Raw genomic sequence first — 71,896 nt, forward strand, 5'->3', positions numbered from 1 at the left:
CCTTCCTAAGGCTGGGCGTATACCAAACTTGTGTCTCTGTGTGGTAAAGGAATATGAACCAAAAGTGCTGAGAGATGCAGTGGTTAAATTGAAACATGCTGTGGCAGGATGAAAGTAATCTTGTCCCTTACAAGGCCTTAATGCTTTTGGCCTTTAGTTATTTTTTTTTTTTTCAAGTGGCTGCCATCCATGCTGTCTCTATCTGTACTTTCAATAGAGATATTTTTATTTGCAGAGATGTGTCAAGATACCATCAGGTTAAATCATCCCATGTTGTATTCTCACTCACTAGGTCGATGTAAAAAAGCAATATCTATAGTTGTGTTTTATTTAAAATTTTAAGTCTGAAGTGTCATTGAAGGTGCTGAAACATAAGAGGATAACTCCATGTAAGGGTCTCTGTCCCTTCCAGAGAACCCTGCAGTACAAAGAAGGGTCAAATACAATTTTTTTTTGCTGTTTCTTTGAGTCTGGTATGTAAAATATTATGCAAATGAGATATTTACCCGGATTCCCAAAACTAAGGCTCATCCATAATCTCTTTGCTTGGTGTTCAAAAATAATGCCACTGTACATGCATAGGAATGGCATATGAGATCTACCCTAAGGCTAGGGCAACAAAATGCTGTGTCCCACTGTTTTTGAGAAGAGACCTTGGTTCTTGACTAGATTACAACTTTGCAGCAGGTAGCTGTACTGCAGAGCTGTGTGGTAGATGGAAATTAAAGGTGGGTCTTATGGCAGAACCAAAACATTTCTTTGGAATTTCTCAGCCAAGGTCTGTGGGAGATTGAACATGTTTCCTTGCTCAGATTCTTCTGAGTTTCAAACAGGAGAAGGAGAGCATTAGAAGGAAGATTAGCTCTGAAGGAGCTAATCAAGGACCAAGGATTCTTCTTTGAAGGTAGCTCTTGATTTACCTCAGTAGTCTCAACTCAGAAACTTTGTCCAATTACTTTGCTGTATTTGGTTCATGCGTGGTCATACCTGTCAAGTGACCCTTCCCACTACTCAGGTAAAGCACAAGTGCTGTTGTAGGACTTGTAAGAGCTCTGTACCACTCAGGTACAGCTGCAGTGTACAGTGGCCCTGTAGTACCACTCAGTTAAGGAAAGGTGAGTGTGGTCCAGCCCCAGAAAATGACAAGCAGTGTGGTGATCCCAGTGTTTAACTGATGCTTTATCCTATTGTCACATCAAAGGGGCAAGCCTGCCCTTTTGCCGAGGCTTAGTGGTGTGCTCACTGTATTGCTCTGCAGCCCAGTACATCTTCTCATTCCTCTGGGACAGCATCCTCTCAGGGAATCTGATTGTGCAATTTCTGCAAATCTGTCAGTGTCACCCTGATGATGAGACAGGAGGAGGCATCACGTTGGGTGTGGAGCACTGAGTACCTTGAAAGCTGACTTCTGAAATGAGTATAACCAAATGTGGTGTGTTTCTCCCATGTGAAAACAATTTATAGGGTAAAAGCAGATGTTATTGTTTGGTATGTGTGAAAGATGCTTTGTGGCAGAAGTGGGTGTGCCTCTCTTTCCTTCAACTGGCAAGCAAATCTGCTGTTGCTTTCTTCTTTTCTTTTTTTTTCTCCACACAATGGTAATTGAATGGGGGGGGGTCTTTCCCTGAAGTTGTGGGTGAATTTCTGATGTGATTGCGCAGTGTAGCAGTGGCTGGAGCCCTGATGTTGCCTCATTCATCGGAGCTGCTTCACGAGAGTGCAAAACACTTTTGAGGTATGATTTCCCATAGCATGCTAATCCAGTGAAGTGCTGTAGATTTGCTTGCTGGCACTGTTTAAATCCATAATGCAGCACCACCTGCCAAACCACGGGGCATAATGGAAGTGTTAATGAATGTACATATATACCCTCCCACACGGCTGCAAGCTGAATGACTTCAGAGTCAAGGCAGAGAATTTAGGCTGAGTATGGAAGGAACCAGAATTAGGGTATCCTGATGCAGATCTCTGCTGAAACTGGGGGATGAGGGGTGGCCACAGCGTCTAAGTTGGGTCAGCTGACTTACAGGGTTCTTTCAAAGCTGTGTTGATTTTCAGCCACTGCTCTATGGATTCATCCACTCATAAGACCTGAGACGTAATTTGGGCGTTCAACACCAAAGTGCAGGTACTGAGCAGCACCAGCTGGGGCCCTGTTATCTCTCTTCCAAAGGGGTATTCTCATGGGATGCTTCTCTCCAGTGCTGGCAGGGTGAAGGCACTTGATAGGCAAGTGGACTTGAGTCATGCAAGGGTAAACTCTGTTCCTTAGGGGTGGTTTGGCCGCTTGTGCACTGGTGTGAGAGTCAAGGTGTGTGTTTGCCACCAGGCTGGCACAGAGCAGATGGAGCAGAGAAAGAGCTGACAGCCAAGGGGTGTGCCAAAGAGAGGGGCTAGGAATAGGCAGCAGGGCTGGCCTGGCACACAGCTGGGATGCTGGCAGCGTACATGCACCCTGTCCTCAGGAAGGTTCAGTGGAATGCTGTGGCTTTGCAGAATCCTGCATCACCATGTGTGGGGCAGAGGAGGGGCCTGTGCATCCTCCCCTCATCCCATTCCTCATCCCTGTACCCAGCCCCAAGTTCTGCCCACCCTCATCTTTGAGATGAGCAGTTGGATTTGCCAAGTATGGAGTCACCTCCCCAGCATGCTGTACGTAAATAAGAGGCTTATGCTCTTGGCAGACACAGTAATGAGCCTGGAAAAAATTACTGTTATGGGTCCTGGCCCAGTGAAGACATCTTGGAGTCTTCCAAGTGACAGAGTAGTGACATGGACCTGGGAAATGCCTGGAATAGCCTTCCACACAGTTCTGGGATTTAGCGTCATTAAATTCTAAGTAAAATAGGCCATGTGCCTATTTGGGTAAATTTAGGAGATAGCTGCTCCTTTATCTTCTGAAGTCCGTGCTGATGAAGCTCTACTAAATCTCCAGCATTACAGATCAGCATACTCTCTGTTCTTCTGTACCTGTGAGTATTAGATGTGTTGTAGGGAACCAGGAGGACTGAGCTTGATCCAAGACCCTGGGAAAATTTGTAGTGAGCCCTACAAGCCTGCCCTGTGCCTTGGGGTGTAGAACCATTGCAGAAACATTGGTACTGCCCCATAGCTCACAAATAATTACAGGGCATACTGATGCAAAGTGAGCAGGCAATCTGTCTTTTTTTCCATAGTATATGTGCAACAGTAGTCTTTTTGCCTAGGAAGGACATAGACATGAATCAAGTTCTGGAAAAGATTTTCAGGTAGAGGACAATATTTTGGAAATAGTCTGGAGGTCCCCACTCTATTCACCATCCCTCCTCTGTCCCTTGGATTTGATAGGATTCACCCATCCCCTAGTGAAAATGCTGTTACCAGGGAACTTCACAGCCTTCAGCTCTTTGCAGCTGTCTAATAGATGCAAAGTGTGTTTGCCAGGAGGGAAGGGAGTATTTAAAAAGCCATTTACACCCTGAAAGACATCCGGTAGCAATGCTGGAGATGTAAAAAGCATTAAATACTGAATTGAGCCTGACTGGAAGACAAACTTGGAGCCAAATGCATTGATTGATTTGCAGCAGGGTGACTGGAATGAGGTGGCCCTGTACCCTTTCTATCCATTAATCATCTCCAAAGCATCCATAGGTGCCATGAAGTCTGCACTTGGCTCAGCCATTTATGGACAGCATGGTGCCCATAAGGCTGCAGGGTAGTGACCCATCAAGGAGCTGGGCACAGGGGTGGATGCAACCCTTGTTTTGGGACTCGTGGGGAAAGCAGGGTGGAGCTGTGAGAAGGTCCATGCCAGGCAGTCCTTGGTGCTGCTTAGGATCTCCTCGCAGCTCCATGCTGCAGAACAGGAATTGGTTGCCTGGACCACTTCCACCTGCCCAAGGTGACGTTGGTTGAGGCCAGGAGGGCTGTGCCATGCACATCTGGCTGCATTGCCAGCATCAGGGCCACATGCAGGCAGCAGAACATCTGGGCTGCAAACAGGGCGTTGCTGAAGCACTGGGCTATTGCTTCAGAAACCTCACTGAGCAGTAAGTATTAAAAGCAGCAACACCACCCAGGGCAGTGGATTTGGGGTCTTTTCTATTGGTGTGTCAGCAGGCTGGGATGTTTAGGAGGGAAGCTGCCCATTTCCAGGGATTGTGCAAGCAGGAAGGGCAGCTATTGGAATTCGAAGCCGCTTCCTCCACTAAATTTGTTCTTGCTGTGTTATCTCTGCCTGGGCAGGGCAGGGGAACATCTTGGCAATCTGCTTTTTGCTACAGTATGTTTAGGTCAGCTTTGCTGGTTCCATGATAACATAGGAGAGGCCTTCCTGGCCTCACTGGCAAAGAGTTTGGAAGAGTAATACAGGAATCTCTCATCCCCTGATGTCTCCTGAGAGCTTTAGAAATAAGTAAAGAAAGGGATGGTGGATTTATACACACAAGAAGTAATGGAAGTAAGAGTAGCTGTGCCAGGCCCCAGTTACTGAGTAGGATGCTCTCATTTCATACCTTGGCAAAAGGCTTGGATCAGCCTCCAGTGGACTCCCCAAAACTTAGAGATTAAGGAATGGATCTTGTGCAGCTGCTTTCTGGTCACATAACTGAATTCTTGACAGAACTGGCACTGGCAGAGCTGTAACTACAAATGACCCAAATCTGACTGAAGTGTTGTTTTTAATAATAATGACCAAAAAAATCTGTCTTCTGCACCTAACTGTTGGTTTGTCAGAGTGACAGAACTCTTCTTACGTATTTTGAAAAGGGCACTACATCACAGAGGGAAACAGGCTGAAGATTAATGGAGCTGTGGGAGGCGGAGGAGGAGTTGGGAGAGGGAAGCAGGGTTGGTTTTGGATGTCATTTGTCAGTGTGATTGACTCATGCTGTGCTGCACTTACATACAGATAGGGACACTGACAAGCACGTGCTTCCCAGTAAAAACAAGTGAGTCCCTGAACCCAGCCTGGCCACAGGAAAGCTGCTGCTCAGTTCTACAGCAAGGGCTCCTCCTTACATCACTTAGGGATTCACAGAGGGGGAAGGTGGGGGGGCCACCTACTACCTAAGCCATTTCCAGTGACGTGGCTTTTTATTGCTATTATTTGTTCAGGCTATAATTCTGTGTTTCCTGAAATAACTACCAAGAATTTATCAGGCAGCTACTGCCTTTAGCTGCCTTTTGTGTGAATCTCAAGTGCTTCATTACTCCCTCGGTGTGTTTTCTTTCTCTTACAGTAAATCTGAGCAGCATTTGTGTGGTGGGGGAGGTGATGCAATTTTGGGTTGAAAGGGAGAAAAGGTCTGCCTGGTACAGGAAGCCAATAAGCAGTTCAAGGAACACAACGCTTGGGGTACAGCATCTTTTTGCACAGGAGGAGAATTGATGAGGCCACTTCCAGGACCCAGAGTTACATCCCTCCACATTCAAAGTCCAGCCAATCGCAGCTCCTTATTGCTTGGTAGAGGATTTTATTTTTAAACGACAGTTGGTTTAAGACTTTCTTTTTTTCTTTTTTTTTTTTCTCCCTTTTGGTAGCAATCTGACAGTGCTTTGATTACTGCTCCAAAAGGAAATGCCTGTAATTTCCTGTGCAGGTCTTACCAGGTGCTGGGCTCCATCAGATCCGGAAGCTGATGGGAGTTGGGAGCACCTGTTGGAATCTGCCTCCTTAGAAAACCTCAAACTTGAAATTTCACTTGTGTTTTGAAAAACTTAATGGCAGAACTGCAAGGGGCATCAGACTCTGGCTTCCCACATACAGATCTGTTCCATGCTGACTTCCCACTGAAGACTGGAACACGGTCCAACTTCTGTTCAATGTGTCCTTTTGGAAGCATTGACTGGGAAGGAAATCTGACAGACTGGAGAAAACTTGGCTAAGAGTTAATATTCTGTATTTAATAATAATTGGCAGTGGTTTTTCATACACCTACAAGTCCTTTAGGCTCTTGACAGCTTGGATATGGTCATGCCTACTTGAGGGAGAAATTCCTGAAGTTCATTCAGTTCAGCATGACTCAAGGGAAGCAGCAGCCTCCTAAAAGGGCATGTCCTGTCTTTCAAGGATTCTTAGTAGTTCCCAGCCCAAGGGATTGCCTACAACACATCAGGCTGTACTATTTTGGTACCTGGCTAGCATCTCTGGGTGTGTCATGGTGGTTGTGTGGCTGCAGCCAGAAGTCTGCAAGAGGAACAGAGAGGGAAGTGTTCAGATTTTGCAGAGTTTCAGCCCTGCAGGCACTGCATGGAGCTGCTAATGCTTACAAAGTGACCAGGTAAAAAGGTGTAATCGAGTGAGCTGTGGGTAAAGAAGAGTTCTTAATTGCAACCGTAGGAGTAGTTGGCAGCCTCAGTGACTGATAGTCTTCCTCAGGTGAGATTGGTGTCCTCAGGTATGCAGAGCTCTGGCAGGCCATGGATGAAGAGCCATGGACCAAAACAAGCTGATGAGGAGAATTGCCTTGGCCCTGATTGATGGAGTCAACAGCATCCATGCTTACACATCAGTATGTGCTACATCATAGTCTCTTGCTGAAGTGGACATAGGCTCCCTGAAGTTGTCTGCTTTGGAGAGCTGCAGCAGAGGAGGAGGGGGCTTGGTAGTTCCCACACAGGCCCTGCTATAGCTTTTTCTGGAGGTTTCATAACAGAATTAAGCAATTTGTGTTGCATGTTGCCATGGAGACTGTAAATCACTGTCATGCTGGTCTTCTCAGTCAGGGAGCTGGTGTCTTTAATTGCACTAACCACCACTACAAATCCAGGGCTTGGTTCTGAGCTTGCTGACCTTCTGTAAAGACCTCTCCCTGGGAGCTCAGCCTCCAGGACAGCAGAGCAGGAACCAGGGAAAGGCATGCCAACACATCGAATATCAACTGTCTGGGGTCCATTTTATTTTATATTATTGTCTTATGTGGCCACAACTCTGCTCTGAAGCTGTGCTCAGACCCGCTTGCCTTCAGGGCAAGTTTTGTAATGAGAGTGGGGATTAGATACACTACCTACATTTTGTGGGTCAGTCGTACAAACTAAGCTGAATTTGGTGGTTTTATGTTACTTGGCTACTCCGAGGGGATAGCTCAGCCCTTCTAGTCCATCTCCATGTCCAGATAGGTAAGTGGGGTTTTATGCAGTTTATTCTGCCTCATTAAAAAAAAAAAATACTTTTTGATGAGGAGGTTCAGCCTCAGTGATACCCTTGGATCAATGTTTGGGTTTTTTTTCCCATTCAGCTACCCCAGAAGTAGCCACACTTCTGCTGTCTCAGCATTACTGGCTTGTGCTGTCAGGTCACCAGTCTTGCCAGTGTGCATGAAGATGGTTGTATAAATCAGCCTCCTTCCAGTGACTAAACCAGAGCCCTGACATCATTTGTCAGTGTAGGGTATGGATCCTTCTCTTGGCTCCTTCAAAATAAACAACTATATAAATTGTAAGATGATTATCATCAGACATTATTAGTGTATTACCACATGCTGCTTTGTATTCAGACAATAGATAAAAACATTTGTGCTTCACTTTTCCCAGTCATATCTACAGCAAACACGCTTATTCTTACTCCTGTCTGAGGAAGACTGTGTCAGTACTCTTGCCAAAACCACATGAAAATCCGCCCAACTCTTGCACTTGCCTCTAGCTCTGTGCATCCTTGGGAGTGTTTAGTCTTTTCCAGGAAATTATGTATGTTTTAAAGGTTTGAATCATGAGCTGGTTAAGTTTATAATCTTGTCAAGGCATGAGTGTCTTCTTGCTTTGGTTATCAGGGCAGGTGGAGGGGTAGAGGGGCTGTAGTGCTTGACTTTCAGAAGGTTTTCATTATGTACATGCATGGCTGGAGCAAGGGACCTCCCATCACAGTAGAAGAGGAGTGTTTCCTTGAGCAGCAAAAACAATCCTGCAGAAACATCTAAACCTGCTTCCTTTTGACACTCTGATGTTTTCATCTAGTTTTTATGCTAGCATCCCCTAAAATACTGGGAGTTGTGCTCAACAAACCAGCTTACAGTTCTTGACTTTTTTTTCTTTTCTTTCTTTTTTCCTTTTTTTTTTTTCAGTTCAGTTCTTGCTGTTTTCCCCAGGCTACATAACACTCAGTCTGGTGGTTCAGACACACAGCATGACCAAACTTCTGGAAAGAACGGGAAGCGAATGCCCCGATTCAGCCGATGAGCATGCTGGGCAGAGACACAGTTTGTGCAATGGGGCTAAACATTATCCTAGTACTTTGGGGAGCATTTCATGCAAGATAAGCTTGAGGCTTCGTGGGAGCAGGTTAAAATGGCTGGCACAAAATGTCAGTGAAAATGTAATGCTTGTTGCCAAGCAGCAGCTTGTGGTTTTGTGAGGAGGTCAAAAATCGTGTACAAACTGAGTATGTTTTTTACATCCACGGACTGTCCCCTGCCATGTCAATAACAGTCTTTCATTCTGCCTGGCTGGAGCTGCTCTGCCATGTAAAGAAGGATGGGGTAAAATCTTGGCCATGGGCAAAGCAAAAAATTGCCATTAAATGTGTTGGAAGGAGAGGCAGAGCTTTAGCCAGCGTCTGTTTCAAAAAGGCTGTGAGGATCATCTGACCCAAGAAGGATTACACAGAAGTAAAACTTGGTTTTTCAAGCAAAAATAAGGCATTTAGTTGAAGTTCATAGGTTTTTCTGCAGCCCAGCTTGCTGCATATTGATCTATGGTCTCATAAATGTGGCTTACTCAAAAATAGGGCTAAGAAAATTTTCTTTGGGGTTGTTGTGAGGAAATGCAGTAAGACTATTTGAAATCTCAGCTGGTTTGGTCTTCTCCCCATCCAGCAGCTGTTGCTTGCAGTGGAAATTCTTGCTATTCTCAAGAATTTCCTCCAAAGGTGGTTTAGAAACAAGCAGACTTGATCATGCTTCTTCTTGCTCTGAAAATGTTGGCTTGTTTCAACTTAGACAAGAGTCCTTTGCTGTTCTTAGCAATCTCAGCAATCTCATCCTCTGTCTCTTCCTTGTGGATTTTTCTTTTTAGAGATGGTATGGGGTCTGAAGTAAATTGAAAGAACGTGAGACCTCCCAAGTTTGCCAGGTCAAAGTGCTTTTATGGTTCAAAATTTTGGATTAAACTGAAGAAATTATTTTGGAGAAAGGGACTAGGGAAATCAGAAACTAACCTCGATTAGGGGATTATGTTCTTGTGTTTTGACAAGAGCACATCAGCCTTGCTTGGTGGTTTCTGAGGGTGAAAAGGTTAAAGTTGTCTTTTTAATGAAAAATAATTTCCTAGGGTTATTGGGAGAGCCTCCAGAAGCTTGCATGGGTTGGTGGGTATACAGGTTGGGAGCCAATGTTATATGGAGGCTCCCTCACAGCAGTCCTGGTCCCACCTCAGTCCTGAGCCCAGCCAGCACCTGCAGCTCAAAGGACACCAGAAAAACCAGAATGTCTGGGAGTAGGTGCCTGTAGAAAGTGTCACCACAGCTGCTGCTGCTGCACTGAACAGTATTTTCAAGAAAACCAATACTAAGAAAATCAACTGCCTTGTCTTCAGCCTTAACATTAGGATGGATTTTTTATTATTATTTTCTCCTTAAGTTTGTAAGACCTCCCAGAAAAGGCAGTGGTCATTCAGATCTGGGAGATGACCATCTGTTTCCTCTGTGTTCTGAGTCAGCATCCCTGCTGCCCATGGGTGGGTGGAGGGCACTTACATGTACAGAACCTCCTGCCTGGCTTCTTAAATGAGCAGTCTCTGCTGCTGAGTGTTGAAATGGGGCAGTCAGCAGTGGCTGCCTCTCCTCCTCTCTCCACATACCTGTGCTGTTGCCCAATTTCGGCCAGGGAATTTTTTTTAATCTTTCTCTAAGGAGGCAGCTGTGAGGTGAGGGGAGCAGTGTGACCATGCTGTGGGGAAGCTGCTCTCCTGGTTGTGTCACAGCCACAGGCACCAGCCTTCCTGCCACAGCAGGGTTGAGGATTTAAATAAAAATTTAAAAGAAAGGCAAAACAAAAACCACCTGCTGTTCCTGGCCTGCTGCCTTCTTGTTTTTATTTCTCAAACTTGAAAGTGAGAGAGAAGAAAGCAGCTAAGTGCATTTTTGTCTGCTGGCAGAGCCAGGATTGGACCTTTAACTCCAGTTTCATCCATCACCACCAGTTCTGCCTGCAGATCTGGCCCCATTAAACACAATTTAATGTTTGCTATACCTTGGGTTAAGGAGTGAAGAATAGCATAACTGACTTATCAATGGGATTTGGTCACTGGCAACAGGAAACTGCCAGGAGCTTGATAGGTGCACTGAGCCAGGGCGATTTTTGTCATTGCTGTGTGGACCCAGCCCCTGTAGGAAAGGTATTCAATGGTATAGGTGTTGCATGTGCCTTTGGTGACAATTAGCAATGCTTCTAGATAAGGCAGGAGTAAACAAGACACAGTGGTGGAGTTGTCTGTACTTGTAAGTGCTGGGTCTGAGTTGGAGTAGAGCTGTTGGGAAGGGCTGGCGCTGCTGCTCTGTCCAAAAGGATTTTGGATGTCAGAGTTGCCCTCATTCTCACTTTTGAGGCAGCAGGTAAAAGCTGCCTTATGCCTATTGCCCTCTTGTCATTGCTGCTGAGTGACTGGAGGTGATCTCTTTCTCCAGCAGGTTCAGCACACTGGAAGCATGGCTACAAGTGCTGTTCCCAGCGAAAACCTCCCCACGTACAAGCTGGTGGTTGTTGGAGATGGTGGTGTGGGGAAGAGTGCTCTCACTATTCAGTTTTTCCAGAAGATTTTTGTGCCAGACTATGACCCAACTATTGAAGACTCCTACCTGAAGCACACAGAAATAGATGGGCAGTGGGCAATTCTTGATGGTAAGCAAGCTACTGTCATGATCCCCTTTCCCTTCTAGCTGAGCACAATTGCAAATAGACATCAGTGTCTCCCACAGCCTGTCGTGTCCCCATGTCCCTCCTACTCTACTGTGGGCTGGCAGGGTCTGGATTTGCAGTGCATGGTCTGCAGCTGGTCTCCAGCAAAGCTTCTGCTTCCAGTTGCATTGGTTCCAGTTCTGTACAGAAACATTTCTTGCAGGCCTGTGAAAACCTACACATCCTCATGGATATTTGGAGTAGGCTTCTGCAGCTGGTGAATGACAGCCCTGCCAGGTGGCTATTGCTAATGGTACTTCATTGAGGTTGAGCTCATCCCATGGGAAATAACAGTGAGTGGGTAACTGAGTGAGGGTTACAGCCAGAAAGAACATTTAATCAAAGCTGTTGTCCACTGGCAGGGAAGAATTGTTACAGCTCTTAAATCCAGTCATTCAGGTGTGATGATTTCATATTTATTTACCTGTTTCACTTAAATATGGGTAGGGTACCAGTGTGGAGATCAGAAATCTGTTGTAACCAAGAGTTTTCAGTTCTTTGAAGAAAAACTGCCTTTTTTTTAACAAAGCAACAGTGAAACACAAAGACAAAAAAAAAAGTAACAAAAAACCACCTTGATTAGCACTTGATTAGCATGTGAGGAGAAAGCCCTGTAATACCTAAAGCTGCATGAGGCGTACAAAGGAAATCGTGCTCTTAAATGTTGTAAGTTTTGTTTTGCTTTATACAATAATTAGGTAGTACATAAAAGCAAGCAAGTATTTTGTGCCTTAATTACCCAAGTTCGTATGTGGCCACTAACATAACTGAACTAAATTTAGTCCCACTTGAGCCAAGTTCTACCTCCTCCCCTTGTCGCCAAGGTGTTCAAGATCTTTGGTGTCACTGCATAAGTGTCATTGGTGTGTGGGGACAGAAAACTGGGGGATTATAATGAGTGGTGGAATGTGGATGCTGGTGGGGTTTGCTGTGAAGAATTTTATCTTGGTCTGGAAACTTGAGATCTTAGTTGTACTCTTAAGGATTTATCAGATATAATTTAGTGAGTACAAATGGCCACAAAGTCCTTCAAAGAGCAGCTTTTATTCAGTATTAAAAAACTTTTATTCAGTATTAAAACCAGCAAACAACAAAACAAGTTAATCTGGCCAACATTTGTTCATTTGAATATGTTAATAATTGATATGAGGCAGTATTTGTGAAATTGGTGCCAAAATGTCTCTCCTTGTCATCTGCATTAAAGATATATGCTCCTAATTAACCATCTCATAATGTATACATGCACCCTTATTATTAAAATCCTGTCTAAAAGAAAAATCCAATCCTGCTGTAAATTCATTATTTTGAGCCCCGAATCCAGCCCTCTAAAATGAGTAACTTTTATCTTCATCGGTATGCCCCATGTTCTGACATATATATACACACATACACATACCAGCTGCTGTACCTGTTGTTGCCTGAAAAAGCAATTATTGAAAAGTAGAAACAGCATATTTTACTGAATATTTGGAATTTTTGTTCAGACAAAAAAGAAAAACAACCAAAAAACAACCAAACCTGATCTGAGTGGGAGGGGTGAAAGAAATTGTTTTCCAACAAGCAGAAAGTTAACCCTTTGTTTTAATGCAAAAGCCTTTCTTTTGCTCAGATGGAGCTTAATGGCTGTACTTGGGCTGAACTGAATTCAGCTGTGGCCTTGAATGGCATATTGGGAATCCCTGACTTCCAGGGCTTGTGTGCCTACAGATGCTTCACAGCTAGAGAAGTGAAACTGCAGCTGCTTCTCTTTCCTACCACTTGAGATTTTGAACAATCACAATTTTGGAAGAAAGGCAATATTCTCGCCTGAAAAAGGATGTGACCCTTTTCCATCTGCCCAGCAGAAACAGGGCACCACGACTGACTAACACCGTGTCATTTGCCTCAGCTCTCTGTCACAGACTCTGGATCTAGGCCATTCTGAGGTCACCATATACTGGGACAGTTGCTCTTGTTGTGGCTACATGAATCACTTACAGTATAAAATTAGGGACAAGCATGATAGGTAGGGTAAAGATGCATCATGATAAATCCTAGACTTTCCAGTTGTTCTTAATGACCAAAGCCTTTATAAGCTGAGGTTTCATGCAGTGCTTGGGGGGCAGAAGCAGCTGCCCACCCCCAAAATAGGAACTAGTTTTAGAACATGAAGTAAGGATATAGCATAAGGGGCTCTAAAAGTTTTCAAATTTTCAGAAACAGTTATTATCTTAAAAAGACCAAATCCAACAACTTTAAAAACAGGAAACAGCCCACCCTTTCCCAGGCTGTTGCCTGAGCAGTTCTGCACGAAGCATCTCAAGCATTTTGTAACTGCACCAGCAATATGTTGTAAAAAAATCCTTCTGCTAGCCAGCTTGCATAAAGCATTTGGCATCCTTCCATGAAGACCTTCACCCACATTTATTCAACAGCACTAACTGGTTGCATGATGAAATGTTTGACTTGCATTTTTTTTTTCCTTTGCTGAAATCTCTCACTGAAAGTAGACTGAAATGGAATAGGGTTTTGTTTTAGATGTTGGAGCAAAAACTACATTCAAAATCTTCTTTTGCCTGTTTGTTCTTTGGCTTGGACACATCTCTCAGTTTTTCTCACCAGAGTTGTCTATGATAGTTCCCTGCCTCCCAGAAGATTGTGGGACCTGTGTTTGTTGTGTTCATGTTCCATACTACACAAAACCACTTTACTGTAGATGTTATGCCAGCTTTAGAAGACCATTGATGGTCTTGGAAGACTAGTATTGTAGAGTGGAAGAGGGCACTCAACCTGAATCAAAGATGCACAGGGAATTTGTGGCTAGCCCATTTTTTTTTGGTTGCTGCCACTCTAATTTAGAGTCTTTAGGATAGGCCTCCACTTTTCTCTGCATTTGTTATCTTGGTTTATTCCCTGGTGGTTGTGCTGAAATCAGCACGGTGCTGTGCTTGGTGAAACGCACTCACACGCAAGTGCTGTACAGACACGAGGTCAGAATTAAATGAGGGCCAGGGTTAATCTGCTTTGATTAGCTCTTGCTCCAATTGCATTGCTGTGATTAATTCTGTACTCTCCTTTCTATGTGCAGGCTAACTTAGCAAGTACAGAGGATTTCTCTGCCAGTCTGGAATTATTAATCTAGCCATGAAGCCAAAAATGGAATACCTTAATATGGCAAAAAATTCCCTATGGTTCAGAATTCCTTATGGCTCATACACCACACAGGGATAAAAAGGTGGCAAGCAAAAGGAGATGAAGAGATGACCACAAGCACATGGCTTGGTGTTGTTGGGGAATTGGGCTGAACTCTTGGCTGTCAGTAGGGCTGTGCCAATTGGTACTGGCCAAACAAGGAATTGTGTTGGATGAAAGGAAGCTGTGGTCTCCCTTCTCTTCCCTTTCCTTTCCCTGGTACGATTTTGATTGAACTCTCACAGCCTAGAAGTTGTCTTTCTGCTCCTGAGCTTCAGTTTCCCTTCTCGTTCTCTTCCCAAGACCTCCTCCCAGTCCTGGGGTTCCTTTGTGCTGGGCTGGACCTGCAGAGCCTGGTGTGCACCACTGGGCAGTCATACCAAGCTCCATTCCTTCCCCCACGTGCTCTCTGCCCTTCCCACCTGTCTATCCCTTACATCTCTTTTTGTTGAGGGTTTTTGCTGCTAGTCATCCCTGGGCATACGGTCTGCTTTTCTTCTAGGGGAACTTGAGATCAACTCAGCCATGAGGCCAGAGGGAGATCAAAGATTACTACAGATTTGCAGGCAGAAGGGTTGGTTTGTGGCTCTCTTCTCATTTTTGTTAATTTAGACTTTGAGTAGCATCACTGAGAGCATTAAAATTCAAGCTAAATTTGTACATCCATTCTTTTATTTTTGTGTACAGTATTTCCCCTCCCTTAATTGCTGGGATTTTGCAGCCATGAAAGAGGGGGTTTTGTCATGGGTTGTGGGGATTTTTTCCTGCCAGGAAAATTTTGATGTTGCAACATGGAAAATACAAGGCTTTGAATACTTGCCCTTTGTTAGAGAGAGCTCCTTTAAGGGCTTGCATCTTTATTCTGTTTATTGATGTAGAAGCTTTTCTCCTGAAGACTCCTCTCTTCTTTTTGCTTAAAGAAAGGGCAAGAATTCAAGTACTTGGGTTTTCCATATTCTAACATCTGTGTATTTAGCTAGGGCACAGAAGAAGGACTCATAAAAGCCCGTGTTTTCCTATCATGTATTTTTTGCTGAGGAAAGCTGTCATGCCAGGGGCAGCATAGCTCTGTCTGAGAAGGAGCAGAAGCATCAGTGACCGAGTGAAGCATCTACACTTGGCAAGGGCCCCTCAGACCTCTTCAAGGTGACTTGGGCTGTGGGGATACAGAACAGGAACTGTGACCCTAGTGCTCCATCTGTGCAGTGCCCAGAATAGCAATTCCTCAGCTGAAGCCAGTGGCTGATAGGAGTGCCCTCTCCCACCATGCTGCTGATGGGAGCAAACAGACTGTGGAAGTGGCTTTCCTCAGCCTGAGACTCGTTACATTGACTTGGAAATTCAAGTTAAATTTTCCATTGGGCTTAGGTACCAAGCTACATGGCAGTGAAATACAAAAGGTGAAGGACAGAATATGGGTTAATGTGCCTGTCAGTTCATCTTTATCCCTTCTAGATGCCATGGACAGTGGAGAAACTCTCTGAGGTGACCAATACACCCAGCTTCCTGGCAGTGTAAAGGTGTAGGAGGAAATTTTGCGTAAATATGAAAAGAGAACTCACCTGTGCAAGCAGATCTGAGCTCCTCAAAGGCTGGGAATGCTGTGTTTGAACTGAATCCAGCCTAGGCTCCAGAAAAAGCAATGCCATTGTTGACTTAGAGTTCACAGTATGCCTCTGCCCTTGGTTTAGATTCACCAAGTGCCTTTGTCTCTGGATGGGCACTTAGAGCACTGTTGGATGCAGAGACATTGCCACATGATACACCTTGAAGCTCCAAGAGCTTCTATTTTGGACCACAAATTCCCGTGTATTCCTGGGCTCCTGTGCCTGCTCAGAAGTGCTCTCTAGGCAGCTGCACTCTTGCATAACCCATCAGGATTCAAGGAAAATGGTGTGGAGAGCTCTAAAGGGGCAGGATTCAATTAGCAAGGAGTTCATCACAGCAGCTGGGGGTCACATCCACTGGAAAGTAGAAAAGGCCATTTCTTCACTCAGCAATCTCTTACCTGCAAAGCAGGAGACCTCCCTGCTGGGTTCTCTCAGCCTAATTGCTCTTAGTTTAGTCTCCAGCTGGTCTCATGATAGCTGTAAATGGCTTTGCCCTCTTTGGATGTCTGTTCATACATCAGACATCATCCTCAGCTTCTCTCTCCTTCAGCTTACCTAAATGCTTCCATAATTGCTCCTCCTTGCTTCTTTGGCCAAATTTATGAGAACTTGACCAAGTTTTCTGTTGGAAGTCCCTGACAATGCACTGTGCAGCCCATGAGTCAGATTTCAGTTCTTGGAAGAGTGATGTAGGAGAAATCCACTGTGCTTTGGTCCAGCCTTGTTTCCATACTGGCATTTATGTTCTGCCAGTGGTGGTTTAAAGTGTACCAGCTCACAGTTCTCTACTCATGGTTATTTCTGTCTTCTGGCATCCTGTCTGTAGAAACAGGAATTTTAGAAGAAAGTGAATGCTGGCTAACATTTGCTGACTTTGGGAAGCCAGTCACCTTCTGAGTTACCCCTTGCCAGGGTTTCTCCTTGCTACTTCCCCATTTCTATAGGTAGGAGTTTTCTTGAAGCTTTTATGCCGCAAGATAATACCACAAGCAAAGCCACTTACATCTGGCCCTTTTTTGGTGCTGATGCTTTTCAGGATGTGGTCCTGTCCTGCCTACAAAGGATCCAGATCACTGTCCTTGTTGCTTGCAACTCACAAAGCACAAAAGTGTTAGTCTTTGTTAGGGGGTTTGCCTTGATGAAGAGCACATTTAAAGTTAAGACAAGGACTTTCTCTGGCCATCTACACAATGCTTAACTTTGTATGAATAACCTATCTGCAATTAAACTTAACCTTCACTGCTGTGTTACTTATACTTACACTTTCAAATTGCCATTTTAAATGCTGCCTGGACTTACCATTTTATCAATGCTGCAAGTGAATTCCCTTTAAATAGCAGCTGCTGACACAGCAGCTCTGCCTGTTTTTAGTGTGATGGGCAAGATCCGGGCAAGGTAGGAGAGCACCATGCAGTGGGGTATCCCCACAGCCCCTACCAGGGCTTGCCCCCTCTCCTAAGGGATGCAGAGCTTTGGAGGGGCAGCAGCTAGGGATGGGTTGAAGGGTGCCAAGGCAGAGCTGGATGCTTCTTATGTGTTTCATGGGAAGTTTGCAAATGTGCCAGAGCAAGGGGAAGGCCCTAAACAAATTACCATGCAGGATACAGCACATCCATCTCCACCTTCCTGCCCACAGTTTGTGCTGGGGCACCTGCCCTCTCTCGGGGGAAGGAGGGCTCAGGTCTTGGCAGGGAGCTCTCCCACTTGACCACAAGTTGGGTTTGTGTGCTGGTTGTCAGCTCAGCCCTGCCCTGACACCGTGTCTAGCCGCTGCAGGAGTCAGACAAGGGCAGCCCAGCCTCTCTGTACGGGTTGGGCAGGTAGGAAAAATTTATTTCCTCTTCTATCCCAGCTCCAGAGTCCTGGACTTATTCCATGGTAGCAATTCTGCCCAGGGCATAGAAATTTATCAGCACTTGCAGTATCTTTGGATTGTTCTTCTATTTCCTTTTTTTTTCTTATTTTTTGTACAGTCCTTAAGAATAGCCTATATGCCTTTGAGCTGAGACCCTTGTTTCCTAGGTTTAGAGGGGAGGAGCAGGATAAAAGGCTATGAAGAGATTCAGATGGCTTTCCAACAGTCTTGGTAAATAAGCCTAAATCTTGGGGTCTTTGCAAGAGCCTAGAATCTCTTTTTACCTTAAGAGCTCATGAAAACAGACATTCAAGACCAGTTAAGGTAGGAGAACAAATGAGGCTGAAGGCTTTAAAGGGCCTGCCATTCCCAAGGAAGGTGTCCAAGTCCTCCAGTGTATCTTTTTCTCCTCCAGGTGTGCAGTGGAGGTGTGTGGCTGGCTCATGGGGTGTGCTGTGATCTGCAGTGTGTCCACCCATGCCCACCTGTGCTGATGCAGCAAAGTGGTCTTTATCATGGTCCTATCTGGACACTGGGGCAGCCTGAGCACTTACCCCTACAGGGAACACCTGGCTGGGTCTGTGGGCCTGTTCAGACTAGACAAACCTGTGTCAAGCCCTGCTGCTCTGTCAGCAGTATGCTTCTGCCACTGACTCCATCCATGGCTGCCCTGGGCTTTCCCCATCACTTGTGGCAGTAGATGTTTACACCACAGCTGTACAGCAGAGGCAAAAGAGTTTTCCCACCCAGCCCAGTTGACTGGGATGTGAAAATGTTCCCAGTCATCATAAAGGTCCCACTGGGACATCATGAGTTGCCTCTGGGGTGCAATGATGCATTAAGACTAGTACTTCTGAGCAGCTGATGCACTTCAAGTGCTCCCCATGTTTGTACTGGCATAGTCTGAACTGATGAACTCCTCTTGTACCTTCCTCCTTCCAGTCAAAATCCTTGCTGTACACAAAGCTGGGGCTCAGGAACTAGTGATGATGTGTCTCAGTATGTGGTGTTTACCCAGAAGGCTGGGGTACCTTGTTCCACAGGTGATGGGACCCCCTGTGAGACAGACCCATGGAGAACCAGTGAGTTATGATTCCATTAAATTTAATCTAGTGGGGAACAGCATCTGGGTGGCTGTTGCAACTGAGGTGTTTTAGGGGATTTGAGCATGGATTTATTCACAGAAATGTGATCACTGTATTGGATATGCAAGGCACTTAAAGCTTTTCCATCTGTTTTAGTTACCTCCTTAGTATCGGCACACCATTTGGGACTAAATATTTAAGGGGAGTTCCCCAAGGCTTACTCTGAAAGGACAAAACTGTCTAGAAATAATATCCAGGTGCTGAGAAAAGGAAAATGTAGCTATTACTTTGGGTTGTCTCCCAGCACTACTTCACCATGCATTTTGTAGGTTATCCCTGACATTTAAACTGACTTTTAGCTAATCTTCCGGTCTTGAGTTTTCTTTGCTGGAAGAGGGAAAAGTTGGGAGGGCTGTGAAATACTTTGAGCCATAAGTTGCCAGAGGAGCAACTTTCCAAATTCAGTGATCAGTATTTGGTACTGGAAAAGGAAACTGAAATCCATATAGTCATCCTCCCCTCCATGTGCTCTCAACTTAGGTCTGGGACAGAAACCCCCTTGTCCATCCAACTTGATTTCATGAGATTTTTTTTATTTTTTTTTTTACAGTCTTTGAGCAAGCCCAGCAGAGGCAGAAAGGCCACAGGACACATAGTGGTGCCAGCAGCTACAGTAATTAAAAACCTTTGTCTCTTCTGTCCTAGTTCTGGATACTGCAGGCCAAGAGGAGTTCAGTGCGATGCGGGAGCAGTACATGAGGACTGGAGATGGTTTCCTTATCGTCTACTCGGTGACAGACAAGGCCAGCTTCGAGCACGTGGACCGGTTCCACCAGCTGATCCTCCGAGTCAAGGACAGGTGGGTACCACTGGGCTGGGCACTGCCTGACCCACCAGGCTCCCACCTTGCTGCCAACCATCCTGGTCTCACCCCAGCCTCTGCTTTCTGGCTGTCCTGAGACAAATCCTTGTGTGGGATTGATTTGTGGGTCTCAGTATGGTGAATAAGAAGTGGTTTAAGTCTTCTAATAAGCATGAAGTGCTTCCAATGTGGAAAGGGTCAGTAGTGTTACAATGGAGTGAAAATGAGTCTGGAAGGGAGAAACTTCTGCCAGAATGGTCTGGAAGAGCAGTGTGAGAAAGAGAGATCAGACACCTTTGAAGGTAACCAGCTCAGCTCTGAGGAGGGGGAAGGATGCTCTGTGCACAGTGCAGTCACTTTGGGATTACCAGCAGAGAGTCAGCAAGCATTCGGCCCTAATTATTTTGTGTATGCTGGCACCATCTCCCTTTCCCGTGCTTGTGCCAAAACACACCTAACACACCTTGGAAGGCCCTGTGTAATTTGGGGGTGTGAACGAGTGTCTTGAAGGGGGAAAACTTGTGCTGGAAGGAACTGTATTCTTTACCAGGGATGTAATGTAGTTAATGCACTGTGCTCTGCAGCAAATAATTGCACAGAATAAAACATCTGTCTGTTCCTGGGGAAAAAGCAAGAGAGGTTGTCTCTCTCCTCCCTGCATGTGCAGGGGAGAATATAGCACTGGGAGTTTAATCATGGTAAATAAATGTGTCCTGGCAGAGTGAGGAGAAGCTGCTGGTTTACCTCCAAGATAACTCCCTCTTCCCATCCCATTTCAAGAGGCAATGGATCCATCCTCGCTGGGTGGGGTGTGAATTAAGCCCTTATATGTCTGCAGATTTGAAACACTTAGTTTTTCCATTCATAATAGCTTTTAATTATGGAAGTCATCAAGAAAAGTCACCAGAGGGTTTGGGCCTCGTTGCTGGCTTCCTTTCACAGCTCTGAATAACTTCCCCACAGGAAGGGTGGACTCATATCATGTGAGGTTCACAGCTGACAGCTCTTCCAGTAAAGCATCCAAAGTGTAGCCCACAAGAGTGAAAAGTAAAGGAAAAACCTCCCTCTGATTTCATTTAAATGAAGAAGAATTTCAGTCACTCAGTCAGCCTCTCAGATCACAGCAGTCTAAGCACTGCTGGCTTAGCTAAGGGCAAAGTAAATCTGTTTCTAAAAGCTGAAGGAGACTGGACAGAATTTCCTGTAACCTGCCCCAATCTGATGCTGATTTGATCTAATTTAACTTGGTGAAAATAAGATGTGGTGTTCACTGTTTGCTCTGGACTGAAACTTTTACCCTCCACATGCCGTGCAAATGCTGCAGCAGCGTGTGAGAGGCAGGAAGTGAAACAGGCTGGTGAGGTTGTTTGTGTTTCCCCACTCGGCACCACTCCGAGCGTGAGGAGCGTATTAATGCTTCACCCAAAACCTGAGCTGGGTCAGAAAATCACAGCAGTGGGAGCAGCATGAGTAAAAACCCTCCTGCCAAGTCCACAGGTAGCTTGGAGCAGAGCATCACCCTGGTTTTCAGTCTGGAAGACAGCTTTGGCAACTTAAAATCTCAAGGAATTGCAGGCTGCTGTGTTAATAGGGCTTCAAAGCCTTTTCCCATTTCTTTCCACAATTTTCATTATAGTAAAATTCCCAACAGTGGAATTTTTGTCCAACTAGCAGTTGGATAGTTTTGTCCAACTAGCAGTTGTACAGCTTACAATAGGGAACCAAGTCCCCACAGAGCTTTATGCCTGATGTAAACAAGGCAAATGAGATACTATCCAAAATAATCCCTTTCTAATCAATGTGCAGCAAGCCAAAAAGCAATCAAATAATCCAGACAAGCAAATATTTTGCTCCAGAAGGATCAGAGTTGAGATATATCAATACTCAGGTATTAACATTAAATCACAGTCACATTATCAGAATTAATAACTCTAAGACTCGTTTAAAATGCAGAGTGCAGTGCGGTATTTTTCCAGCCAGAGCAATGGGGCAATGTGCCAAAGGGAAGATGGAGCTCTTATCATCTCGATGAAATATGACCCAGAAACACAGTTTAAAAATCCAGAGTTGCCCAGGAAAGTGTTTTATACAGAAATGAGTACAAGCAGCTGCTCCTTACCCCAGTAAAATCAGCTCTGTTACAGGAGAGAACATTGGGATCATTTGGGAGGGCTTAAAGTTAACTATAAGACAACAATACTGCAGTAGCTGTCAGTGATCAGAAGGGACCTCCTCCCTCCCAGCAGTGGAGTGGCCCTGCAGCAGCTGATTGCTCTGAAGCCAGAGGAGAGAGTGGCACTGCCAACACCTGCCGTGGCTCCCAACCTTGGCTCCATTTATCACTGGAACAGTGGAGCTTTCTGCAGGAGAAGAGGGGGAGAGCCTTGCATAGGATATGCTATGGACAGATGGATCTCTTCAAAGGTGGTGGCGGAAGACAGGTGCTTACAAGCCTGGCAGTTAAGGAAATACTGAGTGTTATTACAGAGGGAGATGGGTTTGATATTTTTTCTGGGATTAGAAACAGGAAATGGTAGATAATAGCATTGGAAGCTTAGCAAATCTCTTTGGCTTCCTCCAGCCTCCTTCCAAATACCACTGCCAAGTTCAGTTTGTCTTGGGGTAACAGCTGATGGGCATCTTTTTGCTCCCGCTCATTTTCTCCACCATTTGATGCCCCTCTAAGCACCAGCTCCCAGAGTCCATCTTTCCTTCCCCCACAGAGTCTCTCAGTGGATGACCAGGAATGAAATTACTCCAATTCTTCCATCATCCCTCAGGTATCTTGCCAAGACATGCAGTTACTGAGATGCCTTAACTGCTACAAAAGAGTCCCAGTCTCCTGTCCAAGTTCTGTCTCTATGTCTCAGTTGATTTTCTGGCTAATTCTCTAGATCTTTCTTCACCTGGTTGGATCTTCAGGCTTAGCTATCATCAGGCATTGCAAAAATGTGACAATAAGTTCCTGAATTCCCTACAAATGACAGTGAATGTGTGCATGCATGCAACTTGTCAAGTAAATTTTTACAATATGAACATATGTATAGCACGGCCTGGGGGTTTTCTTTATATTTCTTTACACATATGTGGTATGTCTGCAGCTGAAAATGTTAGATGATGTCAGCATCAAAAAGTGAAATTTATGCATATAATTTTGTTGTAGTCTGCTAATAATTGGGTGGTGGTTTTGATTTTTTCCAGGGAGTCTTTTCCAATGATTTTGGTGGCAAACAAAGTTGATCTAATGCACTTACGGAAAATTACAAGAGAACAGGGGAGAGAAATGGCAACAAAACATAACGTAAGTTTCCGGGATTATTTGATGGGTTATTGAAAGTCCTATTACAGGCGTTCAGAATTGAAATCTGTGCTCATTAGGAGCTGAATTAAAGCTTACAATTAAACATCTGTAAATACATTTTTGACTACTACAAAGTAGCAGCTATGCAGTTTCCTTTCAGTAGGGCCAGTTTATCACGGAAACCAGAATCTCTGCTGTGCACCAGGCTGTAGCAGAGCTGTGGCCACCACTAAAACTTATGTACAAGGTGTCTGAAAGTGGTGAGAGGTATTCAGGATGAGGGAAGAAAGTGCACTCTCCTGGAGTGAAAAGGCAGAGTCAGGCATTAGGAGGTATATCCAGGTGCCTCAGCTTGTTAAAGATAATGAAGTTAATGAGGTTGTTAAGCCTATATAAATCTGGCCCACCATCTAAGCTCTGCATTATTCATGCTCTTAGTTTAGCCTGAGAAATTGGTTTAGATGGGTGTAGATCACATGCTGCTCCACTAATCACATCGAAATGCCAGCAGCCCTGAATACCCAGAGGGAGACAACAACTCCCTTAGGAGGTGGAACTGAATGGAAAGGTTAAAGGCAAGCAAGCCTGAGACCTCTTGGCAGCTTGCTGTGCCTAAAGGACAAGATGTGTGGTGGTTTCTGAGCAAACCACGATAGGAGTTTGGCAGGGCAGGTTCGCTCCCCTCCCTCCCCGAGGAATCTGGTTTCTGTCAGAGCCAGGACACCTAAACTGCAGCACAGCATGCTGTATCCATCTGTATACACACGCCTTGGAAAAGGCCATGCATGAAAATACCTTATCAGAGGCAGTTTTATAAATCTGCCAGTGTGCTGGACAAGCACTCTAGGAGGCCCCATCTGGCTGTCAGACTTTGAAGGGGAAGATCATTTTACACTGAAGGGGAATTGTAGTCATGAAATATTCATGCAGTAGTCCCAATAAAATGTGGCAAGCAAGAATTTTTGGCAAGTGCTGGTCTTTCAACAACCTTCGGCTATTTTCATATCTGTGAGCACAGCTCGGGGAGAGAACATCTGACGACATGAAGTCTGGGATTATTCTCCCCCAAACCCAGAGCTCCAACAGCAGCTGTTTAGCCTGGTGCTTATTTCCAGACCTTTTGTAAGCTCTCCCTGACCTTGCTGTAAACATTGGGGTGTTGATAGCAGTGTCATGACAACATTTTGTTTACCTGTATTTCCATGGTAATATCCATCCCATTTCTCCAGCCTTTAGGCTTTTCATTTTGAAAGGGAATATATTATCCCAACACTCAGGCTGTTAACTGATCTCTTTCATGATACACTTCTCTCCTTCAGATTCCCTATATAGAAACGAGTGCCAAGGACCCACCTCTGAATGTGGATAAGGCCTTCCATGATCTTGTGAGGGTAATAAGGTGAGTTCCAAATTCCTCCCTTACCTTCCATGGATGGCATGTGCAGGAGTCATGGCCCAGAGAGTCAGGAGCCAATTTCTGGGGAGCCAGGTTTTCGTGGGGGTGATATATTTATTTGGTATTTATAAACTTTCTTGCCCTTAATCTGTTAAGATATGTTACTTGCACTTAATTACCCATGCAGGACATCAGTACCAGGCACAGTAAGAAGAAGCTGTGGCCATGATGAATTTTTTTTAATTCAACGAACAGTGCAAAGCCTACTATAATGATCAGCTCTAAAAGGCTGGCATTGAAAGCTCTGGACCAGTAATTTGGGTTTTCATGGTTTTGTCCTCTCAGGGTCTTACCTTGCCAGATGTCAAAAAGGACTGGCAAAAAATTCTACAAAATTCTAATGTTGTAGGTGACTTCTAACATTTTCTGCTCACTACATGGAAAAAATTAAGCCATTTTGTATGAGAAACTGCATGACCTAATGGCTAAGCCCCAGGTTTCCTCAGTCTGCAGAGGTTTGTTCCCAGTTTTGGCATGAGCTGCCTCTGCTCGTTTTGGCAGGCGTGCGCTCTCCGGGCGAACCCCTGCTCAGGCTGCCAGCAGGGAGGGACTGCCTTCCCAACCCCGGCTCCCCTGCAGGAAAAGAGCTGCACACCCATCCCAGCATCTCGGCTGATAACCTCAGCTCTCTCCAAGAAGATTTGTTTTTCTGGCACTAGTTGTCTGCCAGATTTTCTGGGCCCTCATTTTTCATGTTGTGGGAGGGCGCTGAGCTGAAATCATGCTCCTCCCCACCGTGCTGTCAAAGTGCCTCGCCCGGCAATTAAACTACAAGGCATTTATTCACAGCATATCTGTACTTGTGAATATCCTAGCACAGCCTCAAGCCAGCCTCCATCAAAAGCAGATGGTACTGCCCACTCTTCCCACATGTCTCAAAAGCAGAGGGCAGAAAGTCTTTGGAGAACTGAGTTGGAAGTGTCCCAAGCTCTTTCCCAACTGTTCTGTAACTCCGTATTAGCTAGCTAGATATTGCTTTTGTGTAGCAGCAAGCTCTTACCACCATCTATTCTGCTCTGTAGGAAAGGAAAACAGCCAAAATAAGATAGAAAGGCTTTGTTTGCTTTCTCCACATAATGCAACTCCAGGCAGGCTGAAAAGAGTATTGTAATGAGGCATTACTAATTTCAAGCCCTGAACATGCACTTAACCTCAAAAATAAGTGGTACACCTCTGTTTCCTGATTAGCTGCTGTGAAAATCCTTGCCAGCCAGGTGAAACCCTCTGTGACGTCAAGGGCACCAGAAATGCTCACAAGAGCTGAAATTCAGGTTAAGTCAGAGAGCAGGGAGAGATGCTGCATGGTCTGTCTGGTCATTGGCCACAAAGCAGCTTTGCTTGGTTTTTGGATGTTACAAACTGTCCACAGTAAAGGATAGCATCACCCACCAAGTATTGTTTTTCTGGTTTTCAAATGCGCTTTTTTCAAATAAAATGTCAATTTCATCTCCCTGATAACTGTCATTGAAGGAGGGCTTTGCAAATGAAGGGCTTCCTCAGAGCCCTTGTGAGCTCTTTGGGTGAGGATGCTTGTTCAGGTTTGCACTGTTTGTGCTCATTGCACTTGGCTGATTCCCAGTTTATTTAGCTTCATGCAAGAAACTGTTTTGTGGAAGTAATCCAGAAAGGAGTGGGGTGATTGAGTCCACCCAATGGATGTTTTAAATTTCCTGATGCCCCTTCTATGCTGCAGCAGTGCACACACAGAAACTGTCACAGCAGAAGCCCTGAGCAGGCCCAAGGTGTGGTTTCTGGCTCTCTAAAACAGATCCAGAAGAGTGTGAACAGCTTGTGGTCATTTAGTGTTTATCCAGGTTTAAAGTATTTTCTGAATTTCATCTTTTGATCTTTAAAGCATTATGTTTTTCATGCCTCCAGCCTTCATATTCACTGAAAAAAGTCTTACTAGTCAAGGCTGAGTTTTTCAGGTGGTTGCAGGAATTGGGAAGCTGAGGCTGTAAGAGAAATACCAGCTAAAGCCATAGTGATTTATGTCCCAGTGTTTGGATTACTTGGTATGAACAGTTGATTTAATGCCTGGCATATTACATGACAAAGAGGCTGCTTTTGAACAGTTCAGACTCTCAGGTTTGAATCTACCGGTGTACATTTTGAAGCTGCCGGTGTTTGTATGTTTTATCTTGCACTAAAATCTACATCTACAGGCTGCCTATGGGGTGTTTGAGTTACAGAGCCTACTGCTGCATTTGCACTGCTGGGCTGGCAGAGTAGCTGCTGCAGCCGGGTGTAGCTGCAAGCAGGCATCTGGGCAATGCCTCATCTTGCTGGACAGGGAGAATCCCTCAACAGAACGCTTCAGAGGCTGCTCACAGCTGTGGGGCACAGTGCAGGAGAGCTCTCAGCTGTGTGTTCCTGGTGGCTGTGACTTCAGACAGCCAGGGACATCTTTCTGGAGTCAGCTCATTGTCCGTTCTCCAGTGCTTTTCACAACTTAAGAGGAGGCCAGAGCCCCACCAGAGCAACAAACTCAGTTTTTGGTTTATTATTTTTTAGCTCCCCTCCATCACCAAGTCTGCATCAGTGCAGCTGGCTAAAGGCAATGCCAGCTGAAAGGCAGAAGAGTGTATTTCTCTGTGCTCTCTGTACCTCTCAACCTCTTCCCTACTGAGTGCCAGCAGTGTAATGGATGACATTGTATCACTTAGAGCATCCCTGTTTCCCAGAGCAGCCCACATGGCAGGGGAGGAGGCAGCAGTTCACCCTGGGCAACTGGAGGCATAGTGCCCTGGCAGGACATACATCCCTGCCATTAACTTGAATAGCATCTTTCCTCCTTCCTGAAGAATGCAGGCAGTTCTCAACTGTGTGGCACGAAAAGCCACGCCGTCCTGGAAGGATGTGTGCAGATATGTATGCAAATATGCACATGCTCACCAAGATGCTGCTCTGCAGGCTGCCCAGGGCTCTGAATCCCACCCAGCCTTATGTCTCACCTGCCTGCTTTCTCTATCTCCCAAACCAGGCAACAGATCCCAGAGAAAAGCCAGAAGAAGAAGAAAAAGGCCAAATGGCGAGGGGACAGAGCCACGGGCTCCCATAAACTCCAGTGCGTGATTTTGTGACGGGACACCCTGGGAGTGCCTTGGGCTCCTCCCTCCTCCCCTCTTGACCCACTGCAGCCCAGGCGAGGAGCCACAGCTCGGTGCTGATGCCCACACGGCCCCATGGCCCCTCGGGCTCCCTACAGCAGCTCAGACTCGGAGGAGGCGATTCAGAGGGTCCGGACCCCCGGAATGGGGCTGCACGTCAGGGCCAGCGTGGGAGCTGTGCCAATGGGGGCAGAAGGGATCAGCTGGACCTCAATTCTCAAAGATCCCCAGCACATTCCAGGGGTCTCCATGATGTTTATTAGAAAAAAAAACCACCAAGGCAGAAGTTTAAAAAAAAGTGTTGATTTTATCTGCAAACATTTCTCTTTTGTGACCCATTTCTGAACCGCTTTGAATAGCCCCCCTGTTTGGTACCATTGTCTGTGTATGTGTGGGGGAAGGGAAAGGGTTTGTCTTTCTCTTAATTTTTTTTGTCCTCTTCTTCCTTTTTGTTGTTTGCTCAGTGAGTGTTGGGTTGCAAAGAAACAACGGCCAGGCTTAGATTTTTTGCACTGGACTCTCTCTTGAGCGGCAGTGCCAAAACACAACTTCATATGAAAGTGCATAGATTTGGAGAAAGAAAATTAATTCCAGCTGCTCTGGGTGCTCCAGACATTGTGTCAGACTCTGGAGGGTGGCCAGCTCACAGACCATAAACTCCAGCTTAGAAAAGAAGGTTTGGGCTTGGAATTTGTTTTTTTTCTTACCCTTTGTCAAGAGGTTTTGTTTCTGTTTTGTAACTTTGGATATGTCAAACTTAAGACATTTTGTTAATCTGGAAGTATTTAAATTAAAGTAATTTACAAATGGAAGGGTATGTAATTTTTAGGGGAGGGGGATGGAGAGGAATGGAGAAAGAAAGTAAAATCTGAATTTGTTATTTGGGTGTTGACTTTCTCCCTCATAAATACGTGTAAAGTGGTGCAATCTATATCACTCTATTATTCCTTAACCTTTCCCTGCAAAGCCACTAGTGGGTAGATTAATTGTTTTGCTTTTCCCAGGCTCCTCTCACACACACAGGAAAAAAACTTTGTTTATGGAGTTTGGCTCAGTGTTTCTTCTTCCCCCTCCTTCGCCAAGTTGGTGACTTGAAAGGAAGAGGTGTTTTTAAAATGATTCAAGTGGGATGTGTCTCTTCATACGCTGACTGTATCTAAAATGTCTCCCTGAAAACAGCAAGGACCAAATATGCCTTATGAACAGACAAGGCAAAGAACCAGCAAGCATTTAAACTGCCATCTGCAGCACCAGAAATATGGCTGTGTGCATCCTGGAGACGCCACGTGTTCTTTCACACCTTTCCTGGCAGTAAGAACTGCAGTAGCAAATTTGTCTTTAATGGAATGTCATCTGCTGGATTGAATCCATTGGCTCCAATTCACATGGTCAGCAAACCCATTTAAAAGTAGCAACTGGCTTTTCATAGGCTTGAATCCTATTTGAATGTGCTTTGTGGGCATGACTTAAAATGTTGGCAGAGTATGAAGGCCTGAGATATATGTGTCTGAGCACAGAAAATCCTGGTATTGGATACTGAAGATCCATCCAAGATGGATCATCACAAACTTAGTTGTCCATACTTGTCCATTTGCCACCAGATTTCATTTCTTGACCCTTTGCCAGGCTTCTTTTTAGAAGTGAGTTGGCTGCTGATTATTTTTCAGGTGAATGAGGCTAATGGAAACATGTTCTTAATTTGGCCAGTCTTCATCACAGCCAGAAGATGGCAAAAGCCTGTGGCTGGCTCAGCAAGCTGCTCAGGGTAACGCTGCTGCCTCTGTCCCTTTGGTGTGGTGACAGATGCTGGGGAAAGAAGTGTCTCTCATGGACTCTTAGGTTGGATGTGGGCCATACACTTCAGTGAAGTAGCAACATGTGTTGTGTCAGCTGAGATGTGGCTCCCGACCATCGCAGCTTTTTTCCCAGTGCTGGCTGAACAGAACTGCAGCAACTGAAGCCATCCACTTCAAATTCTGGTCCTTGAGACTTGCCTCTGCCTTCTGGAGGAACATCTCCCTCTAGGCATTTAATTTGTTCTGCTTTGAAAACCTCTAGTAAATCAGAAATTGTCTGATCTTTGTAACCACCCCATTTCACCATCGCTGCTGTAACCACCTCCCTACCAGAATTGCTGTCTAAGCTGACTGCTGGTTTAATAGTTTTAATTATACACTACTAATGCTACAGGACCCCGCACACGAGAAGTTGATGGCATTTTCAGGGAGCTCTTTTAATACCTCCTAGAGCCCTTCCACTTAAAAATAACTTTTTCCACTTAAAAATAACTTAAAAATAACAGATTTCTGCTGAAACACCTCATCCTTATTATTTATATTTAAACCCTTGGGAATGCTTGCCTGAAAAAAACGTGTGTGTATCTTGAGTCATATCTGCTGCATATTCAGCACTGCATGTGAAAAATTATCTGCTTTCTCTAAAGCTTCTTAATTGTTTCTTCAGTTCCTTTAGCAACTAACAGCTATTAGAATAACAGAGGGGAGGAGGAGGAGAGGAAAGGAGCAGACTAACAACAGAATATGGAGTAGTGGCCAATGGGGAAAGCATGGCTGTTTTGTTCTATGTTCACCAACTTGTTTGCAGCAAGGAGTGTTTTCCAGCAAGGATTGCATCTCTGACAGTCAATCCTACAGTGCTGAAAAGAGCTAGGTATACAAATCCTTCTGCCACCTAACCCACCCTGTCATCTTCAGGACTGTTGGGAAATCGAGAGCATCTCCCCTGCCATGCACTGCACCTACAGACCTAGGTAAGGAGACACCAGCTGGTGAAACACTGCAGACAGCAACAACTGTGCTGTGGATGGCTGATATTTTTCTACAGAGCATCCATTGGATAGGGACATTTTTGTTGTGGTTGGGACAATCTGGAGAAGGATCCTGTAAAGGCACACGTGGGGCTCATTTTCACAGAATAGATGGTGTAAGTGACTTAACATCATCTTCAGCCCCTGGGTAAACCAGCATTACTTTGCCTCAGAGGAATCTGGTTTCTCTTCTGTTAAACAGGAATTGGCAAGGTAGAGTTGGCCATAGGGCTGACCTTGCCTTCAAAATGCAGCTTCAATCAAAATAAAAAGAGGGGTAAAATCTTCCAGAATTATTGGTATTTAGTAACTAAATAACCTCCGTCTATTTTAGACACTGAATAATATTTGTAGAACAACAAACAATAAGTATTAAGCCACCTAAGTTTTGGCTTTGTAAAGGTGTCATCACCTCCCTGACCTGGGATCCCATAGCAGCTCTATCACTGCCTTCAGGTAAATCATGTTGCTGTTTCCTCTCTGGTCCTCCCTATAAGGCAGCCACTGCCTTTGTTTTCTTACCAACTTCTGAGGTGCATGACATTTATTGTACAAGCCAAGTCACCTGTTTGTCAACCTCATGTCTCTCAAAGGGGGGGTGGCAAGGAAGAAAAGGAGAAGTACCTGGTTGAAATAAATACATGTTCCTTTAGCATGAGCAGAGTTTAATTGTCCCTCTCTGCCTGCCAACTCCAAATGGCACTAAAGCCTGTTAACAGCAAAACCAAACAATGCCACCCCACACCTGAGGAGGCCTGCAGATGGTGGCCACCTACAAACCTGCTTTCTTGGCTGCCTCAGCCAAGGCCAGTGCTGTCACTGGCAAAGCTGCTCTGTGATAGCCTGGGTACATTTAAATAAACCATGTCCAGATGATGGTGCTCAGCAGCAAAACACTGGAGATGGTGAAAAAGAGAAGCGAGTATTTAACAAGGGGCTGAAATTATTTGGTTTGGATCAGATGTTTCAGTGTAACAAGAGGCCATTGCCGTAGGTTGCTCAGTTCCTTAATCTGCAATAATTAATTTTGGCTGGCTCTTTTAACATGCAGCTGTACTAGAATTTGCAAATTAGGACAGGCTGAGGGGTTTAGACATACATGGTGTGTCCCGTCTGGAGAGGAAATGAGCATTGTTGGGCACAGAGAGGGCAGCACTGTAATGCTAGTTCAGATTTTCTGTTTTAGCTTGTTACCATCCTCAGGACAAAATGGACTGCCCAGAACCTTATCCAGCTCCAGTGATTTCAAGGGATGGTCCCTAAATGCTGCTGAAGGAGGTGATCTCCCTCAAAGCTTTGCTAAGAGTAGAACATAATGGGGAATACAGAAGATACTTTAAGAGATACAATTTATGGTCTACTTCATATGTCAGAGTTCAGATATTTATTAATGAGGGAGAGAGAGGTCTTGAGAGAAGTTTGGCATTCGGGAAATAGCCAAAGTCCTGTGACAACTGCCACATCAACCTGTGTACCTTGGAATGGACAGATCTCTGTGTCTAGAAATCTGCTTTCTGTGAGCTGGGTTCAGTGGCCAACCTATTCTATCTGCTGTAGGCTGGGCAGGAAGGGAGAGCTTTAGTGCATTTATTAAGGACTGCATTAGAGTGCACAGAATAGATGACAGTGAAAAGCACAGGAAGGATGCTGTGGCATGGGAAATGTTGCTGTTCTTGGCCACTGCTCCCTGTGCTGGGAGGTCTCCTGTGGTCACACAGGCTAAAATGAGTGTCTTGCATTTATGTATTTAATGCCATCTGAAGATGCCTGGGGGTATCCAGGTCATATACCTGGGAGTTTCAGCTGTAACATGAGACCTATGGGAAATCTCCCCCCCTTCTGGAGCAGCAGCCACCAGCCAGGCAAGGATTCACCTGAGCACCTGAAATGGCTCCAGATGTCTACCTTGGGGCAGCCAGTAGGTGCTTTGAAAAGCCTTCTCTATTTCACAGCAGCACTCCGACAAAAGTCAGTGGACATTCCAAATGTCTGTGGATACCGTAGTTCTTCTCCTCCTGTAAAGTGATGTCACCTGTGTTTTAGAGACTCATTCATGCATCTAGACAAAGTCTGAAGTAGAAGTCACCAATTTTGTGAAATGTATTAATTGCATTTTGCAGCCTAGCAATCTCATGAGTATCAGATGCACAATTAGGCTGTAAATAATTCAATATTTGGCTATCAGGGATTCCATCAATATTATGCAGGCATTTTGCTTCCTTTTCTCTTGTATGCAAGGGAAATAAATATTTCATAGATGATCTCACAGATGGTTTCTGGGATGACACGGGGCTTGCTTGCAGCAGAAGAGAACAGGGAGAGAGATGACTGGGTGTGCTGGATTCCATGATGGGGAGGCATGAGGAGTTACAGCACAGAGGTAGGCTCTGGTCTAAGGAGGTTTCCCACCACCCAAAATCACTGCTGCTTCTCTCCAGCTGAAAGAAGTCAGTCATGAGTGGCCAGCAGGTCAGTCAGGTCAAGATTTCCCGAGGCAGGAGAAAGGTCTGGGCACTGCTGTGCCAAAGGGAGGGGCCAGGGAAAGAAGGCTCACATCCAGTATGGGAGACCTGGCAGATGGGTGAGTGCAGGGGTTGCTGCTAATGACAGGAGGGAGATGTTCAGGAGTGATGAGTGTGGAGTAGAGACAGCCAAAATCCACTAATCCTGGCAGTTCTGGGACAGCTCTTTTAATTTTTTTGAATTCACAGATTCCTTTGCCAAATCCTGGGGCACCAGCAATATCATGCCAAGCCAAATACAGCAGTCTGACTTGCCACAAGTTTTACTACTCCTCTGGTTTCTATCCCTCCTCCCAGGTCTCTCTCATGCAGACTAGGACATACACAACATTGTCTGAGAGCTCAGACTGGGGATGTGGTCATATTCAGGAGTCAAAGAGAGGCAACATCCCGGATTTGGTCAATAAGAGAGCAGAAGTAAGAGGTGAAGGAAAGAGCTTTGTGAATCAGGACCCTGTTCTATAAAGCCAAATCCTCTGCAAATCTGGGCAAGAGACATTGTACAGCTCGTAATTAAGACAATCTCTGCTAAATCAGCCCAGCTGAACAAGTCACGAGCTGCTCCTTGGGCTGCCACACACAGAGGTGGTTATCATGTGGCTTGCCCCTCTCACTACAGTAGTCAAGCACAACCAGCCCAGACCCAGACAGATACTGGGCATGCCTCTTTGCAACTCAATAGCCCATATTCCCATAAAGTAGGGAGTCCTTTTCTGCAAGTTCCATAATAAGAGCTGTGTTTCAAACAGTCCCTGGGATGGAGCCGACAGAAAGCAGGAAATTCAAAGTTGAGGCTGATGCTTTGGGCTTTGCTTACAAAATTGTTGAGGTCAAACAAAGCACAGTGATGTGAGCTGGAGACAGAGTGCTACTCACCCTCCCCTAGGAACTTCCTGCCTTGCCTTGTTTCATCCCAGTCTCCAAACTTTCATAAGAGCTTGTGCTGGTTTCTGGCACTGAGTTTCCCACAGAGCTGCTCACAGAGTTTTGTTCCCATGCTTTTTTTTTCCTTGGCTTGGTGAAGTCTCTTTGTCTCCCCCAGCACCCTTTGGGCAGCAGGATTAGTGTGGTGATGGGGGTGTCTAGGCAGCCTTTGGCAGAAGGTGCTTCATGGGGAAGAGGAGGTTCAGCAGGAGATGGGGAAATCAAAGCAGTCATACCATCAGCATAGAACACTTAAAGGTAAAGGTGGCACTCTGACAGGTTTTTGCTGGTTCTAATTTAGGACATAAAAATTGTTCTGGGAAAATTAATGTGACACCCACTACCATAAAAGATAGAGAATAGAGAACTAGAACTAATGAAAGAAGCAGAGAATTAATGATTTTTCACTTCAAGATCTTAAAGCATTCAAGAAAAAATCCAACCTCTTGCAGTCAGGACTCTTAGAAGTGGCAGATCCTGTTCCATAGGCCAAAGAAACAAGAACACAGACATCTGAAATGTAGACCAAGAACAGGGGCTGGTGAGGTGCCCAAACATCAAACACTGCTGGGACTTGTGACCAGTTTGCTTCAAGCTGTGAAACTATAATTAACATAGACTTAGCTGGAGATAAATATTAAATGCACAGAGAAGAGGTCTAAGGCCAGTTATCTCAAGAGCTTCAGTCCTTGATAAGATCTGTCAATACCTACTAGATATAGGCTGCTTCCATAAGTAGCATTTTCTCAGTATTTTCAATTGATTTATCCCCCTAAGCAATTTATCTCCTTCCTAGTTTAGGATTCACCTTATCACATCATAGAGATAAACTAAAAATGGAAAAGGTCACAAGTTCTATTTTATTCAGGATAAATAATTACCCTTTGTAAAATGCCTTTGGACTTATTTACATGATTGCTTTTGTTTTTCTTAGAGAACAAGAGATTGATTCCTGCTTGTCCCATGGAGCCCTCAATACCAGTGACTGGATCAGGGATGGGCTGCCTGAGGATATCAAACCTGTGAGCACCATGTGGAAGCCATGTGAGCCCACAGATAAGCTGCTGTTTTAGGTCTCCAAGGGTTGGAGGCTAGTTCTTAATTTTAAAATGACAGGTTCTTTGGCAATGTTGCACTAAGCAGCAAAAAAATGGCAATGTCTAATGCCAGTGACTGTTCCTCCCAGCATCCATAAGGCCACCACACCTGGCCATGTAAATAATGGTATTGATACCTGTGTGGAGAAAACTGCCTCTGCTTCTTGAGACAGGAGTTAGCATCACCCTGACCAGTGCTCCAGGATACTGCCTATTTGTTTATGTTTTATTGCCAGCTAATGCCAAACTGCAGGCTTAGTCAGGTCTACCAACAGTCTAAGTTGGATTTCCTCTTCCTGTGACCAGCATGGGACTTGTAGCACTGAAAAATCACTGGAAAGTCAGTCTAGCCACAGCACAGCATTTTGTTACTGCCCAGCTGCCTCTTGTCTGCAACAGCCTTTAAGCACAGGCACTGTGAAAGTGGGACAGAGCTGCTGCTGCTCCCTGGAGAGAGGTAAGTGCCTTGAATTTCATTGTGTGGGCCTGGGCTTGTGTCTGCTGCATGCCTCTAGCAATAAAGGGGTCTTAGCATCTCTTTGGGGCAATTTGGCTGTTTACAAGAAATTAATTATCTGCATTGACCAGCTGAGGGAAGAACAATTTGCCTTTGTTTTCAGGTGGTATCAGAATTAGGTGGTTTATATACAGATTAAACCCCAGGAGAGCATCTGTGATGAGAAATGACCTCACCTGGCCTTGTCCCAGCCAAGTCGGTCAGTCACCTGCCCCTTGCAAAAATGTCCAGCAGCAAACACACACACGGGGTGGGTGGCATCTGGCATGAGTGAGGAAGTCATCGCAGCCCAGGACCCCTTCATGTGTGTGCAGTGCAGGTGCTGGCAGCTGGACTGCTCAGCACCACTGGGAATGCACTGGGATTTTTAGTGAGGGTACACTGCTTTTCCAGATCAGTCCTGCCCCCCTCTCTTGCCTACTGGTGCAGAAAATAACCCAAAGAGCAACTCAACAGCAGACAAGGCTTCTCTGACATCTTAGTCTTTGTGACCCTTCTCAGTGAGGGCTGGGAGTAAAACTGCCCCAGAAACAATGGTAAAAAAATTACTGAAGGAGGAGAGTGTAAAAGGAAACTCCAGTGTGCACTTGCACTGGCGGCGGATGTTTTTTATTACTGTTATTGGCTATTCAAACACTTACCCAAAAAAAGAAAAGGAGAAGTGGAGACAGCAGCCTCGAATCAAACAGATTTCAAACACTTCACAAGCTTTTTCAAAATATATTAATCTTCCAAAGACTCTTTAGCCTGTTATTTAGATTTAAATAATCATGGCCTAGTACTTACTAAATAACTAAAATCTTTTGAGAGTTCACATTTATAGTCCAGATCGCTGTAAAACAAAGGGCAGAAAGAAATCCCATTTAGATGTGAATATTTAATGTGGCACTTGGAAAGCTGCTGCACTGACACTAATTTAAGCAGATAATCAAATAAGTATTTAAACAAACAATTATGCAGACATATAATTAGAATAGGAAAAGGTTCTAAGTTAAGCCAATAGAAAATAGTTTATAAAGACCATTTGATCACGGCCTTTCAAACAGAACTAGAACAAAACACCAAGGCTGTTACCTTATATTCAGGATTACAGATCAGTGGAGGTACCAGTAGTACCTGGTATGTAAACACAGGATGGATGCTGGGTCTGTTCCTCGGGGAGCCACTTCAGAGCCTGTGAAAGTTAACTGAAGCCTTTCTGTTATGTCAAACAGGCTTTGGGTCAGGATCCATCACCCCCTGATGAGGGAGTCCCACAATTCCTTTATTTGGCAGCTTGCAGGAAAAACAGAAGTAAAGCATATTGCAAAAGCCAAGCTCCAACAGGAGTTCTGTTCAATTATGTCTTAACATTAAACTGTAGCTAATGTGCTTTTACCAGATGTCCTGAAGAAATACTATTACAAGCTGGTGCATTGCATTAATTAAAGTGAAATTTCATAATTAATTCTTTTTTCAAGGCAGCAGGGATGAATTGATGACCTACATAACCTCCCTTCCCCCTAAAATAGCTTTTCAAACTAATGAAATGAATCCCCCTGGTTGTGGCAGGGGAGCAGAGCAAGCTGTGCTTTGCATCCCAGCTACACACTGCGACAGGAAAAAATCTGGGCACTCTCCACAGAGATTATGGCTTTCCTTTCATTGTGTCTAGCAACAAGAGGGAACTTTCAGATGCAGGAGGACTCTCCATTAAGGCACCTTGCAAAACGGAAGGTTTTTGAAAGCTCCATTAAAATTCTTGGACAGTGCCCTCACAGAGAAGCTGGGGGATAAACTGGCTGACCCTCTACCTTATAAACTGGCACAAATGCACAGACAGTTAAATGCACATTTGTTCAAGTTTAAGAGGCTTAGGGTATGTCATTAAAACATAATCCACAAGGGACAACAAACATGCCCACAGCTGGCAGGCTCAGACCCGTGTCTGCAGCCAGTGTGTCAGGAGAGGAGCGCGAGGAGAGGATCAGCATCACACAGCCCATGTGGGGGCAGCTGAAGGGAGGAGGGGGGGCCTCTGTTCCCAGCCATATGTTTTTAAAGGAGAAAATATGCCTGTGAATTCTGATTATGCCTGTGTTAGTACATTTTGATCCACGGTGGTTTGAGATTAAAAGCGATTTATGGTGTTGCTAAATCTCAGCAGTCTACATTTTACTAAGCCATTGCAGTGCAATCAAAACAGTGCCTGTACCAGTGCTGGACTGTGCCAGCCAGTCCTATTTGCCTGAAAGATAATGGTGTCATTAAAGTCTCTTGCCCCTGTGAGCCTTGTACTCCTCAACAGAAAAGATGCTTTTATTGTTGGTTTCAAAGGAGCCCTTAGTCACTGCTAAAGCACATTGTCCATTCAGAGGTACTGGGAGGCTCTACTCTGTAGCTGCTTTATTTCTCAGCTTCTCCCTTCATAAGCAGTGGGAAAGCAAGAGCAATGGTGAGAAATACAGAAAAAATATTGACTTTTCAACAAGCAAGAGAAAATACAAATCAGATACAATTCAGTTAGACTTCATAGGGGAAAGAAGTGGCTGAGATCTTGCACTAGTTTAGGTTTCTAGCAGCAGAAATGGAGAATGCTTCTGTATAAGGAGACACACTCCACAAAAAATCCCAACTTTACCAATAATTTTCAAGTCAGTAATCATTTTGACAGAAAAGCTGTGTCCAGCTTCTTTATTCATACAAAAGGCATGTGGCCCAGCAATTAAATCTTAACTTACAGTCATTCTTCTTTCTGGACAATTTCAATTAAGAAATGACCTCTCCATAAAACATCCACTTTTGCCACAAGATTTATTCCTGTCTTCATCTGGTAACATCTTCCTGAAAAGCAGAAAGACACTTAGGCAGGTAAATTTATCACTTGTCTATTTATGGGTATGAGTTTTCTTAAACAGAAGGTGGTTTTATTATAATTATTTGCCTGCACTCTGAATCTTGCTATTTCTCATGCTTTGAGAATCACCCTTCTGTTCGCTTTGCAGAGTGCCCAGCTCACTCAAGGAGCCCTGTCTTCACTGGCAATACCAGATCATATACATATGACATTGACATGCAGAGGTAGCCTGTAACAAAGTCTTCTGCATTTGTGCCATCCAAAACTGAACAGAGATGTATTTAAGCTCTTAGACCACAGCAATGTCAGGACAAGTAGTGTCTGCTGAGTACAGTAAGAAGCTTGGTTTGCAGAGGGGTTCTGTAGTCCACCTGACCTACTAAAATTTTTACAGTTAAATATACACTCAGTTACATTTAAGAGACCCAGGGCCTGCCCTAATACATTATATTGTAATGTTGCCCATTACAACATAATCCAGAATGCTCACCAATGCATGCATTACACAAAAAATGCTTTGCGTTGCTGGTGCAGGGTATATTCAAGCAGAGAAGAGCCTCCACAAATCAGCACTCAAATAACTTTCCTTTCGTAGTTTCCTTCTCCTTATCTGCCTTTCTTTTTCTCCAGCTGTTACCTTTCCATCTTCTATCCATATTATCCATCATGGTGGGTATAAGAGTCTTTCTTTATTTCATCATGTTTCTGGAGTACTTTGGAGTACTCTGTTGTAGTTTCTGCCACTGATTCTCCATTTAAGACTTACTGGCATTTAGCGTATTTTCATTGCTGAAACCTTTTGAATATGGTATCTAAACTGCAGTCCTGCTGCTCAGGGCTGTGCCTGTAATGTGGCACCTGAGCAGTGGCTTTTTCTGAAGGCAAGAGGGGTCTCAGTCAGCTGGATGGGTTAAAGAGTCTTTTCATATGGAAGGCAGGCAGTAATAACTCAGAAGAACTTATCACTTCTTGCCTGAAATGTAAGTGGCAGAGGGAGATTGTTTAAACTCCAAAACCAAATTTGCAGACCACCCCCCTGCTCCTACGATGCAGCAGCCTGGAAACAACAAAAATGGTCATTGATGACCACACCAGAAATCCCAGGGCAGCAGCGTGAGCAGCTCTTCCCAGCCTCTCAAATCCCTTCATGCACACCAGGCCCTGCAAGGGACTTGCTCTGATGCCCAAACCCTGCAAAATGTGAACTCAGATCTTAATCCAGTGTGTTGAAAATAGACAGAGTTTTATTTGTTTTTACAAAGAACCAGAACACAAATGGCAGTAAACCCATGAGCCTTTTGGCTTAAACCCATTTCAGACACAAGAAACTCTTGCCTGACAGCCACAAGGTTTCTGGGAAAAGTCATCTCTTTCTATGTTTCCCTAACTATATTTACTCTGCCATGTGCTGTCATCCTCCAATCCTACTTGAGTGTCACTTGAAGAAAAAAATCTCTAGTGAATTATAATGACAATGCATTGAAGATGGCTTACAGCAGAGAATAGCACTTCATAGCAGCTGACTGTGACAAATCTGGGCTGGGAGAGAACACTGTGTGTGTCCCAGAGATTATAGCTTTTAAAATAAAAACCTCATTCTCATTGCCCAGGGTTTTTAATGAATTGCCACATGCAACAATGCCTTAAACGAAGCATAGGTGATTATCCATCTGACTGTGGCTCAGTGACTACAAAATAAAAGAAGAGGCAGCACCCTGAAAACTCTAAACCTACTCAAAGAGCTCTACCGATGCTAAGGATAGTCCCATTTTAAAGGCAAAGAAGTAGAGGTCAACGAAGGAGCAAAAACCTTTAGAGTGATGGGACATCTTACTATGGTTAACATTTCTCATTAGGATGAAAATCCCACCTCTGAGCCATGGGCCGGTTGCACCACACACAGGTTGAGGGTAATAAGTGCCAGTCAGATCCCAGGATGATTCAGACACTTGACTGTATGAAAACCATGTTTTACACTTCTGGCAAGAGCTAGAACAGGGCCAGGGGCAGCAGTCCTGCTGGCGTGACCCAGAGGGAAGTGGTTTGTGTTGGACCACGAGGATACAATCCAGTCAGGATTACAGGTTTTGCATCTAGGATAAAGGATGTCCTGTCCCATCCAGATAGCTTAAACACATAAACACTATGATTTTTTTCCCTCCTGGACAGACATGCTGCATGCAGCATTTAACTCTGCATTTGGCTTAGGTGTGCAAGGGAAAAGTCCAAGCTACCATGGCTCCCTCTGCAGTTTCTGGGGGAGATGGGTTCCTTCCCCATGTAATGCAGGCTGGGCTGCGTATCATGCTGCAGGTAAGTCTACCACTCTCCAAGGAATGTACAGGGGCTCTGAAGACCACAGTCCAAAATCAGACACCTCATTTAAATGCCTCAGCTCTGGCTGTGCAAGTACACATCACAGCACTAAGTACTAGTGGAGATCTCCAGCTTCCTTGTCCATCTTTAACCACTTCTCCAATGCCTGTGCTCTGGCCCTCTGGGACTCTCCCAGTCAACAACCTAAACAGTCCTTTGGGTCCAGAAGGATGTTTTAAAGCATCCCAAACTAGATTGCTCTGAATAGCCTCTGTGCATGTAGAAGCAGGCTGATGCATCCCAATGCATCAGGCTTGCTGCACATGGAACACGGTGTCCCTCTGCATTCCCAGGATTTCCGGGTGCCCAGCAGCCCTCCTGGCAGATATCCAGATATCTACTAGCTCATTGCCTGTGCCACTGTGGAGCTGGCAGATCCACACACTTCCTCAATGTTCGCTCCGCACTCATTTTCTGTTGCTCCTGGGCTTGGCAGCTTCCAGGGTAAATCTGGGTCAACATCTTTCCATAGGATTTCTGTTCCCTTCCTGCCATGGCTGACAGAAGGGGATGTGCCAGGACAGTACTGAAGAGCCATTGACTGATGTGGAAGGACAGGAAGGGAATGAGGGTTTTTGGTTTAGCTATGTTGAAGCTGTGCACAAACACAGACCCAAAGGCATTGCAAAAGTATGTCAGTAAAAATCAGAGGCTGATGTATGAAAATCTCTTGTTGTCTCCAAAAATTGCACAGATTCATTTGAATCCAGTGGGAAATTCACTGTTTGCTTTTTTACTGTGATTAGTAGGCATTCAGGTTTTCAAAATTGTAAGCCTTATTTTATCATATGTAACAAAGTAAGTTTAAAACCTTAGACCCCTTCAGCTCTGAATGCTGGGAAACCCACAGGAAAAAAACAGTCTCAGCCCTATTTCGGTAAATGTGCAGGAGGATCAGTATGAGTAAAAGCTCTTGTTAGTTCTCTCATGCTTTGCTCTTAGTAATTGGTTGATATTTCAGGGATGGAATAATCTGTGGAAGTTGCTTTCTGTAGCGTGTGCTGCTAACCCTCTCTTTTTTTTTTTTTCCTGTCAGAAAATCCTTTTGAAATTAAACCCAACTCCTGGAATCAACCCAGACACTGGTTTTCAAGCCAGAAGCATATGTATAGACATCATCAATCATGCCACTGACTCTTATCACTACTCTATATTCACTTTCTACCTGGTTTGAATTCCTAATTGGCCCTGCTGAGCAACTTAGAGCCCTGAAGAAAGTGGTAGAAGGGAGGTGGGAGGAAGTGTGACTTTCCAGCTGGGTTTGGGAGGGGTTCCTGAAAATTATACCGATAAAGTCTGTTTCCTGGAGAAAACAGACAAGAAGCAGTTGGCAACAGGGTGAGTAAGAGTCAGATGTAATGGGGTATGATGTACAAAAGTGTGTACAACTGGCTCAATTATCATCTGAGCAGTTGGCCTGGCAGCTGCTTATGCTGTGTTTCAGACTCGTGTACTGCAACGCAAGCACACGAGAAGTCATTTGGACAGGAATGGAGTAGATCCTTCAGGAGACAAGGCTGTTTTTCTGATTTAAGTACAGGAGAAGCCCTGAAAAATGTAGGTGATTTGTCTTTCTCTGCTTAGGAAACCCCTGAAGTTCTCCCCATCCTCTAGCTCTCATATATAGAAATCTCTTTCTTACAGTAAGTTTGTCCCAAGCTGCCTCAAACAATGTGAATTGGGTGGGAGTACCCTCAGGGACTGGTGACCCAGTACAAGATGATGGGTCTGGGCTGTGCCAGGGAATGGTGACCCAGGACAAGATGATGGGTCTGGGCTGTGCCAAGGAATGGTGACCCAGGACAAGATGATGGGTCTGGGCTGTGCCAGGGAGTGGTGACCCAGGACAAGATGATGGGTCTGGGCTGTGCCAGGGAATGGTGACCCAGGACAAGATGATGGGTCTGGGCTGTGCCAAGGAATGGTGACCCAGGACAAGATGATGGGTCTGGGCTGTGCCAGGGAGTGGTGACCCAGGACAAGATGATGGGTCTGGGCTGTGCCAGGGAATGGTGACCCAGGACAAGATGATGGGTCTGGGCTGTGCCAGGGAGTGGTGACCCAGGACAAGATGATGGGTCTGGGCTGTGCCAGGGAATGGTGACCCAGGATGAGATGATGGGTCTGGGCTGTGCCAGGGAATGGGCTACCTCCTCAGGGTTGGTGGGTCTCGGGTACAGCTAACCCAAATGGGGATTGCAGCTACCTCTCCATCTCAGGTGCATAGTAAGTACAAATAGTTTGCACACAGAACATTTATTTCATTGCTTTGCCCCCCCTGCTGTCCCCCTCCCTCTTTCCCATTAAGCAGTCACACATGCTGCTGAAAGCCAGGGCAGCTGTATTCATTTATCAAAGCCTGTCAGCTTGAGAGCATAGGCTCTTCCCATTAATTAAGCAAATGTAATGTGATTAGCTAAGGCTGTAAATGTTTCTAGGCCCATTTAGAAAGCTACAAAACACTGAGCATCACAGTCTCTTATTTTGATGTGCTTGTGCTATGTGGGATGCTCCTCTAGGGCTGAGACTTTAGTTTTTAAATTTTTGTGTGTGAGAAAAAAATAGGGAGATGTAATAGAAAGTACTAAAAATGGGTCATGTAGTTCTAAAACTGCTGTTTGAATCTGAGAAAGAAATTAATTTCTGCAGTTTTAAAGAACTTTTGCCTACATTTTTTTTTTTTTAATGGATGTGACAAGAACTGCTGAAAGCTGAATTTTTGGTAAGAATCTATATGGCTCATTTAAGTTTTGTACTTGTTTTGATGAAAAACTGTATATTACTTAGCAGCTAATATCTAAACTGGCATGCTTTAGGCTGTCAACCTGAAAGCAAATTGAACAGTCAGTGGGAAGTTGCACACAGAATAAGAAAGTTCTTGAAGGAAATTTGAGTGTTATGAACTAGAGCTACTTAAGGATTTAAACCTGAAGCAGGATGCAGGTGCCTGAATCTAATACTGTGATGTTGAATGCAGCCTTTGCCAGACTTTCAGCGTGTATGAACTCAAAAGGTACCTCCCCATTTAAAGCTCCCCAAATGTTTACAGACATTCTGATCTCTGGTTCTCAAAAGTGCTCCTATTCCATCCACGTTGAGCTGGTCAGGAATGTCTTCTGCATCCACAGGTCTTTGGGTTCCAGAAATGTAGCGTTTCTTCCCCTAATTTCTTGCACAGGCTCAGCCTGGTAGGCATGCACTGAGAATACCTCAGATAAAAGGGCTGTACCTCTCCCAGCAGCTTTAGGCCACTCTTGAGCTCCTACAAGGACTTTCTAGAGGTTGCATCCACACATGGACCACAGCAAGTGAAGCCCAGTGCCTGACGTCTCACCTTCTGTGGGTTCTGTGCCAGCTTTGAAATCAAAATCTTGGCATATTGCATACCTTCAGGTGCCTGTAAAAAAGCCCTCAGGACTCAAATCATGAGTCACTTTCAAAAGCCAAATTCATTTAAATGAACCATTCCATTAGACCCTGAAATCCTCTCTGCAATCCTTTAGATTGATCCAAATTCCCAGCTTTGTTTCCAGAAATCTGGGGCTTTTCCTGCATGGGTGAGGAAGAAGCTACCATCATGGCAGGCAAGGCAAGAACAGGCATGAATGCCTAATAAATTCTTTTCTGGCAAGGCAAAAATCTTTGGGGAGCCTGGGATAAGAAGGTGCTCCCTACAGTCCTTATCTCAGTGCTCTCACAAACATCCTGGGAGGCAAAGGGAGGAAAATGCTCTTTGAAAGCACTTTAACACCTTCCCTAAAATGGGACAGCACTGCAAAGAGCTGCTGCTCTCACCAGTCAGAGCCAACAGAGAGCACATAGGAGGAGTTTCATGAGTCGCACCTCAGAGCCTGGTGTTTTCTGAGGGATTGCTCCTTTGACTGCCCCTGCTCTTCCCAGGGAGCACCTCTTACTGCTGAAGCAGAAATGGAAGGGGAAAGAGTGCTGTTGCTCCAATTATCCTCTCATCTAGATGAACACATGATGAGATGTGAGGTTTGCCTTTATGGTGGCTCTGTGGTGCTTGAGACAAAGACTGGGCTCAAGCCCAATCCCTGTCAAGACCTGTTTGTGTAGCTGGGGCCACAAACACTCCTGGGCCCTTCTCTTACAACACATAGGTGCAGTTGCTAGACCAGTAGAAGCAATGCCATATTTTGTATAGTTTCCTGATGTCAGGATTAGAAAGAAGCAGGGTTCAAAGGAAATTCAAAGACCTTTCATCAGAAAAGTGCCTTGCTCCAGGCTTAGAGTAGTTTTTGAGTGAAGAAATTTCCCATCTCTCCTAGACCAAAAGCAAAGAACTATCAGGCCTATATGGCCAAGGAGCACTTACAGAATAGGACACAATGCTGGAGCTTCATGTTTTGGGCCTTCATCTGGCTGTTAGCATAACTGAGAGCAAACAGATCTGTTGAAATACTGCAGCATCTCCTGGCAATTGCTACAGAAGTTTCAAACCCACCTAAGGGGCATAAGTTATCTTTTTTATGCTGTTAGACCAAGGTCATCAAAGGTGATTCTAGTGAGTGTAAGATACCAAAGCATCTCCAGGACCCTGTGACTTACTAGGTTTCAAAGAAAAGCAAGTAATCAGTCTGATTTTTGGGGGTGTGTTAGCACTGGAAGCAATGTGGGGAAACCTGTGTGACATTATGACAAGGTACCCTTGGGTCTCCAGGCCTGGTAAAAGCCATAGGAGCCTAATAAATGGGATATGGTGAAACTCTATTAGGCGTCAATCTCCTTCTTCAGGAGAAGTCCCCTAGAGTGCTACAATACCCTTAAAAATCAGTGGTGGTTAGATGGCTGAATGCTTTCAGAAAGCTGGCCTCCACCTTTCTCAAAAATGGGAAAATTTCCCTATGATTTATGCTGTTGAAGTGTAGCCTCTGACAATAATAGTAGAAACCTAAATATTTTACTCAGACTTCTCAAAGAGCCTTTTTCATACCTCAGTTTGAGGCTGGCATTCAGTTAATGTTGATGTAATGTCTTTTTAAAAAAGACTGTAATTAAATTTGCCAACACAGTCACCAAAGAGCCATTTATAAATTGTACATATAGCTGTAATTCAGCATCTGTTGTGACTATTTCACTGGGTTAGTCCTAACATCACAAGCTAATAATACTGAAAACAGGGATATGGGTAATTCACAAAGGACACTGTACTCAGTATATAGCTAACAGTGATTAAGTAGTCTCTGCTTTCAGAAGAAAGATAAGGGCCAAAAAGAATAGGTCCCTTGATAATATCAGGTAATTCTTATATATGGTCCTTCATGACACAGGCATAAATCACAGTAAAACCCATCTGCAGATCTAAGGGGTAAAACCATAAATCCTGCTTTATAAATGAAACCTGCACATCTGATAGTGTACATAGCTCCAGATTTACAGCAGCTGTAAACGATGTACTAAGGTTCACAAACCCATTTGCACTCTCTGGCTGTGAAGAACGGAGGTAAGATTTCACTGGGCATGAGAATATATTGGAAGATGCAATGAGACCATATGGATGTGTGTGTGTGTATGTGTGTGCACGCACAAGTAAGAAATGTGTATTTTACACAGGCTTGCCATATCTTGACTTTACATTAGAGACTCCCTCCTCTGTCCCCAGTTTCTATAAATTCATGGCACTGTGTTATGCCTTCCCATTCACTCCAGGTCTGATAGGGTAAATGCACTTGATGGGGCCAAATGCTCAGCATTTGCAGGTCACTGGAACCAAACTGGGCTCAAATAAAACAGTTCATGCTGGCCAGGAGCCTGTTCCATTTTCAGGCTGCAGCTTTGCCTCAAGCAGGTGAAACCCAAGTGATCACTTAAGCAAATGCAGGGTGATGATGATCCAGCACTTTTCCTGGGTCATGGCCCATCTTCTGAACAAAGTTGGCCAAATTTGCCATCTGCTCCTTCTCCTCTGGGCATTGGAGGGTGCATGTCCCCTGGAACCTCCACCTTCTTCTGACCATAGAGCTTCCTCTTATCGGTAACACCTGAGGCCACTCGCCACTGCGCCCACAGCATGAAACATCTCCTGGGGCTGCTCCCAGGATGGCAGTTTTGGGTTTTTGGCTTGCCCAACTCCTTGTGTGGCTGTAGTTCTCCCATGACTGCATTTTGCAGTGCATGTACTTGTCTTTTCTGTGGGCAACATGAGGAATTATTTGCCTGGTGCTCTTCTGCAGTTTGACAATGCTGAGCATGGAGTAGAGGCTTACTGGGCACATTTTCTCACCTGTGGCATGTTGTTATTTGGACCTGCTCTCCTTCACACTGATGCCTTCACACTGCTGGGGCTAACAAGGGGTTAAGTATCTGCACCTGCACTTCCCTCACACTGCTTCAGCACAGCCTGTTAAACTAAGGCATGATCCAAAACACAAGACTGATTATTTAATTTTCATTGTTGGGACTGGGACCTTGGAAATGTCTTGGGTTTCCTATAACATTTGCATTTCACATTAATTAAGATGTTTTCCTGATGGCACTTTCAGAGTTTGGCTTCATATAGCCAAAGAAATGTGGCACTCCTCACACAGGCTTTTGCCATAAAAGTCTTCTCTAACCTTTATTTTTAGCACTTTACTGTGAAATTCCAGTATGCTTTGCAGCCAAGGTTAGTGCAATCCAGCAGTGCTAACTTCTCTCCCTGATTTGGTATTACTGCCATTCCATATTTACATTTCTAAATAATTGAGCCCAGCAGTGTTGCTTCTTTCAGAGCAGTTGGAGCTCCCAGGCGTGAGCTCTCTGTGTTTCCAAATGCCATCTATGTAAAGTTCAGTACCTCCTGAACAATCAAATATGTTCTTGTGTTTTCCTGTAAAATGCTTCAGGGAATGAATGTAACCAAAATGTCAGTCTGAGGAAGAAGTGTCTCCCAAAGAATGAAGAGAGAATGTAGAAATATGGACTTTGTTTCTCTAGGGGCACCTGCCAGACATCAGACAATGCATATAAAGCTATTTGCTACCTGTCAGCTCCCCAGAAATCTTTCTTTTGAAGCTAGTAAAGACTGCTTTATTTTACTTCCGATTTCTTTTTTTTTGTTTTGTTTGTTTGTTTCTGTCTTTCGGTCATACATAAATATAACATTCTAGCTTTTTAACATAGCTCTCTAAGGCAACTGTATCCATGCAGTCCTTCTGCCTGTTCCTCTGTGTGCCTGTGGTAATCTGAATTTCTTGTCCATATAAACATATTAGGCAGACAAATGGAGGCTTCCAAGAGAAGTTTCCATAAGCTCAATGTAGAAATCTATGGCTGGAGAGAAGATAAAATTATTAATGCCTCTACTGAGGGAAAATTAAGGACCATCCCTCTGCTTGCTGATGGCTGATTGCCAGCTAGCCCTGTGTAGCTTCAGATCAGCCAAATCCCATAATGCCTTTTGACATGGAAAGAGGCAAAATACATGATGGAGAGCAAGGAAACAGCTGGAAAGCTGGCTTAGAAGCCGAATCATGGAGTGAAGGAGAGGAACAAATGGGAAAAGGGAGAGAAAAATATGGTGAAAATATGACAGAGAGGTGTGAGGAGCAGGGTGTGCTCTTGGGATGTCCCACAGAGCAGCAAGAAAGAGATGGACTATTGCAGGGGGACAGTGCAGGGGCATGGACCATGAACTCCCAGTGGGTTTGCTTCTTGTGGAAGACTTACTTCAGTGGTGGTGGACCTCTGTTTCCATTGCCTCATTAGCCTCTACCTGTGCTCAAAGCCCAAAAGCAAGCAATGTGCCAGCTGCTTTTAGGCAAACTGTTCCTGAAACCCTGTGGCTCCTGGAAGGAATTCCTGAGTGCTACCAGTGACTCTCAGGCTCCTATCCCATGCTGTGGACACCTGCTTGACATCTGAACAAGGTTGTGAAAATGATGGTAGGTTTTGGGTTTTTTTTTATTCAGAAGGTTTATAATATATTTGTCACCTTTTCATATTGCCTTATCTCACTTCAGTGTTGCTGTAGTGTCCATAGCCTGCCCCTTTGTCCAAGTCAGCTGAAATCTATTAGAATTGTCAAGCAATTCAGAACCAATTACTGTTACACACAAAGCTGCCTTCCCACTGCCATCTTCATCAGTTTTGCTGACATTTGCAGCTAACAGAGACAGAACAACAGAGGGTCTAAATCAGTTGTCTTCCATATTTCCAGAGTTTAAAATACAGGAGGGCTATTTAACGGCCCCTTTGTGCCACTTTAATGATTATTGTATTTTATTTCCCCTTATTTCACGCTATTTCATTCTATTTCATTTTATTCTATTAGCAAGCACTCCAAATGGCTTGCTGTAGGCCAGCAGTTGTGGTCAAGGCTTGCCTTGCTGCCTGAGCTCTTGCCAATTGGCCCCCTGCAAGGCAAACCTTTGCCCTCAGCTTGCTTGCTGCAGTGTCTCTGAAAGGTCCCAATCTTGGAAACAGCCTTAATGTTTTCAAGACAGTATTTGATAGACTAGTTCTGCCCATCGTTCCCCAGCTGGAATACAGGAGTAGCAGGGCTGCACAAAAGCTGTGGTGAATGCTTGTGGGGCAGCAAGTGCAGTGGGGTGGCTCTGATGAGTTGAGTCTCACTGATATTTCTCCTAGATGTTTGTCGTGGCTCCTAGGGGGTTAAAGGAGGCAGGAGAAGTGCCCCTGTGTTTTAGAAAACATGAGGAGCAAGAAGGTGGACTCCACAATTAGCTGAACTGGCTGCTGGCAAGGCACAGGGAAGGTCCTGGTTGTGTGCCCGGGAGCGGCGCTGCTCCCAGTCACTGCCAGGGACTGTTTGTGTAAATTCAGTTTGAAGTTGGCTGAGGGAAGCTGTAGGCAAAGCTCTTTTGTTTAGATGCTGGCTCAAGGTCTGCTTAGACCAGAGCTGAGGAAAGAGCTTTAACCCCTCCCGCAGGACACCACCTACAGCCAATAGATTCACCAGTGCTCTTGTAGGCTATAAAGCAGGGGAAGGTGGGCTCTGTGGCCCTAAGGGAGCTGTTATTTCCCATAGGTGCTCATCTGAACTGTCCTTGCTAGAAATCCAGAGGATAGGATGTGTTGTGCTTTAAGGGCCTCTTATTATTGAAACTTGAAAAGTAGTGCTTCTTGTTAGGGCAGCAGGGATAACACATTTTGGCACCTCTTGGGACTTTTTCACATGAATATTAAGGACATAATTCGGGACTTCCTCAGCTCCCAACCTCTCCTTCCATCCACACACAGTTTGCTGGAGGGAGGAGTTGGTCCTGTCCCTCAGCCAGCAAAGGAGATTTGGAGGTGAGTTCTGTTACAGTTTCAGATTAGAATTGATCTTTGAAGTGAACATTTAATGCTGCTAACCCACTTCAAACATAGGCAGTACCTTCCAACCATCCTCCTCCATAACATTGACATCTTTCCTGTTATTTCCCCTGAAAATTTGTTCCACAGCCATATAGATGTGCTGAGCATCTTAACCCTCCTGGAATTGCAGGGTCTCCTATCTCAAGAAATCAGCTGCCTGATTTCAACAGCCTGACCTGTTGGCTTGTCTCTGTACTCTGATGGATCAGCTCAGCTTGTCCCTGACAGCTTGGATACAGCAGCTCTTCCTAATATTAGGAGTTGGCTAGTATGGGAACACTGGACCTGACAGCTGTGGGCACTGTGGCCATGAAGGAGCAAACAAAGGCTTTTCTGTTTTGGGGGCTGACAGGCTGTCAGTGTTGGGGCAGGGAAAGGATCACTTGCTGTTCCCTTCTCCTCCCATTCCTTAAATGAATACAGTACTCCATTTTAAACATGCAAAACTTACCTTTCCCTGCTACAACTGAGCATCTGGGAACTTAAAATGGACTCCACTAGTAAATGAAAAGAAGCAGCTTGATTAGTTTTATAGCAGTAAAAGAGGGTTAATCACTAAAATTGCTTCTTCTGCTGCCACGGTTCAGATAAATGGGTTTAGCACAGCAAGCAGACAAGGGCATGCAGTAGTGGCTCCTTGTACAGCAGAGGAGGAGAGTGTGCTCAGCCCATCAGCCCTCTGAGGCACCAGCCTGCTGCCTGTGAATATGGTGGCAGACTTCCTGCTGACTTCAGTGGAGCTGAGATTGTGCTGCAAGTAAATATATCTGCTTCCAAAGGCTACAAGAGACAGATCAAACATGAGTGAGCTTTTCTTGTATCTTGTATGATCTTTTCCCTCAATTTCCTCCGTGGATTTCCACAGAATTAAAGTTTCATTAAAAAGAAAGTGATTTAAAAATTTCATTTACCTAGAGCCTCTGACCATATGCAGCCATATTGCCACATAAAATGCACGTTTATTCTCAACTCCTATTGGGGAAAAAAAGCTATCTGGGCTTCAGTTGTGCCATCTATAGCACCTGGGCTCAGCAATATCCATGCTGACTCTACCTGTGAGAGCCCTAGATCAAAAGCACCAGCCACTGGTAGCCAGCATCAGCTGGCTGTTTGCAGCCTAGAGCCAAAGATAATTCAGGATAATTTTGTTAGTCCGGATGAAATATGTTGGTCACTAACTATGTTTGGAATATGTTAAATGAGTGGCTGTAGTCGGCATTTGTTCACACAGCAGTTGGAGCAGGGAATGTGAAGCCAAGGAGGGAAATGGGTATCATCTTGAAGGCAGGAGGGAAAATGCATAAAGCCTAGAGTTTGGCTAAAACTTTAGGGGGAAAATTTTGAAATATAAAACATGAACTTTTTTTTTTAATGTCCAACCTTAGATAAAGCTGTTGGCAAATTATTGGTAACCAAATTTTGGAAGTATTTTATTCCATTAGCATGTTGCTACAAACTCTTCAAAAGCAGTTTTATGGGGCTGAGAGAAAATGTAAGATATATTTCCATTTCCTGAGTGAATAACTACAACTCCTCCAGAACAAATACTTGCATAGATAGATAAAGGATTTGATTTCTGACATTTCACGTGCAACAGCGGCATTCACTCCTGCACAGCAGACTCACTGTTCATGTACTTTATAAACACAGAAAGTCATCATGTTTTGGTGCTTATTGGCTTTGGTATTCGTTTTTTGCTGTTGTGTTATTTATCCATTTTTCTGGCAAACTCTCACCTAAAAGCCATTAAGATACAAGAAATCATTAAGCTGTGATTCTCACCTCTTGTCAGTTCACCACTGAGACAGCCACCACCAGCCCTTTTCCTACAGCATGCTGCTCACTTGAGAGGCTTTCCAACTCACCCCAGGTATCTCACCAAATCTGCACTGGTGGCTGTCAGACAGCCATACCACCCTCCCCTTCTTCACAGAAAGCAGTGGATGAAATCTCTACTTATTGACTGTAGCAGACAAGCCATTTCAGGTGTGTGTGGAAGAGAAAAGCTGTTTGGTGGGTTTTCACTTCAGCAAAAAGCTCTCACACCAGCTGCAATCCCCAGCTCTGCTCCCAAGCCCTGCACAACTCTTCCCTCACCCCCTCCTCTCACAGTGCCAGTGCTGAGCAGGGAGATGCTGTGTGTATCTGCTGTCAGAGCAGCTCTCCAGGCTGGTGGGAACTGACAGATGGCTGCTCTGAGATATTTCCAAAAGAGGGAAAAAACAGGAGCTTCTCAACCCACTGCAAGTTCCTTGTTCTGGCTGCATTGGTAAGGCAATGTGCTTAAATGAACCAGGGAAAGAAAATGAAGTAAGGGGAAGGATTAGGTTAAAGTAAGTCTCAAATCAGAGTCCTCAAGGCAAAGTTTTGTGTAATCTAAGCTTCCAGTCTCTTCCCCAGCTGCTCAGCTGTTGCCCAATTTATGAGGGGAGCAGACCCAAGAAAATGAGAATCAGAAAAGTCTTGGGATTTTTTTTCTGGGAATCAGTGTTTCTCTTTCAGCCATGGCATTCAGATTTCTTACTTCTTCATTTGCCATTTGGTTGGAAGGAGTAAGGACGTCTCAGCAACTGGCATTGAAATGGGAAGGGCTCGTCTCTTGTGCTTGAATTTTGCGCTGTTTACTGCAGGAACGCTGGGAACACTGTTAGATGCCCAGGGGGTCTGTCAGAGCTGCTCTCACTTAGGTTTGGTATTGCTGCTTCGTGGTGAGGCACCCTTACCCTGCACATGCTGCTGCTGCTTTCCTCTCCTCTGAACTGTGGCTTTTCCATGTATTCAAGACTCCTCCAGTTTGTCTTTTCCCAGCACCTTCCCTGGCCTCAGGTTAACCCCTGCACTGCCAGCATCCCTAGATTGGTGATGAAAGAGGAGCGTTAAAGACTCATGTCTCTACTGAGTGCTTTGCCTTCCAGTAGGTCTCATCTAATTTGAAGCGGACATGGAGCTATTATAGCCCAGAAAAAAAGGTTGTTATTGGGGAAGGGGAGTTGAAGGACAAAATATCAAAACACTGTGTCTTTCTAGCCCTGGGAAATACAGGGATGTCACAACTCTTTGGGAACAGTATTACATCACTGACAAAAGCTATTTGAGCTTCTCTTTCTCATTTCTAAATGATGTTAAATAGCAGTCACTCTCTCTCCTCGGGGTATATTCTGGATAATTTGTATCTCACTGTAAACCAAAAGCATTTCCACTAATCTCAGCAAAGACTGACTTAGTGGAAAGTAGGATTTTTAACCAGATAATTAGGGCATGAAAAATAGGGTGGTCATCTGGCTTCAAAATTTTTCTCCAATATTTTTGCAATAACCTCTCTGAAAAGGTGAATATGCAGCAAGGGAACCTTGCTTTAATAATTAACTCAACCCTCCCCTATGTAAAAACTATGCTGATATCTAAACTAAACAACCAAAAGTCACTCTTAGAGTGGCTGCTTTGTTACACTGATATTTGCAATGATAAAATCGTAGTCAATTTCAACACCTTTCAGTGCTCATTGGAAGACATTTGATGATGCCTTTTTAAAACTGACAGTACCAAACACCAGACTGTTCAGTTTTCAGCCACGTTGCCACTTGAAAATAGTCTTATGCAACAACAGCGTTACCCACATTCTTCTTCTCCCAGTCCTATCACCATCAGCCGTATCACCCAAATTTAAACCAACCTATAGGGGAGGAAAATAGAATCTGAAATATATTGAGTGCCCACGTATTTCATTAAATGAGGGGAGAAGACAAATGCTATTAAGTACCTCAGCTTGCTGCACAGGATGAAGGGAAGGCTGAGATGCAGATGACCCTTCCTAGATCTAGGAGGGTGCATGCAGGAACTCTGCCTGTACAGAGGAACAACATGTCTGTGGTTTCATTGCTCAAGCTTTGATGTCTTTGTGCATGGCTTTCTTCCCATCTCATTTAACATTTTAGTTGGGAAGGTATCTTCCTAATGTGGGCTATAATCTCTATTATTTCCACAGATCACTGATGAGACTATGAATAAGTGAGTGTGTTCTTCTGGGTTTCTGCTCCTCTGCTTTCCTTCCCTGTCAGCAGTAACAACTTTTTCCTCCTTTTCCTACCCCAGAGAAGCATAAACACTGTGAACATTGTGAGAAATCCTCATTTACCACCTCTCTTCACTCCAATCCCAAATGTATTTCTATGCTTACAACAGAAATACTCTTTCATTGCCGGTCCCCTCCTACAAGATAAAGTATCTGAACCAGCATGTGCATCCTTGCACAGACCATGTTGTCCAAGCAAGTATATGCATTTGCTATGGGCCTTTGGGGACCTACCCTTTACAGAAAAAGTGCATTTTATATGATGCTTACATGTCAGCAATTCACACTTCCTCCCCCTGCCCTCCCCCCCCCCAACATTAGTTAACTCGGGTTGGTAAATCACCATTGCTTTGACATCTGGCACCATAATCAAAGCAGGATCTCACTTACCATGGCTGCAAGGCAAGCACATCTGTGTTTCCCTCTAGCTTTGTCACCTCATCATGTTTCACAGCAGAAAGTTCATTGCTGCCTCTGTGACAAGGTTATTCTGCTACTGAGGGGATGGTTTCCCATCAGGATTGCTCTGGCAGCAAAGCCTGTCCAAGAAGTTTGTCTAAGTTCAAGCCCCCACCTACCCCACCTGAAGGTGTTTCACCCCATTCAGGTCTGCTAACTTAACTTTTTCCTGTGGTTATGCCCTCAAACCTTTTTTTAAGGGGATTTGCTTCTGGGAAACTGTAATGCAGTATGTCTCAGAGATTCAACTACTCTTGCCAAGCAAGTAAGAGTTCCTCTTACACTACACTATAAAATACTAATGCACACACAGTGAAGCCTGGACTTTAAAAATAATTACCACCAACAACACAGGAAAAAAAAAAAAACCAAACAAATAAAAACCAAGGAATTTGATGTTGTTTTGGATGAAAGAAAGGCTGATTGAACTTCTGTTAAATTAGGGTTTACTCCAATGCTTCCTACTCTGTAATAAAGTATATTTACTTCCAGACCAGAATGTGCACATAGGAACTTAATCTGCCAAGCACAGAATTAATGGGAGGGGTATGAGAGGATCTAAGAAGGACTCAGCTCAACTTTTCCCACTGTGGCTGTTCATAACTGTGTTCAGTGGCACTAAGTCACAAGACAGTTGTCCATCAGCCCTTCCACACCTGACCCTGCCCCAGGAGCTCTGTGGTCAATGCCCACAAACAAGACAAATCCTTCACAGAAGTACAAGAAAGTTGGTGCAGGAATGAGGGCACATGTAAAAGAGTTCTGTATCTGAAATGTGATTTGTTGAGATCTGTCATTTCTTTTGTTGGAAATGAAATAATTATTTCAGCAATAGCTGCTTTATCATATTGTATGAAAAAAGTAACAAAAACAAACCCTTGAAATTATATCAGAAAAACAAAGCTAGAAATATTTTAAATTTCCCTTAGCAGTCTCTCTTGGGATCTAGCTGATTTCATTTCCTTCATGTTCTCCAACTGTGTTATGTATCATTTCATTCAATTTGATGTTGAGCAGTGTGATATTCCTATTACAGGGTAGAAGCAGGCTCTTATATTTGCTTTATAATTGTCAGTTGCTGCTCTGTGTTTTTTGCTGCTTTTCATATTATCAGCTGCTCATGCTTTGGATTTCTTTCCCTCTCTTTGTTACCAAATGCTGCAAGTACAAACCAGGTAAACTTAGAGCCATTCCTTTATTTATAGAGCAGGCACCAACACATCTCTGAGGTCTGTCTGCAAGCATCCAAGGAAAAATCAATTCCAGACATACTATATCAATTTCAGCACTATGTAGGAGCTGGCAGAGTTTAAATCTCTTAACTTTGTATGTCTTGAATGAACTCTGCCTTTCTCTTGCATTGATACACAGGCAGAATAATCTTCCTAACTTTGAGGGAGATTAATTCAAGGGTGCATTTGTGTAAGGAAATTAAATACATGTGTTTCCCCCAGTTCATATGTTTTCTGTGGAAGGGGGAAGATGCAATTACGTGCAAATACTTCTAGTGACCATCAGCTAATTTTACCTTAGTCCCACATTCTCTTAAAGAATCACAATGGAGAAAAGCCTTAATCTTGTTGTCATTCAAGTCAATAAAAAACTTCTCATTGATTTAAATTAGAACATGAATGATCCTAAAATATGAGTCAGTAATGCACAACCCAATTTTCATTGGGCTAGGCTTAAAGAATCTCTCTTAAACCACATACTCAAGTTCCTCGTGTGCAAAAATACTGGTTTACCAAATGAGGCCCCAAACCCTGACTCACATGTTCCTTAACTGGACTCCCACTGCAGTACTGTAAATATTACCTAAGGAGTCAGAGATTTGTTCTTTCACCCCTGTAGAACCATCACTTTTTTCCTTCCCTAAGTCTTTTCCTCTGCAAACCACTACACTTTGCCCTGAGCCTTTATAGAAATAGCAAAAGCAATAAACTTTTCTTTCCTTCTACAAACATGAAACTGCTTAATTATTAAAATGCCTGTGTTGTTTTACTGCAGGGAAAAAGTCAAGCTCTGTGTGTTCTAATTGTTTGTTTTCTTCTCAGTTTCCTTGGCATAGGTTTCACTTTTTTTTTATAAAAGCTTAAGCAAACATTCCTCCAGACTCAACATTCAAAAAGTTCCTGGTGAACTAAACCAGTTGAGACTCACCAATCTGAATCTTTCAATACAGACATGATGAGGGGAGGTGATTTAATTTTATGGTAAGATATCTGCAGGGCATCTACAATTCTCTGGAAGAATACAGTCAGCCTTTCAACCCCCAAAAGTTACCATCAAAAAGCCTTCTTGATCTGTAGCTGAGCTACAAGCAGTATATTGCAGAAGGTGTTTTCTAGTCAAGCTGTAGCTGATGCTGTAATAAACTGTGATTCACGAGATCTTTGTGGCTGCCAGGCCACATGGGGCATGGGGCATTCAGCACAGGAGCAGCTGTGCAGAGAGGTTGTGCAGGCAGGGCTGCCTCTCCTGCCTTGCCAGGAGCACTCCTCACAGCAGTGATGCAGGTCATGGCTCCTGTCTGGAGAAGCAGCCTCCTGTCAAAGAGATCGGGCTCTACCTCTTGTCCCAAATCACTCCTGAACATGCTGGGAGCTGCCTGAAGGAGCTGCAGGCAGGAGAGAGCTCTCACTTCCCCCTCTTGGTGAAAACTGTCATCACTGAGGTTTGAGCTCCCTTTCTCTTTGACTTTTCAAAGCTCCTCAGGCTCTGCTCCAGCAGATGGGCAGCACAAACATGGTGATTCCAGCATATCTGAAGCCAGCATATGCAGGGGATTTGAGTGTGCATGATGGCTCCAGTCCAAGTGTCAGCCAGCCTGGGAGGGGGTCCAGCCATAAACGAGTTCAGGACAAATAGACAAAGTCTTTTTTCAGCCTGGAGAAAGTTGGCTTTGTGAAACATGCCCAGTGAAACCTGGACATATGGTAGCTTTAGCTGCAGAGGACTTCATGTGCATAATCCGCCTTCCCGCACTTCTGTCGGTGACAGCTGGGAGGTCACTATAATTATCCTGAATTTGGATGCTGAGCAGCACTGAGCACTTGTCTGTTTAGGGAAAGAGAGAAAATCTGTTTGCAAATGGATTGTAGCTTAATGTCTTCAAAGTGTGTCTGCCCCTTCTCGCTTTTAAGGACTGTGCACTGGGAGATCAGGCAGAGGATTAAAGAAGGGGATACTCATACACTCGACATTTTGCTAAAGCTGAGTCAGTAAAAGTAAAAATTAGTTTGGGAGTGGAAATAGGCTGGTAAAGAAATTCTGGGTGTGCTTCTCTTCTTCCTCTTCCATCGGTGCTGTGAGAAGATTTCATGGAAGTGGGATGTGGTGTGATCAAGTGGCTAGTCCATGAGGGAGGTTCTCAGCAGCAAATGGAATGAGATATGTTACTCTCTAAGCTGCAAGGAAAAACTGAAGGGAGTCATTATGTTCTCTCTTTGCAATGTTTACCTGCTATTTTATCAGAACTGCAGAACACTTATCTATTAAAAAATTATCTGTACTCTATCTTAGACTCTTGATGAAGCTGGGAAATTTTTAATCAGAGATACACTTAAAGGGTTATACAGTTTCTTAATTTTTTTCATGAGAACTAAGTCCAGTTCAGTTATTTATTGAGTAACACCCCCAAAAGGTACTAAAAGAAGCCCAGAAGGATCCTAATTTAAGGTCAAGAAGACAGCAGAATTGTCCTCATTCTCCATATGGGACAGGGAATATCATCCTGTGTGCACTGCTCAAGTTATAGCAATGCAAATATTCCAGGATCAGGAATATTTTGGGATGGTGGCAATCAGAGTGGGATGCACACAGTGTGCACTTCCAAGTATGTTCCTCAAAACCACATTTTTGCATCAGTTCTTCCCTTGGAGGGCAGTAGGCTGGAGAACCCAAGGGGACAGACACTACAGGTCAGAAGCACCATGGTGTTTCACAAGCAACTCCCAGCATGGCAATTTGTAGAAGAATCTCCTGTACCCAGGACTTTCTCCAAATAACAATTAGACTTTCCAGGAAAGCCCATACAAAGCATGATGTCAGGACTTTTGAGAGAACACAGCACTCTCTGCTACAGAATTTGTCCTTAAAATGTACAGTGCCTTCAAACAAAGAGAACTGCAGCTTCATGCCTGTGTTTAACTCTGCTCCTAGGCATAGGTACTGAATGTCCTTCAAAGTGGAAATGTTACCCGCTCTCAGCTATGCAGGTATACTGTGCAAGCAAGGAACTGTAACATGGAGCAGCAGGATGGCATAAGGAGGAGGGGGTTTTAATTTTTGACTTGTTCATGACCCATATAGCTAATCTAAATTATTTGTATAATTGTTTCTAGACTGAATGGGTTGATGTTTTGCTCTCCTAAATCCAGAGGGCATTTTTAGGACATCTAATATGCTATTTCAATGCTTTCAATACTAGTTCTTAAATGAACTCACTGATCATAGAATCATTGAATGGTTTGGGTTGAAAGAGACTTTAAAGATCATCTGTTTCCAACCCCTCCATCTTCTACTAGATCAGACTGCTCAGAGCCCCATCCAACCTGGCCTTGAATACTTCTAGGGATGGGGCATCCAGAGCTTCTCTGGGCAACCTGTTCCAGTGCCTCACCACCCTCACAGCGAAGAATTTCTTCTTTATATCTAATCTCAACCTGTGTTCCTTTGTCTTCCAGTCATTATCCCAGAGTAAATATAATGACTCCCAGAGTACTCTTCAAAATAAGAAGAATTCCCTACAAACCATTTACCATCATCTGTCAAATAGAGGTATTTTCCATAAAATCCAAAGGGGTACAGAACTGTAAAGAACAGATTTATAGTGAGCTATTGTTCATGCTTGGGAAGAGAGGAGACTTTATGGGTTAGCACAAAGCTTTGAAAAACAGAGGCCTGAAACACAGCCCTCTGCTCTTATGTCTTCCTGCAACAGACCCTGGAGGAAAGTATCATTTATGAAGCATTGAGCTTGCAAGTTAAATGAGCCATGTTTTGTGATCTGTGCATTCAAGAAGGGCTCACTTCTTACATGATATGTGTGATGCCGCAGGCTGCTCTTAGAGAAGCAAGTGACACTCCTGGACCAAGATGATTCAGTGCTTCTGCTTTCCAGGTCTTGCTATTGTGCAGATATTAAAAGATGGAAGAAGTACAGGATATAATGTTTATTGTGCACTGCAGTGAATCTCTTCCCAGTCACACAGCCAAGTTGGAAGCTAAATTCAAGTGAAAACAATTCATTTCAATGAAGATAAATTAAAGTTTGCAAAAGATAATATTTCCCAGAGAGTGCAGCTGAGATAGATAATTTCATCATCATCTTTGGAAGGAGAAGGTCACTTGGGAAGAGGTGAGTGAAAATTAGTCAAAAGTGCCTGTCCAACATCTCTGCACAGGGAACAAGATGAGATTCAACTTTAGTGGATGAAAAATAGCAAGAGATGGTCATTCTGTGAACTGCCCTTTCTCCCTCCCTGATATCAGGGGATTCTCTGGTACCAGGCTTAAGCCTTTCTCCTAAGAATAATTATCAGATAGAAAACCCTATGGACTCCTCCTAATACCTTAATTCTTTCAGTGCATAAGGTGCTGTCACTGAGTGTGACAAGATGAAACCATTCTGGAGAACTGACAGGGTTAAGGCCATGCTGTTTTCTGCCAGCTTGTGGTCCACTCTGATCTCTCATCACATGCACCAGTCAGTGCCCATGCCAAAGCAGACAAACACCTCTCACTCACTAGCTGGGAAGTGCAGGGACACCTTTTCCTGTTTGGACCATAAAGCACCAGGAAATGTGCCAAGGATGAGCTGATCTGCTGGTGCTTTTTCCAGCAGTGCCATATGAAACCCTCCAAGAGGTAGAAGGTAAGAACAGAGTCTTGCAACTGTTGCCTATTTTTGGAAGATTAGAGCCCAGGTTGGCAGTTGATGGAAATGGGCATGAGTGGTAGAGAGCCCAGCAGAAGGTGCTGCAGGGAAAGGGCCAGTTGTGCAGGGACAGGTAAAATGCTCAGGGGGCAGTTACAAGAGACAGGTGGCCATGTGTGCATTAAGGATGAGTGAAGTGGCAGAACTTTTTAGATCATCGTAAGGCATTTCCCCTTCAACAGAAATTCCTCATTAAGAAGAGGAAATGGAGATGGAATTTGGGATGAGTTTTGAAACCATTCTTATCCATAATAATGGAATAATAACCAATAATCTTATTACTTGTGATCTTAACTGGCACACTGACTTTTTTGAGCCTTGTGTCCAGCATTATCTAAACAGTGTTTAGGGTTCTGAATGCATTTCTTACTGCATGAAATTCCCAGATACTTTAAACTAGTATTAATTCAAGACCAGCATGAGGAAGAAATTAAGATAGTCTGTTTTTCAAAAGAAAAAAATCTCTTGGACAAGTTTCTAAGCAGTCTTCTGCTGAAAAAGAGAGTAAACCCTGGGTTAAACCACTGAAGCCCTAGTGACCTCCTGGGAAAGATTGTGAATTGAGACTCAGCTGTGTGTTGTTTATCCAGAAGTGATTATGTCAACAAAAATGCACTTATTTTTCTCTGCTGCTTTTCTGAAAATCTCTTAAAATTACCTGTTTGAGATAGCATTTGATAGCATCTAGCAGCAGAACAACACCGATTGGTTATAAGATACTAGACAGGATAAGAAACCTAAAGTTGTGCTTTATTTGCTTTAGAGCATTTATTCTTTTTATGCTTGATCCAAAGTCCACCAGATTCCAAATGAAAGTTTCCATGTCTTCAGGTTGTATTTCAACACCTTTGCCAATAGTCATTTGGTCACAGACTGACTACTAGCATATGGCATCAAAATAAATCTTACAACGAGATGTTGAACAGTGTTTGTGGACAGCAGGGGCTCAGCACAGATTTTCACACTGGAGAAAGAGGTTCTCTAGGTCACTCCTGAGGTACTTTGGCAGGATAAAGAGTAGTACCATGAGTGCTCAAATGGTGTTGTCCATCTGGCACAATTTGGCCAGACAGATTGATTCTTCAATGACCTGAATGCAACAAACTTCCCCCTAACAAACCCTGATTCTGTTATTTCTTGTCTGGCCTTAAAGTAACTTGGAAATGCAGATTGTTCAAGATTAAGCATGTAGTCTTTGAAAAATAGAAACCCGCAGGCAGGTTTTGTTACAGCCATTTAAATTGATTAACTCCAATACAAAGTTGGTTACTCTGTTTATTTCCCTCTGCCCTACTTTCATGTGTATTATCTTACTTCCTCCAATCCCAGTGGCATAGAAATCAAGCATTTCCTCATTAAAATTCAGAGCTAATAATTTTGGCATCCTCTGTGCAATAAGCAGCTTTATTTCAGATTGCACATAGCCTACATTTTGTACCATAGACAGCTTTACAGAGCAGAGCAAGATATATGGTGGCGAAATAAAAGATGAAAGCACCAGGTTGAACTTTTCAGGGAGGGTTTTTATCAGGATTTTTTTGGCTAGAAGGTCTGCCAGAACTACATTTTCCTTGTGGTGAGTAACAGAACAGGGGTTTTAGGTTTAGAGTTTTTTTAGACTTGCTCCAATACTAACAACAGTATACACAAAATTGAGATATTGATTTTGTATAAAACGGCTAACTAGCACTGTTTGCATCTTTAGAAATGGTCCTGAATATTTAAAAATTTGAAGGTTAGAAAGGAAACAAGACTCAGGTGGCCTGGATCATGAACTGAATCAATTAACTTGGGGCACATTTAAGGGGAACAGAGAAGTTGCTAGTGAATTAAGTCTGTTTTGGAAGAAAGGGTATTTTGGTTTGTGTTTTATACTGGGGTTTTTTCCTCCCTATGTTGCTGGCTGCTGTGCAAATGAAGCTTTTCATACTGCTCCTGAGTTACTGCATTACTGAGGATAGGCTTGGAGGACGAACAGGTTTGTTTTTTTGGTTTTTTTTTCCCTCTGCACTATGGTTTCTGTCTGTGTTTCCATGTACATTGTTCATTCCAGTTCTTCCTTTGCATCGAGCATAAACAAGTACCTGAATGGTCTCCAAGGGTACTCAGGAACAGTATTCCTCAGTATTCCTGTCCTGCAACTCTTCAGGGGATGGCATGTTGACATCTGTGTGCAGAAAATCATTGTAACAGAGGTATCTGTAAGCCAGTCAGCCCTTGCTGGTTACAGCGCTGTTTTGAAAGTTCTCCTAAGATTAAATCTGTTAAATTTGCATGAGGAAATCATGTGACAGAAATAGATACATTTTAAATATTTTGTTTCTGCTTTTGAGCTGTGGACCCCATGACTCCTTCCCACCGGGTTTTTAGATGTTGCTCCCCATCTCTGCAAATGGAAGTTGCAAAACCACTTTGGCTATCTGTAGCACTTGGTACGACTGCTCCTGACTTTGTTTTTGGCACTAAATTATCTAGGACAAGCTATCCAGTAAGTAGTTATCACAATAAGTGTTAAATTTTCCTTAGTTTTTATGGATAATGTGGACTGCTCCTTCAAATGCAGCTTCCAGCTTTTTGATTGAGTCTCCAGTTTGTTGGGTCCCATGTGATTCTTCAGTTGCAATTGTGTGATCAGTCACTGTTATCAGCTCCAGATTAGCAGGGAGATTGGTTTGCATTCATCAGAAGTATTCTTGGCATTTACCAATTTGTGTTTCAGAATGTGGATTATCAGTTATCCCTGCGTCTTCCCTTGTGACTTGTGACACATACAAATGTCAACTTCAGTGCTAATAGCCTTTTGCAGGTGTGGTCTAACAATCGCAGGTGCCTGCCTTGCATATTCTTCCTCGCAGAGTTTCATACTTGTTTATGTGCACTAGCATTTTATCTTTACCATAATCCACCGACTTTCTTAGTCCCTTGTTTCTATTTTAACATGGAGAACACCTTCAGCTGGGGAAAAACAACGGTTTCTACTCTGGGTTTTATTAACAAGTCATGAGGAGGCTTGAAGAGGATGTAACACCACTGATAGAAACAGACTCCCTGAAACAAAATTGGTTTCTGCAAACCAATGTACATTCCCTTTTGTAGGATGCTGGCTGGGTTGAAGTTTGTCTCTGGGTTTTCATGGTTATTTCTCCTCATGTACAGTTATTTGTAGGATGTGAAAGTATCCAGACAGGTTACTGTTTTGAACATGCTTTATCACTTCAAATGACACTGAAACTGGTTTTTCACTTTCCAGTACTAAGATCTGGATGATCTTAATTTTTGGGCAACTCTTGGAAGACAACATAAAACTTTTTCTGGTGCAACTGTAGGTGGCAATTACATCAGCTGTGTAGGTCTTCAATGCTTATGGTTAAAAGGTACTCACAACATCTTTCTTTAGAGCTTACCTCCACAGATTGGGATGCTTATGCTGCAAGCCAGCTATAGGAAATTGTATGTAGTCCCAACTTCATTAGCATCACCAGCAATATATAATTGGAATGGCAGTAGATGTATAAATGAACTTGATATTATGATATCCAGATTTCACTTTAGCAACTATCCTGAAAAAGCTATTGATCTGGAAAGCTAGTATTTGATTAAAGAGATGCTCATAAACCATGTAAACAAATCTCTTTCAAACCAAATTTACTACTTAAACAGGAATGAGTCTCTCTGGGTGATACTGCTTTTTTTAGACTTTTTAGCTGAGGGGAGATCTCTTCAAAACTTAATTCATTTGCAAGCACACATGAGTTGATCCAGTCATACATAAAGCTGCAAGATGTGCAGTTTCAGAGATCTATGCAGTCTGAAGAACAGCTCAAAAAGTTTGTTAAAGTACTTGGAAGATCCTTTAAAAACTGATGCAATAGAAACACAGCCTGTTCAGTGGCCAAACACATTTTCCCAAGAAGACAGTGTGGGATCAGGCCCCTTCCCTCCTACACACAGGCATACCACCGTGCCAAGGCAGACAGATTTTACCTGGTTTGCAGGGCGGCTGGTTTATGGAGAACAGCTTTGGTTTACTGTAGCTGCTGTCTGCTTCACACATTCTGCTTAAGACTTGATCAGCTCCCACTCAGAAGCTGTTACTTTTCTCCTGTTACACATGCTGTCCAAGAAAAAAAGCTGTGTGTTACAGCTCTGCATGATCCCATCCTCTCACGATGACCTTTTCTTAAGTATTTTAAAGTAAGACCTCTGACTGAGAAAAAAAAACTAGATGCCACTTTAAGAGCAGGTAAAAAAAAAACAAAAAAACAAAAAAACTGTAGCCGGATATCTTTGAATTAGAAACTCAACAGGTTGGGCCTGAGTCTTCAGCTCCCCAGCAAAGTACTGGGTAAACTGGTAATCAGTAGGGTAACATAAAGAAAATGATGGATTTCCAGTGCCAAAGAAAATTATTTGTGCACTAACAGAATGTGTCTTTTGTTACTATTATCAGCATGAATCTCCTTTTCCGAGACAGTAAAGATGTGGATCCAAGCTTTGGTAATAACACTGAATAAGGCCAGTCTTAAACAGATTGAATTAATAGGAATCCAATGTTCCAAACTGATCTTACTTGAACATTTATCTTGTGTTTTCTCATAATTTAATTATGTTATTTCTAGTGATAGCTCTTCACTAGAACTGGGATGTCTTTTCAGCTGACTTGAGGCAGAATGGAACCTCTGGTCTGTTGCAACAGTAGAATATACTGTTTCCTAGAATAGGTGGTATTCTGTTTGTAGCTTCCACAGCTTTTAATGAGACAGGAAAAATTACACTTATCTGCAGTGACAAGGCCCTGCTTGGAAGGTCACAGCATTTGTGAAGTACTCCCACCATGAAGCAGTGCTCAGTGACCACCTAGGCTGTTTGACTCAGTGAAACGGTCCAAATTTCTACTTGCTTTCCAATATCATTACCTTTGCAGTAACATTAAATATTCCCAAGGTTAGACAGCACGATTCAATATGTTAAATATTACAGCACTGCCTCTAAGTATTGGCATCCTCCCCTTCCCAAGATACACTTCTTCCAGTTCTGAAGGGAAATGGTGCTAATTAGCTGTATTATGGATATATGACATCTTAATTCATTATAGTACCTTCCTTTTAGGAGAGCTAGCTAATTGCAGGACCAAAACTCTTAAAAATAAAGGCTACATTAGTTAGCCAGTGAACAATCATCTTGGTTAATAGCTTGGCTCACGTGCACTGCCAAGAAATCCCTGTCTAGACAATGAATTTGTTTGCCAGTTTTCTTTTGATTTCACCAAATGAGATCACAACGGTGTCTGCAATACAACTAATGCAATGTGGTATAGGGTCTGTCTGCACAATGTGGATACACCTGAAGCAGTTTTAAATAGCAGTAGACTACTTGCAGAACCATGGATTTCAGCATGGGTTGATTTGACTGGAATCTGCAACTGGTTTTGCTTCTCAGCTCTCTGCTGCAAGTATCCAGATTTTCTACTAGCACCCATGTTCACCTGGATATCAGAGAATCATCAAGGTTGGAACAGATCTTCAAGATCATCTAGTCTAACCATCAATGTAGCACCACCATAGTCACCCCTAAACAAAGTGGATGTGTGTCTATTAGCCTCAGCAGAGATTGCAAAACACATTCAGATCAAGGATTTTTTGATGATCATACTCAAAGGAGTCCTGCTTGAGGGAAGGATTTTCTCTTTTACTCCACAGGGTGCTCACTCTTTATCAGCTTCTGGTACATCCAGATAGAGGTGAGGGAGCTTGTACAATTAGCCCTCACATCTGAAAGTGTGGTAGCAAAGAGATAAAAACCTGCGTATTTGCCCTTTTCCATGTCTGCTGTCACGGGGAGCCTGTCTGAGGCTTAGGCAGGTCTGGATCAGCAGATCAATACTCCAAAGACTCTGGAAAGACAAGCCAGTACCAGAGTTGTGTAGACATCCAAATGACTTGCAGCCTCTTTATGGCTTCTGAAACACTAGTTTTTCATCCCTGATCAGATCTAAGCTGTGATATGTTAGGAAGAAATTATCTTCCCACTTCCTCTAAAGACTCTTTGCTTTACTGTGATGTATATACCTGCCAATACCAACAATAAAATTGGTCATCTTTTTAATCCTTCTTGGATACTGGGGTTTGAAGGTATGATTTGAGACCAGAAATATAATTCCCTCTTCTCTTCCCATGGCTGTGTTTCTGAATGTTTATCTTTTATTATGCTTGTCTACATCACCCATCTTAAGAGGAAACACAAGGTATCTATCTTTAATAACATACACACAATCCAGGAATAAGAAAAATACTCATGAATAATTAACCTTTTTCAACAGAAGATGTTTGACAAGGAGATTGGAACTTCTTTTCTACTACTTCTTACACATGGTTTTGATTATCAGCATAAGAATGCCATTTCAGCCAAACCTTGTCTGTAAACCCAACACAGAAAGGAAAATGTGGTTTCTAACCTGAACAAACTGAGCCAGTAGCAAAATCCTTGCATACAAAGGCAAAATTTGCAGTTGTATTCCCCATCAGCTCACCCATCAGCTGGTGAGTGTGAATGTTCCATGTGTGGAACACATGGGACTACAAGAGAGACAATGGATATGGGACATGCAAGGACGTATTATCAATATTGGCTGCTATCTTCCCTTTCCAGCAACAGAAACTGCTGAGATCTGAAGAGCTGCACCTTCATGCTTTCGCTCAATGCTATGTACACTTCAATCCCTTCTGCCTTGTGCTATTTGCTGTAATTTAGAGATGGGCAATTTGCTCAGAATGACAGGCTGGGAAGCCCATCTTGCCGCAAGCCCTCCTTCCCCTTGAGTGCAGTAAGATGACTATTTAAGTACGAACAGGGTCAACCTTTTGGCAGCTGTCAAGAACATTAAAAGTCACTTAATACAGCATTTTTCAATGCACTTTCTGCTGAGTCGGAAGTAGTTCCAGCACAGGGCATTGTAAAGCCACTTTAGTACAGGTACCTTCTAGGCATATGTTTTGCTTCAGAGCATTGCATTGCTTCTGCATGTTCATTACTGAAGCACTACACTCAGCAATATTGAAAAGTGGGCCAGGGAACTGCACCTAACAGCAGGCTCACAAGTCATACCCTTCCTTCACAGTAAGCTCTTCCCCAGGTCAGCCAACACATCTCATTCCAGGATGTTTTTACCCTCTAACATTTCCTCGGTTCTACATCAGACTTCTCTGTCCTCATGTCTTGTAAAACCCCCTAATGTCCACACTGCAGTTCTCTGATTTTCATGATTGTGTCCATAGGTAACTGGCAGATGATGTGTGTCCTGCAGTCTTTGAAATCTCACTCCTCCTGCTATCAGTGTAATTCTACAGACCTACACAGTGTATTTTCCTAATCCCAAACTCCTGCAATCCATCTTTCACCTGAGTTGGAATGCAACTATTCACTTGGGACATTAAATGTTGCATAAATTTGTGCCAAAATTATAAGATTCTTGCTACCCTCCATTAAAGCTTGTATCTAAAGGATGGATTATGGAAAAGCTTGCATAAAAGGGCAGATAAATCAGATAAATAGACTCCATAGAGGAAGAAGATGTCAAGGGAAGACATGTCTGTATCTTAGGCTGGTGGACACTCACTGACTGACCACATTCACATTTCCACTTTGGAAATCTCACAAGCAAAATAGACTGCAAGACCACACAAATTATTATAAGCAAAATGAATGATTTTCAGTTCTGTATTTAAATGTCGACTTTTTTCCTAATGTAGCAACAGAGCTTCGTACATACAGATTGCAAGTTAGAGAGGCAGATGATGGTAGGTGCCTCTGTTGTATGGTAAAATATGCGAGAGAAGTGGAACATATTCCTGAATGAGTAAGGCAGAGCGTGTCCTACAGCACCACCTAGCAGTCTAATTTAGAAGCGGCTCGTAACTCTGGATCCCTAACTACAACGATGTGTATGCGCATCAAAACCAAGGGGCACTTCGGTCTTGTTTCACCTTCCTTGGTGCAACAGCTACTTCTTGAAACCAAAACCGTGCCAATGTGGTGATTTATAATAAATACAATTTGGATTTTACTAATCTCTTAAGAGAAAACATCGTAAAATTGCAATGCCAGATTTTTGAGGTTTAATGTCAGAAAACCTTGATTTCTAGATCTCCCCAGCAGGTGTGGAAGCACCTCTCAAAGTCAGATTTCACAGACCCACCCAACTCTCTCTCCATATTCACCAGTAGGATGAGTAAGTCTTAGTGTGATGACGGATTTCAAAAGCCTGAGAGCCTCTGTGTGTTTCAGTTAGTGGGAGTCTGTTGTCCATCATCACCTACATACACTTTTTCTTTGTACATCTGCATGAAGTATGAATATCAATGCCAACTTACAAATTGTAAGTTTTGGCAGATGATGAAACTCCATACTGAGGCTGCAGACCAAAGACTGTAACACCTCTCTGCTGATAGAAAGAGGGAAGTGAAGTGCTTTTTTTTTTCTTTTTCCCCTGGCTGCCTCATACTTTGCTAAAGTCTTGTCACTTCTCAGTTTTCAATGCTCCTGCTCTGCTCAACTACCTAGCAGAAAATGATGCCTTTTTTTCTGTTACGATGTTTTCTGCTAATAGTGAGATGTGGTGCATAAGAGGGTCTGAGAGATGACAGAGCTGGCAAAAAGTGGCTCAGAGTGGGACAGGTGAAGAAGGTGGGATTTTTCCTCTGACTTCTCCCTTTGGGTGGCAGCAAACTATTCATCTGCCTTGCCATACTACATAAAACCATAACCTAAGGGTGGAGCTGTACCCTGTCATGAAGGAGAGTGTTTTCTTAGCAATTAGCAATCTGTTTATTGGAAGTTAAAACCAAACTTCTTATCAGCTTCTGTTCACAACAGGCTATGCCTAGCCAGGCCTGTTTAGCATTAGCATTTCTAAAAATCAGATCATCTAGTAGGAAAAACATAGGATAAGTATCTTCATTAGGATACTTTCATGAAAGTCCTAAAAACCCCCATTAATTTGAGTGAGAACTTCTAGTTATTCAGTTTACTATCTTAATCTTTTCATATCAACTCAGATGTCATGCTAAAATGTCTGGGAACAAAACCTTTAGCAGTAAGAAATGCTTCTACCTGAGGCTGCTAAAAAGAAAGCAAGATCTGTCAAAATTAATCATAAGTTGAAAGTAAGAACAACTTGCTTTTATTTCTATTCTGTTGCCTCAGCCCACTACCCAGCATAATTTCCATCTGGATAGTGAAAATTACTTTATTATTGCCTGGTGTGAAAGGACACTTTAAAACAATCATCCAGCACCAGTGCAAACTTCCTATAAATGAGGCAAACCCAACCTTTTACTACCCCCTACCCAAATAAAATCCTATCCTGGCCAAAGATTGTTCTGTATTCTTGCTTTGCAAGGAATGCCCGTCCCAGGGGCAAGGCTGGACTTCCCAGAGCCCTGCCCTGGGATGCCGGTGCTCCCAAAGGGCCCTGCTCTGCCACCCACCTCCCCTGCACTGCACGTCTTCACAGGGCTCCCGGAGTGCCCAGGCTGTGAACAAATCCTCGAGGCCTCACTGAGAAACTACATTGGCCGTCTGCTTTGAGCAAACAGTCATTGCTAAGCAAACAGAAAAATCCTTGCATATCTTATTTTCTCATTAGGAATGACAGAGAAAACAAATCCTACACGACGGACGCCAGGTCTGCCACTTGCCTTCCCGGCAAGCATTCCTGCCCTGCAGTGGAGCGGGCCGTATTAATGATACAGACGTGCAGTATTTTGCAGGAAGAACACTGGGAGTTACAGAACAGAACACAAGCGCACAGAATTAATTTGTGACGCGGGCAGGGAGCGGCAGTCCCCGCCTCATGCTGCGGCTGCCCTGTGAGGGGAGGTGAGGCGTTCTCCGGCTCTCGGCCTGCACGGGCCGCGGGTCGGGCGGGACCGTCCCCTCCGCCCGCTCTCCCGAGGCCCGCCCGGGCTGTGTCAGGGCAGCAGCCCCCCGCTCTCCCCAGGCCCGGCCGGGCTGTGTCAGGGCAGCAGCCCCCCGCTCTCCCCAGGCCCGGCCGGGCTGTGTCAGGGCAGCAGCCCCCGGGCCGCTCGGAGGGAGCCATTCCCCTTCCGCCCGCCCCTTCCGCCCGCAGCCCCGCCTGGCCCGGGACCCGCGGTAGGTGCTGGGCGGCCGCGGTGCGGGCGGGCCGGGTGGTTCCTGCCGCGGGGTTGTGGATTTCTGCCACTCTCCTCTTCTATGTTCTTAATTTCCGTCACTGCCCGAGCCCTGGAGGCGGGTCCGGCCCGCGCCTCGTTTTCTGATTGATCGTACTTTAAGCTAGGCTTTCCTCTTGACGATTTTAAAGCAGTAAATTCAGTAACACACGCGTGTTGTGGTCAGACCTGCCCAGATATCCCCCATCTGAACTTTAGCTGTTCCAGTTCTTAGAGTTCAGTGAGAATTAAGTGCCTATGACACCACAGAGATAGAAAGTACTAGCATTTGAGGAGGCCGCCGTGTAAGCGTGGTGATGGCTTCATGGTTTAAACGATTACATTTACAGGATATGGGCCATATAAATTGCCTTGCGGTTTCCGGTTGCTTTCCTCATACATAAATTGCACAAAGTTTATGAATAAAAATAAACATGCTATACACGGTTAGGGTTGCAGTGGGATATCTGCAGGAGCTGAGCATCTGCACTGACTCTTGGGAAAGGTTTGAAAGCATAAATGCTAAAATGTATTGTGGGCAGTTTTCTTTCTATTTTTCTGAGTATGGACTATTACGAGAAAACAAATAGTCTGTGTCATTTCCCGCTTGCTTTTGTATTTGATGTGCAAGATCACGTTTGATGATGCAAGAAAGGAGTTTTCATTTGGTAATGCAAGAAGGGGCAGTAGAGTTTTCAGTGTGGTCTGTCCTTCCCTATACGGGTGTGGATGGAAGCTGAAGAGGGATTTTTTTTTTTTTTTTTTCCTTGCAGCATTTCTAATCTTAAAACAATGTTAGCCAGCTCCAGTGAGAGGGCATTCTCTGACAGGAGAAACCTGTAAAGTCTGTGCCTCGGCTTTTGTGATAGGCTCCCTACAATCATCTCCTTAGAAGTGCTTCCCCCTGCACTGTAAATGACATGACCTTTTCAATCAGACCTATACTACCAGATTTGCCGAGAGGCCATAAACTTCAAAATGCTAATTTGAGTTTAAGTATTACTATTTTCTGGGTTTTAGTTCTAATTATCAAGATTTTCTCCTGAAATTTGGTTTCATCCAAGATCTTGACTCTTTAGCAAGTTTTTCTTAAATAACATTGTCAAAAACCACACCACCTCTGTCTTCAGGAGAATGTAAGAATAACACTAGTTACTGCACTAAGAAATACATATTAAATTTATGTATGATTGTATACATTAGTGTTTTTATTAAGAACTTTGTGTTCTGTGCAGCATAAACATTAAACAAGATTATTCTTCCCCTGGTGAATTCACAATATGAAAGATCTTCATAGGAAGGAGCAGTAATAACATATTAAAACACCACCTATAAATTAATCTCTTTTTGTTTCCCTGTGGTTAACACTCATTTGCTGTTGATCATGACTGGTGTATCCTGGCATGTCTTGTAGTGCTGTTTGATGATGTTACAGACCCCAGTTGTCCACTCCACCCTTTTGTGAGAAGTTCTTGTCCAGCCCATGTGGAAGGAGAGCATAT

The 71,896-nt window shown here is 43.9% G+C and overlaps 1 protein-coding gene across 1 annotated transcript; it reads left to right on the forward strand.

Moving 5' to 3' along the window:
• The first annotated feature begins 10,618 nt into the window (after positions 1-10,618).
• MRAS (muscle RAS oncogene homolog) lies at positions 10,619-27,291 on the forward strand. Its single transcript, XM_062498094.1, has 5 exons — positions 10,619-10,811; positions 19,295-19,448; positions 22,653-22,752; positions 24,072-24,151; positions 27,192-27,291. Exons 1-5 carry the CDS (start codon positions 10,619-10,621, stop codon positions 27,289-27,291), a joined length of 627 nt encoding a protein of 208 aa, XP_062354078.1.
• The last annotated feature ends 44,605 nt before the right edge of the window (positions 27,292-71,896 follow it).

This window comes from Cinclus cinclus, chromosome 9, assembly GCF_963662255.1.
Source record: "Cinclus cinclus chromosome 9, bCinCin1.1, whole genome shotgun sequence".
Classification (NCBI taxonomy): domain Eukaryota; kingdom Metazoa; phylum Chordata; class Aves; order Passeriformes; family Cinclidae; genus Cinclus; species Cinclus cinclus.

What these genes read in the sequence shown, in the direction of transcription:
- MRAS (XM_062498094.1), top strand. Translation starts at nt 10,619, where the DNA reads ATGGCTACAAGTGCTGTTCCCAGCGAAAACCTCCCCACGTACAAGCTG. An exon ending in ATCCTCCGAGTCAAGGACAG is followed by an intron (nt 19,449 to 22,652) that starts GTGGGTACCACT and finishes GATTTTTTCCAG; the next exon opens with GGAGTCTTTTCCAATGATTT. An exon ending in GATCTTGTGAGGGTAATAAG is followed by an intron (nt 24,152 to 27,191) that starts GTGAGTTCCAAA and finishes CTCCCAAACCAG; the next exon opens with GCAACAGATCCCAGAGAAAA.